The sequence below is a fragment of the Rhipicephalus microplus genome, chromosome 2 (genome assembly GCF_043290135.1).
Source record: "Rhipicephalus microplus isolate Deutch F79 chromosome 2, USDA_Rmic, whole genome shotgun sequence".
NCBI lineage: Eukaryota > Metazoa > Arthropoda > Arachnida > Ixodida > Ixodidae > Rhipicephalus > Rhipicephalus microplus.
In genome coordinates, this window is record NC_134701.1 from 254,190,295 (window position 1) to 254,262,383 (window position 72,089).

General features: G+C 44.7%; 2 protein-coding genes across 2 annotated transcripts; one reads left to right on the plus strand and one right to left on the minus strand.

Moving 5' to 3' along the window:
- The first annotated feature begins 25,403 nt into the window (after positions 1 to 25,403).
- LOC119170082 (uncharacterized) lies at positions 25,404 to 59,085 on the plus strand. The gene is made up of 2 exons (XM_037421120.2): positions 25,404 to 25,807; positions 58,391 to 59,085. The coding sequence occupies exon 2, from the start codon at positions 58,405 to 58,407 to the stop codon at positions 58,801 to 58,803; it is 399 nt and encodes a 132-aa protein (XP_037277017.2). The 5' UTR covers positions 25,404 to 25,807; positions 58,391 to 58,404; the 3' UTR covers positions 58,804 to 59,085.
- Positions 46,977 to 49,153, minus strand: LOC119169269 (mitochondrial fission 1 protein). The gene is made up of 2 exons (XM_037420382.2): positions 48,885 to 49,153; positions 46,977 to 47,627 (listed from the first exon to the last, which is right to left on the minus strand). The coding sequence occupies exons 1-2, from the start codon at positions 49,065 to 49,067 to the stop codon at positions 47,349 to 47,351; spliced, it is 462 nt and encodes a 153-aa protein (XP_037276279.1). The 5' UTR covers positions 49,068 to 49,153; the 3' UTR covers positions 46,977 to 47,348.
- Positions 59,086 to 72,089: the final 13,004 nt, after the last annotated feature.

Consider the following 72,089-nt stretch of genomic DNA (forward strand, 5'->3'; position numbering starts at 1 on the left):
ACTATGCTATGCTCCTTCCTTACTTTTTCCTTCTTCCATGCTGGGAATCGGACCATCATGCACGTTATGCAACTACGACGGTCATGATCACATTCAAGCAACAATGAGCTGTGGCAACGTGAAATGACAAGCGACGTCGATGAAAGATCAGAGTGCCACAGGAGAAACGGCTGGTCGCCGACAAGCCCACGATCGTGGGGGCATCATTTATTGGAGAACAGTGCATGAAAACGCGCATTCGAGCGTCTCAACTTTGAGGCCCGCATTTCGGTATGCCCGCCGGTGCCGCGGGATGCTTTAGCGGCCACACCCACAGCGTCAGTGACATCTGCGAGGAGCTTCATTAGACGCGAAGCAGCTTAGAGTCAAGCTCAATCTGGTGTGTGGCGTTACCACCCTTATACTGCGCATGCGTGTCCACACCCTCTTTCTCCTCCCCGACACTCCCCCCTCTCTCGCCTCGCAACGCCGGCGCAGATAGCGTCTGCCAACCTACGATGCATCCCCCCTCTCTCTCCTCTCGGCATTCTTCCCTGTGGTGTGTACACCCCCTCCGCAATGGTCGTTGTTATATTAGCTTAGGTGGTTGGTCAGTGAGAGAATGCATGCGGAATGCTTTCTGATGAACTCGAGTCTCTTTCTCGAGTTGATGAACTCGAGTTTCTTTCTTTGTAGTGAATTGCGCCCTGAACGTCAATGTATACTAAGAAGTGTGACCGCGGAGGCCTTATTCAATGAATCGAGCGATGTGCGTATCGGACCTACCTCTATTTATGGGAGCATAATCGTTCACTCTATATATTGCCCTGAGACAAGTGTACTCAAGCTCAAAAACAAGCCACTTCACGTGCACACGCAGATCGTTTGAACTTGTCTTTCCACATGCGGTTACATATAAGATATTGTGAGAACATCAGATATCACGAGCGCATCTCGTGAAAAGACAGGAATGCGATAACAGGTCTGACAAAACCTAAGTGGGCATATCAAGTATCCTTTTATCATTGTGTGTCCGACATTCCATGTTTCTCGATTCTACCGATTGTCCTTACAGTTCGTGGTGAAGACAGAGGAACTGATCCTCGTCTTGACAAATGCCATTTTAATGATTACACGATGATAGTTTTTTGAAATAAAACGTGATAAATAGTTGGAGCATTTCTGTTCTGTTCAGCTCTTAATGGCTTGCTATGGAAAGGTCGAGGTCTTAGGTGGACAGAAGATGGGGTGAATATACCGACCATATATAACGACCACACAAAAAAAAGACAGCATGACATAGACCCTGATCCCTTAAGGGCCCTTAAAATAGAGTCTCTAACACGAAGTATTCTGCGGGAATATTTGCCCAAAACCTCACGTTGTCTCGCTATAGATCCCGGCAAGGAATAGCTTACCGGAAATATACAAGGAAATTTGTCTCTGTTGAAAAACAAGCCTGCTAAACTGAGGACGCCTTGGATTACTGGGAAAAACAAAACAAATAGGAGACACTAAAGCTTCGCCTTCAGGAATTGAACGCGATAGTGATCTCCTGTTGCTAATGCGTACTTCAAACATTTGATGCATGAAATCTTTTCGAACTTGCTATGCACCCACTGTTAAGAAAACAGGCCCAGTAGATTGTGTGGCTTTAGTAGTGTGTTACCAGCTTTAAACCGCGAAGTCATTATGATATTCACATGTTTTGACGCCCGATTAGAATGGGCGCTTGTACCACGCTTTATTACTATTGTTCATCTTGTATTGTGAAGCATGTGTACATGACGCGTGCGTTTTAGAGCACGTGTCACTTTCACAGCATTCCCAAGCAGAGGAAGTTATTTTCATTGTATTCGCAAGCAGACGCGCAGCTGCGTGTGAGGACGACCGCTTGCAGCGCGAGCGGCGCTGTTTCGATCCCCACTCAAACCCGAACGACCTGTGTTCCATCCCCACTGTGGCCCGAGATTTTTTATTACTTATTTTATTTCGGATCATTCTCGATTTTTCGGTCACGCAAATGATGATGATTTTTCGCTCACAACCAACGACGCCGACACCGACGCCAGAACTTCTGCGAAGCGAGCTCTTTCAAGCTGTCGCGTTGGAAGGAAAGCTTTTTTTTCCAGCTCTTGCGTGCTTGTTGCTACATTTACATGAAGTGCTAAAGCGCCATCATCAAAGGCACCACTTAACTAAATTAATAGATCAATTGGTTTTGCAAAGCCTTTTTACGAAGTTTACGAAGGGGGTGTGAACGGCCGACTTAGAGCTCAGATTTGGGGAGGGGGGCACAAGAAAACGTAAATGGTAAGTTTCACGCATCGAAACCCGAAGGCATTCCTTGCATTCATAAAATGTCCCACGAGTTAAAAAATGTGACTGGTGTTTTCGATGTGAAAGTGGTTTTCTTGGCTCCAAACAAACTTAATAATGCACGTTGTAAAGTGGTCAGAAAGCAGCCAAAGCGAAGTAGGTAGAAAAAAAAAAGAAGTGTTAGGTCAGCTCGCCTTTTATCCAATGTGCGAAATGCTTTGTGCACCTGATACCACTTTCATGTGGCCGTGTACACGTGGGCCAAACTGGCCGTTGCCTAAATATTTGTTTGCCGGTGCATAACAGAGCAGTGGCGTCAAGGGAAGACTCTTTCTAGGCACAGCTAACGCCTCATACAAAAAGTATGCCTGTAACGTCGCTCTCTTTTCAATTGGGAGGTTCATGCCAGCACGCGATCTCGGAGGCCATGCCCCCCTGCCGCGTGTTGCGAACGCTCGCCTCTGTACCGCTCAGTCACGTGACATTACCGTACCGCTCTGTCACGTGACTTCACAGCTGCTCGGAGACAACTCTGAGACGGCCCCTCACAATAAAGAAACTACTTGGACCATGGCCTGAGATGCATCTCCAGAAAAAGGCAATAATCTTCCTGACAGACTTTTTAGTGGAGACCGGACTGGACAAGCGCCTATGACAGACAGCCAGAGATGGGTATTATGTAAAATGTGGTCATGTATATACTGACACTAGAGTAGTAAGGTGTGCGTGTAAGTAGTTTATGACTGTGTGAACTGCGTGAAGAAAACTGTGTATTGGCATGTTATTTGAACTGGTTTCAGTGTGCTACTATGTGTTCTTTTTCCTTTTTTTCTTTTCCGTATTGTTAATTTTTTGGGTACCGTTCTGTATTATTATTTTATTTTTCGCTGCAGAACTTTGTGATATGGAGTAGCCGAGGCAATAGGCACCTCAACCTCTCCACAGCAAAACAGTTAAAACAGAACAGAACAGAACAGAACAACAGTGACAGTGACAGTAACAACAACAACAGTGACAGTGACAGTAACAACAACAACAGATAGTTCAAATTTGCAGAGCCCTCCACCACGGCTTGTCTCATGATCATGTCGGGGTTCTGTCGCATAAAACATATGATATTATTGATTGTCGCCTTTAAACTTTAACAGAGATACTTCGAGTATCGTTCATACAGTGGCACCAGCAAATTTAAACGAAGTCATGCAGAAGCAGCGCATTAAAATCAATCGCTAACGCGCTCACAATTTGGTTCCGATAAAACACGCCACATAGTCGGCGCGTGGTCGCCACATCTTGACAAAGCATGGGACTAACTTCATTCACGCTGATCTCGATTTCGCATTGCGCAATTCTTCTCTGTCGTTGCGTCATTCCCTCGAAGCGAACATTTCCGACATCTATATACTTTTCGCATCACACCTATACACGCCGTGCGGCAGCCTTACCACTACATCACCATGCGTCCTTCCGTGGTTTCGTTTATTAATTGCCGTCACTAGCAAGAACACACCACTACTAGACACGTTATCACTATTTTACCGCGTCGGTTGGTTATCAGTCAGTTCTATACGGCATGTCTCCCTCGTGGTTCCATTTATACGGGTCACTAATGAGCGTCTCGGTTGCGCTTCGTCCCGGAGATTGACGCCCGGCAACAGTCATTAATTAGCAGCTGTTCGTATGCGAATGACAGCTGCGAGGTTGTACTCATAGCGGCATTCTTTGAAGCATGTCACAAACGCCATGTTGATTATTGTGTTACTTTAAATGCAGAAAGAGGGTGCGTTTCTACACTTCAGCGCACCGGATTCTAATAATTCTAACTTCAAGTGACTGTATATAAAGGCACGTGCAGTACAATGGGAAGTACCGTAGTTAACAAATAGCAACGTCACTGCTTAGCGATTTGTGGAGGTAAATCAATATCGATCGATCGATATGGGAGTTTAGCGTCCCAAAACTACCATATGATTATGAGAGATGCCCTAGTGGGGGACTCCAGAAATTTTGACCACCAGGGGTTCTTTAATGTGCACCCAAATCTGAGCAAACGGGCCTACAGTATTTTCGACTCCATCGGGAAAGCAGCCGCTGCAGCCGGGATTCGATCCCACGACCTGCGGGTCAGCAGCCGAGTACCTTAGCCACTAGAACATCGCGGCGGGGTATTTGTGGAGATAAACGTTTGATGTCTCGGAAAAGGCCGGCCATTGTCTTCACGTTTACTTAGAGTCGGTCATTGTTAGATTCAGTCTGAAGTATGAACAACATTGCGCGGTTTGTGAGCTCTTGTCGAGGAAAGCTGCTCGAATTTCTCAGTATGAAGAATGCGTTCGACAGTTGAAAAGTCTATTGGTTGCGTTCTCCTGCATGGGCAAGTGGGCACGGTTAACGGAAATTGCCCTCCGGCCACATCGTTTCCGTGCTAAATCTCGCAGCTCCGTTCATTCGCTTATCAGAACTCTGTCTGGCGCATTTTAGAACTATATTTTGAACGGCATACAGTGGCGATGTCCGTGCAGCCTGTTTTACAGAGCGGAAGAGACACCAAACCTGTTATTGTACATTTTTAACAGGGATTTCTACGTAACATGCGTCACTTTAGAAAGTCAAAGCCACGTGCGCTTTCGGTAACAAAGAACAAAAAAGAAACACGTCTTTTTGATTTCAGCTTGTAAGCAGCGGTGCAAGCCCAACCGAGCCAAGCTTGGTTAACCTCCCTGCCTTTCTTCTCTATTTCTATATATCTCTCTTACTCTTATTTCAACGTCTGCTCGTCATCGGTCTCATCTGTGGCGAAATACCTAACGATACCAGGCCTTTACGTAACGGCGAGTTATCCTCTGGCTTAATAAGCTCATTGAGACATAGTATGCAACGATTGAGAAATTCGCTCTATATAGAACTATTGACAGAAAGACTGTCAACGGTACTCTATACTACTGTGTTCACGCCGCTCTTCGGGAATCTTATAGCTGTGCGCGGCCTTTCTGATAGCGCTATCACAACACAAATGAAATGAGTACCTACGCGGATTAGTCTCCGCATGGATAGCGCATGCAGCTATCCACAATTACTCTCTTCGCAATGATCGAACGGGCCTTATTATCTGTCACGTGGTTTTGACACTTGTGTGTAAAAACCACACATTGAAGTCTGTTTTGCACGTGTAAAACATGGAGCGTCACGTGGTTACTGCTAGCCTCGGATTGCCAACCTCCTCTGAATTAAAAAAGGAAATATCAAAGTTATTCGATTTAGAAAGTGCTGAATAAATTAAGACTTCAATGTTGCATCTAATAATTATTGATAAAAAATTGCGGAAACCTTGAGCTACGCCTTGAAGAGTTGAATGCAATAGCGATACCTGATCACTTGTGCGTACGGAGTAAATGGCTTGTGTCAGTGAAGCTTTCGCACACGGCTGCAATCTCCAGTGTGCAACGGGTAGCATGCTGTTAAACCTCAGGCAGTTGTGCGCGTGAAATCTTTTCGAGTTTGCTATGCACCCACTACCTGGCCTTACAGAAAAAAAAGCGAACTAACGTGTGTGCCTTATGTAGTGGGTGGCCCTCTTTAAACCGTTAAGATATGATAATCACATCTTATGAAGCCCGATCGCAATGTATTTACGCTCTTACCACGCATCGCTACTGCAATAATACATGTTTCAATGTAAAGTATGTACACAGAACGCGTGCGTTTGTATAAAGCATGCAAGTTACTTTCACTGCACTTCCAAGTAGACTGTATTTGCCAGCAGACGCGTGGATTTGTGTTAGAACATTCCCCTGCCACCCAAACGACAACAACAACAACAAATTTATTTCAGCATAAACAGGAAACAAAACAACACTGGTAAGGCTACAGGGGCTAGCAAAAGGTCTCTAATGGCTTGACAAAGGCCAGCGCCCCGTTTACGAAACTATGCAAGGCAAAACGGCAGTGGACAACAAAATAAGTACTAGTAAGCAAAAGCCTATAAACATAGCAACGGATTATGTCAAGTTCGATGTACAATGCCCAATTTACATTTAGATGACACGATTAAACATCATGGGGCCAGAACTGGCACTTACTTAACTAGTTACTATAAATACCCACCAAGACCCAGAATTTGTGTTATTTATTTTGTTTGCATCTTTCTAGATGTTTTTTTTTTTGGTCTTGCATTGATGATAATTTTTCTCTCACAACCAACGACGCTGACACTGACGTGGACGTTGACGCCAACGCCGACATCGGAATGTCTGCGAAACGAGCGTTTTAACGCTAAAACGTTAACGTTAAAAATAAACGTTTAACGCTAAACGCTAAACGTTTAACGTTAAAAATAGATGATCGGCGTTTATATGTCACTCATGCGCTCAATTACGGACGACAAGAAACAAACAAATGTACTCGTGTAGCGTCAGTAATGCAATCATATATGCACCCGCCATATACGTGGCGCCGGCTACTCTTCTGCTGAAAAGTGGCCGTCGCTTTGTAGAAAACAAATACAAGGTTACACAAAGGCACACAGTATATCGCACGCACTGAGTACAAGTTGAAAAAAATAAATAAAACTTGAAAAAAAAAAAATTTAGTGGTTGTGGTATTGGACTGTCAGCTGGAAGGTCGCGGGATTGAATCCCGACCTGGCGGCCACATTTTCGGTGGAGGCGAAAACGCTTAAGGATATGTGCTTACATTGAGGTGCAAGTTAACTAACACAAGATGGTCGAAATTTCCGGAGCCCACTACCCACAAAGTCTGTCATAATCATATCGTTTGTTTCAGGAAGTTAAAACACAACAATCATTGTCATTAGAATTAGGCAGGTGCGGTGTGTTTGGTTTGTATGTGCAGCCTCAGGCACTCCTTCATGACGAGAGCACCTGAGCTCACGTGAGAGAATTAGCGTGGATGGAGATTATTTCCTGCAGTACAAGCTGCCGGAGAAAAGCTCAGGTGTATAGTGTTGGAGTGCTTGCTTGTCAATGTACGGAAATACCCAGTCAGACACTCTCAGTGAAGTGCGACACTTGAGCAAGCAATCCGTCGTGATTGCGAAGTAACGGTTCCCGTAACACCATGGCTCCGATAGGTTACACGGCCAGTGGGCAACATAGCACTTATCTGCGCAACGTCGACAAATGCCGTGAAAAGCCGTTTCGATTGCCTCACGTCGTCCTTCGCGGAGCTGTGGCAGCTCTTGACCCTGATGAACGGCTTCCGTATAACAGATTCCAACGCGAGGTACAGCTGCACGTGGCGCAGAAAGTGCGCAACGTTTAACTTGAAAGGGCGACAGCATTTTGCAAATAATAGAGCGGTTGTTTGCTCGCCTTTTTTTTTTTCCATTAAGGAAAGGTTGGTGCCAATGCGTGGCACCGGCTACTCGTCTGCAGAACAGTGGCCGTCGCTTATTAGAAAACAAACACAAAGTTGCACTAAGTCACATAGTATAACACGTACTGAGTCAAACTGAAAAAAAAAAACTTGAAGAAACAAAAACTCATACAATCGCGGCATACAAATGTCAACACAAAACATGAAAATTCACTCATTAAACCATATTCAAGATTCTGTTGTATAGCGTGTCTCGAGAGGCTTCATACTTTAAGGCCTGCAGTGCAACTGCTCATCGTTTTGGATAACTTGCGAGAAAGTGTGTTGCTGGCGCCTGTTTTTAAATCTTTTTTTTTTCATTATTGCGAAAGCCGTCAACGCCCCGTATAACACGAAAATATACCGGTGTGGCACGTCGACGTCTCCCGTCGCTCGTGGTGTCAACACGAGTGATGTAAAAAAAAAAAAAATCATGTGATGAGGTCACTCGCGATGTCACGATGACGTCACAACTCGCCTCTCCAAAATGTATGACGTCATGACAGAGTCACTTTGACGTCACATTATGACGTGATTCAGTGTAATAGTCGCTATGTAGAAGGTAGGCCAATGGCTTAGGCACTGCAAAATCACAATGGGGGCATAAAGATTTTATAGGGGAGCGGGGCGTAGTCAGAAACTTTTTTATTTTTTTATTTATTTGTTTTTTATTGGGGGGGGGTTGGCGTTGAAGCACACTTTGTGTATGTTCGGGGGTCCGTTTGTACGTGTGCGTACACACACACACACACACACCCACATATATATATATATATATATATATATATATATATATATATATATATATATATATATATATATATATATATATAATAGGGGAAGAAGTCTATACCTTAGGGCTCGTTTTTCCGTGTTTTAACACAATATTAATGAGATCTAACAGACAGTAATGCCAAGGAATGTACAGGGGAAGTTATTAGAACCAATGAAATGTAAATAAGAAGAAAAAAAAAGGCGATGAAAAAATAACCAGCCGTGAGCAGGGAAACAAACCTACGACCCTCGAATAACGCGTTCGATGCTCCAACCACTGAGCTACCGCAGCGGCCTTCCCTCCATCCACTTTTTTTGGGTTTATATGTGAATTTAGATGTAGGAGTGACAGTCAGCGCCATCTATAAGCCAAACGGCGAGTGTGAAAACACTCTTATGCGCATGTTTCGGCGTCACGTAGCACGTGAACTTATTACGAGCGGGCACCTGATCAATAGTCCCTCGTATACAACCTAATGACACCAAGTCTGCCAGTACGAGACCCTTGTTAATGAATAAGGGAAAGAAGTGTATATGTAAGGGCTCGTTTTTCCTTGTTTTGACACAATATTAATGAGATATAACAGACAGTAATGCCAAGGAATGTATAGGGGAAGTTATTAGAACCAATGGAATGTAAATAAGAAGAAAGAAAAGTGGATGAAAAAATAACCAGCCGTGAGCACGGCTGGTTATTTTTTCATCCACTTTTCTTTCTTCTTATTTACAATCCATTCGTTCTAATAACTTCCCCTGTAAATTTCTTGGCAATACTGGCTGTTACCTCATTAATATATATATATATATATATATATATATATATATATATATATATATATATATATATATATATATATATATATATATATATATATATATAATTATATATATATATTATTAATTATATATATATATATATCTATATATATATATATATATATATATATATATATATATATATATATATAATATGTGTGTGTGTGAAGGAATGAAATGCATACTAAAGGGCTCGTTTTTCTTGTTAGACAGAATATAATAATGAGGCCCAACAGACAATAATGCAAAGAAAGTGTAAGGGAAGTTATTAGACCTAATTGTAATGTAAGTGTAAAGAAAGAAAAGTGGAAAAGTGGATGAACGTTTCTTTCTTCATATTTACATTACATTTAGGTCTAATAACATCCCCTATACTTTCCTTGCATTATATATATATATATATATATATATATATATATATATATATATATATATATATATATATATATATATATATATATATATATATATATATATATATATAAGCACAATTAAAAAAAAATTCATGAGAAAAATGCACCCCCCCCTCCGACCTCCCTCCACTGGTGTGGAGTTATCAATACTATTGACTGAAAAGAAAAAGAAGACGTAATTTTTCCCTTGAGCTCTCTTAGGAAAATTCAGAAGGGACCCTGCCACCTTTCGGTCAATAAATCTTTGAGCGTATTTTTTCTGAACTGTTCGATCAAATGAGATGTGTGTCCCTCTTATTGATTAATTTATTTCAATTGACGGAACGTAATAGCAGAGGTTGGTGCCTTAACGCGGCCTCGGCTGCTCATTGTCGTTAGTAGCAAACGAACAAACAAACAAAAAAAGAGTTTTCATCAATTTCGTCACACAGCGTACCACAGATCTGTGACAAGTACATTCACTCAGTATAGGGACATAATATTACGTACTGTCCCGGAAAGATAAAAAAAATGTATAAAAATTCAGGTATAAACTCCGACATGTTAATTTTCGTTTACAAGCTTGCTTATTCGAACCAATAATATAAATGCTTGAAAATGTCCTTAGTACATGTAAAACAAAATTTGCACAAAAACTCTTGGAACGTCGTTACAACACATAACTACTTCACAACGTGACAAGCTGCGAGTTACATGACATAACTGAAAAGAAAAAAAAGTGCAAAACTTGGCACAGCAAGACAGGACGCTTCTGTAGACTAGCCTGGTCACTTCTGGGTTGTTTCAAGGCCTTAGCTAGCCGATGAAGGTTGTTTCTGTATTGCTTCTGGGTCATTCACAGGCTTTCGTCGGAGGCGAAAGTGTTGTAGGCCCGTGGGCTCAGATTTCGGTGCACGTTAAACAACCCCAGGTGCTCGAACTTTCCGGAGCCCTCGACTGCGGTGTCTTTCATGATTACATGGTTATTTTTGTTGCGTTTAACCTCACATCATCATCACCACCACCACCACCACCACCACCACCACCACCACCACCACCACCACCACCACCACCACCACCACCACCACCACCACCATCATCATCATCATTATCATCATCTTCGTCTTCATCTTCGTCTTCATCTTCACCATCATCATCTTCATCATAATCATCATCTTCATCATAATCATCATCTTCATCATCATCTTCATCATCGTCATCATCATAATCATCATCATTCTTTAGGTAGATGAGGCTTTAGGTAGATGAGGCTAAGTTGTTTTTCTTTATTTTGATACTCAGCTGAGAGGTTAGAGTTAAAACACAGACATTGCACAAATGTTCGAACTTTAGGTATAGAAACTCACTGCTACGAAGCCTTCGCACATCTCGTAGATCTACAGGCATAGATCTCACTCTTACATCAAGAACAGCATTGGGGTGGCGGCGGTGGTGGTGATGATAATGAAGATGATGAATTCGGAACATCCGAGCTTTGCCTGACATGATAGCGCGTCATTATCCCTCATGAACTTTCTCTTAGTTTCAGCGGGTGTAGATCAGTCTTTTGCCTCGCAGGCGGGCAATCAGCGGACTTTTCAATCATTTCTTGATCAGACCGCCATTAGAAAACTAACATTCATATCCCCTAATTTTTTTTCAAAAAGACAAGTGTTTTTGTCTGCAACGTCATTGTTGGCCATGAATCAAGTACTGTTTTCAAAGGTGTGTGGCCTTCTATCTAAACACAATCATCATCATCATCATCCACATCATCATCATCATCATCATCATCAGCCTGACTACGTCCACTGCAGGACAAAGGTCTCTCTCATGTTCCGCCAGTCAACCCGGTCCTGTGCTTGCTGCTGCCAATTTATACCTGCAAACTTCTTAACCTAACCTTCTGTCTCCCCCTAACGCGCTTGCCTTTTCTGGGAATCCAGTTAGTTACCCTTAATTACCAGCGGTTATCCTGTCTACGCGCTACATGCCCGGCCCATGTCCATTTCCTCTTCTTGATTTCAACTATGATATCCTTAACCCCCGTCTGTTTCCTAATCCACTCTGCTCTCTTCTAGTCCCTTAAGGTTACACCTTCCATTTTTCTTTCCATTTCTCGCTGCGTCGTCCTCAATTTAAGCTGAACCCTCTTTGTAAGTCTCCAGGTTTCTGCTCCGTAGCTAAGTATTGGCAAGATACAGCTGTTATATACCTTCCTCTTGAGGGATAGTGGCAATCTACCTGCCATAATTTGAGAGTGCTTGCCAAATCTAAACACAATAGATGTTTTCTTTAGGCGCACTCAGTGTATTAAGCACTCCAGAGAACGGTGGTGCTTACCTTCGCCTTGAGGACCTTCAGTGACACTGCATCGCACGGGAAACCTGTTTTTCTTTCTTGAATTTCATTTTTTTTTTGCAAAAAGACGATGAAGAGCTTGTCGTTACAAAAGTTCATTTTCAAAGAGCGCAAAAGACAAAGCACACAGAAGACCGAACCACACTGGCGCTGATTGAAAATAAAGTGCTTTATTCAAACAGAAACAGTAAGAGGATAGGGAAAAATAGATGACGCGCGTGACATATGCACATAAAAAAGATCGCAGGATTGTAGCATAATTAGGTGTTTTACAGGTGAGTAGATCCACAATCGAGCAACGCATTAAGCGGGGGACTAACACACGTGTCGCTATTTTCGCAGATAGCGATTGCTTCGACAATCTCCAAACCGTTTTTGGGAAGCCCGATTCCCGCGTAAGTGATGTAGCCGAAACATTTCCTGTCTGCAAGATGGCAACACGTGCGTTAGTTTCCGTCTAGAGGGTGCGTCGAATGAGTCGCTCAATTATAAACAGAAAATAGTTATGCAGCAGGTTTTTATTTTTTTTCTCGTGTGCACACATTGGTGCCCTCGTATGTTCTTTTTTCTTCTTAGATTTATTCTTCAGTTTGAACGAATCGCTATGTTGTCCGTCAGCGCTAGTGTTGTTCAGTTTTCTTCTGCATATTTTGTCTTTTGCGCTTCGGAATGAATGAAAACAACTAGCCCACACCTCCCTTTAGTTTCCTTGTTACCATAGTAACTTGATATTTGTTTTTTTTTGTGGACGGCTTGTTGCGTTCGACAGGCTTTCTGCTACGTTGCTTTTTCGTATAACCATGACACCGATGAAACTATGTGATCGTAAAACTCAAGTGGAAGCCCTGAGGTACAAAGAACGAAAACAATGTAATAAACGTGTTAGATAGATAGATAGATAGATAGATAGATAGATAGATAGATAGATAGATAGATAGATAGATAGATAGATAGATAGATAGATAGATAGATATTCTCAATGCGCTCTTGTAGATAGATAGATAGATAGATAGATAGATAGATAGATAGATAGATAGATAGATAGATAGATAGATAGATAGGAGGAATAAAAGGAAAGGCAGGGAGTCCTTCCAGACTGTACGGTGGCTCTTTGCATGAGGGAAGAGTGTTAAGAAACAAAGAAAGCCGTAAAGTATAGATCACATAGAGGGTCGTTTCATTCGAAAGAACATATTGACCGCGCAATTACTAATGGAGGTCTGTAGAGGTGTGGTCTTCAGCTTGAGGTATTGTATACTTTTGACACTGGACTGGAAATGGCAAGGTGAACGCACCTCAGTTACGCGATGACACTCCACCGCGTTGGTATACATCGATGCTCGGCTCCTGACTTGAAAGGCCGTGGGTTCGATACCGGCTGCGGTGATCACATTTCGATCGAGGTGAAGGCTCGGGTATTGTGTGACGTCAGTGCGTGTTAAAAGAACAGTTAGTAGAAATTTCCCGAGCCCTCCAGTACGGCGTGCCTGATAGGCATCTCGCGGTTTTCGGAGGTAAACAGCCGCGTAATATGATAAATACTATACATTGGCAAACGAAATTGTTGCTATCGTCACTGCATATTGAACAGTTCCTTGAACCTATATATGGACAACAGGTGTGGGGGCCGGTTGTTGAGGAGTTGACCGTATTCGTGGTAGAATGTCTCATTAAACTTGATTGGTTAGGGTACGTGGCCGCCGACTTGAACGTGTGCGTTGTTGTGTGGATGAGATGATATATGTTCACCTCTGGCGTTCCACTGGAATGCTGTCAAAGCAGTATTTTGGTCGTAAGTGGTTCAAGTATAGGTAATATGTGATGCCCACTGAAGGCGCAATTAAGACTGCCTGGAGTAGGGCGGCCGGTAAGTGTATCACAGTTTGGGCAAATTGCGTCCTTCGCTGGCTTGTGTTTCTGGTCCGCACAATGTTGGAAATGTATAACTTCAAAAAAAAAAAAAAAGAGCACACAGCTCCTCCTACTTCGGAAAAAAAAAACGCAAGTATGCGGCACTTGCTCGATGTTGTAGTACTGCCACTTCAGCCTTTATGCGTACGACGAGTGGTGTCAGCAGAAAATCTGTATTCGGGAATTGTTATCGACGAAAGTGCAACACGTTGCCGTCACAGGCCACTTATGAAGTGTTTGAGTCAGCGGAATACGACAGTTTGACGTATGTTTATATGCGTTTGTGGAAAAACGTCAATGGAGAAAAGTGTACCACGACATTGATTGATGTGTGGAGTTTATCGTTCCAGAACGACCATGTGATTACGAGAGACGCCGTAGTGGAGGGCTCCGGAAATTCCGAAAACATGGGGTCCTTTAACGAGCACCCAAATCGGAGCACACGGGCCTACCATAATTTTCTCCTCCATCGAAAACGCATCCTCCGCAGCCGGGATTCGATCCCGTGACCTGCGGGTCAGCAGCAGAGTATCTTAGCCACTAGACTACCGCGGCTGGGCAGGTGTACTCTGACATATGTCGCTGCAGGAGTGTGACGATGTTGTCAACAAGACGCTCGCCTTTGATCCCTCGAAAATATGTTAGTTTGATGAATGTGCGCTTGATCGAGGCTATTTAAGCATCAACAAATTCGACGGATATTTAAACATCTAGAAACTTCCGGAGAAACGGGCGAGTTCTTATATGTTCATGAAGATAACATCACGAATGGTGGTTTTGGGACGTTAAACCCCACATATCAATCAAAGATAACACGACGACACACAATCCGAAAAAAAAAACAACGACATATGACGCCATGTATCGCTTTTTTTATTTTCTCCGCGCAAATGTCGCAAGCCTAAAGGTATTTCCCACCGTCATTGCATCGGACGTTGACTGCGCCTTTCTATACAGTGTTATCATCTTTTGCTTTCCTTAGCAATGTCTCAGGCATTCCCAACCTTGTCGGATATCGCCAGTCTCACGTGGACGAAAATTCTTATCGGCGATGCTTTCAACGCCGTTCTTTCATACTCGGAAGAGCGTATACGCACGTAGGAGATGGCGTGATCCGATAAAGTAGACACGTTGGCAAACGGGAAGAAACGCCGCAGATTTCAAAGTGATGACGTGATTCACAGTGGCCCGCACGACGCCAATAAACTGATGGCGGCACCGCCAAAGCACGCAGTGACTTGCGAACTCCATTATCATCGCCGTTCTATTTGTGTCTTCCGCAAGGCGCACGCAATCTACAATTACGCCTGCCTTGCATCAGCCGGCATGCTTTCTCAGTCTGCAGACTTCATAATCTCCTCACACCATCTTATTATCTCTATAGACGGCCTTCCGCTTTTTTAGGCACCCTTTTTGTCACACGGTTTAAACAGACCACCGCATGCTTGTGCTGCGCAGTGCATGGCTTTAAAAACTCCACCTCCCTCTCGTCATAGTCTTGGCTAGAATATAATGTCACCGTGTTTAACGCGATAGCGTTAGAGAGCTCGTGTTGCAGAAATTTCACCGTCGGTGTCGGCTCCGTTGGTTGTGAGTGAAAAATTGAAAAAGAAGCAAACAAAATAAAGAATAAAACTTTCGGTCTCATTAAGGATCGGACCCGGGCCGTTCGCGTGGCAAGCAGGTGTCCTACCACAGAGCCACAATGTTACTTACAGCTGCTTCGGAAAAACAAACATAAATGCCATGTAGAGGAAGGATTCTCCTTATCGCATTTTGTTCGACAGGTGTCACGTCAAAAACGAGCCCATTCGGCGATTTGTAGGCGCATTTGGGAGGCCATCAAACTACGTCGAAAAAGGCCGGGATAGAGCAGCCATCGCCGCTAAAAACACACAGGAACTTTCAAACAGCTTTAAAAATGGACAACTATGTGCATATAGCGGAAACCATATCATGGCTTTCCAGAGGCGTTGATCAAGCAAACAGCAAACGCTACATAATGTGCTGCCATCTGTGAGTCATTGTGAGACTCTTTATGGTCTCCACGGCCGCCTGGATCGGGCGCTGCGCGCCCGCTCCAGGCGGCCATGACTTTTTAGGTGGCAAGTGTTCGGCATGTATCCTGTAGGCCATGCGACTCTTGCTTTAGATCAAAACCCTTTATGTACCATTAGCGTGCGCGCGCACCTGTGTGTGTCTGTGTGCTATCTGTGAGCATTGTGAAAACCGTGTCTCGACTACGGCAGAGTGCCGTTCTAGCAGAGGGACGCGGCCACACTGCACAGTCACTGCATTACTATAGATACATCGCTCTTGCGTGCGTGTCTGTGCGTGTGTGTAACAAAACATATTAATAAGTATACACTTAGCGGTTAAAGGGCGCACTAGGGGCCTGATTTCGCTATCGCATTCAACTCTTAACGGCGAAGCTTAAGGGTCCCCCAATTTTTCCTCTCAAGTTTATGCGATCAACTTGCTCGCTGACCCTCTTTCTCTCTCGATGTCACGGTCAATATAGATGCTATAAAAAAAGAAATGTATGTATGTGTGTTTGAGGGGGTAATGTTATGCATTTAGATGACAAGCTGTGCTAGTTGGTTGGCGGCCATGATGAAAATTTTGTGCAGCGCTCACGAGTATAGAAAGTGGAATGAAGAACAAACGAGAACAGCCACCGGTGACTGTAAGTTGAAGACAATTTTAAAAAGAAAGGAAGTATTAGAAAAAAAACACCAATTTTCGGTATGATTGTTTTACTTTGAAATGTTCCGTCATCTTGTAAACAGAGTTGAACACAACTTGAGCTAAAGTTATTGATAATTGAAACAACAGAAGGTTTCCACATCATTTAAGGTGAAATGAACAGTTCTCGTACCGTATTTGATCATTTTATGTCAGTTTCGATTATTAATATTCCAATATTGTTCTCAGCAGGCTTTATCGAAGCCTCTGTGCGAACTGAGGATACTCTTTTTTAATTTGCGTGGCTTATGATTTATACTACATCGTGTAACGCATAATATTTGTAACTTGGGTATACATATAGGATTTAGGCCCATTGAAGTGCTCATAGTCCTGGGAAACACTCCAGTAGGAATCCTGAAGGCGAAGAAAAATTTTACCAGGATAAAAAAAGGAAAAGAGGGAGGGGAAACAATGGACTGGGTTGGTGAGAGGAGTGTTGAAAAAAGGGCCTTGACCTTTTCTTTTTCTTCCCCCTCGCCCTCACTTCCATTTTCAACCTCTTTGATATATACTGTAGTGAGCATCGCTACGCTGCACTTTATTTCTTTTTTCTAGTTCTTTGTATAGCTTTATTTTTCTTTTTTTATTGTGATAGCAATTATGAGAACACTCTCGGCTGGATTTTGCCGCCGTCGTCGGCGTCATTCACCGTATATGTATACGTATCTATACATATGAAAACTCGAGAACGAAAAAAAAGCTTGTCATGATGCGCCGACGCCCGCTTATTTCCCACGCGTACTTTGCCCCTAGGATGGGGGATGCGTGGGGGTGGTTCGATGCTTGTGCGCGCGATCGTTTGGTGGGGAGAGTCCTGTGCCTTCGACTTTCACCGGAACGATTGTGTTAGTTGCCGGGCCCACAAAGGCCACTTCGCTCGCTGCACAGGTCTCGTCTTCCCAAAGAGCGCACTTTTTATACACAGAGAAGTATTACAATTGGGACGCTTGTTCGTTTGCACTCTTCTGTACGTGTAATTACGTTTCGTGCGTCGTTTTCGTTGAAACATTGCGTTAAGTGTCGAGCGGTAAACGTTATTAGTTCGCTCTCGTCCTCTGTGTGTTGTTTTAGTGCGTCGTTTGTGCGTAAGCAGCGCGCTGCATGTTTCGATCTGCTTGCCGTTCTCAGCATTACATTTCAAGTTGATTGTTGCTATCGCATTCATTACTTCACCCTTGAGGAGAAACTGTGACCTTTTCTGTTTACTTGTCTCTTTGTCTGTTTCTCTTTCCTTCCTTTAATATTTCTTTCTCTCAATCATTTCCTCGTTCTGTTCCTCAAACCAACGGGTTGATACAGCTCCCACAAATGCTTGTACTTGGTACAGTCCAGCTCTACTATGTGAAACTCGCGTAAATCACATTATCCTTTATGTCGAACTAATTTCCATCAAAACAATGATTTCACGTCGATGCATAGAAAAAGCTACAGCTGCATAGAATGAAAACAGTCGTAAGACTGATGTATCGGGCTGCGGGAAATGCCTGGAGAGGTTAGCTTTCTCTCATATACCTTTCACTTTTGTATGCAGAAGAGGTATTTCCCGTAAGCATTTGGAAAACCAAGAGGTGTGAGCAGAAACGAACTCTTCGCATTACGTACTTTCCGCCGCCATGATTCTTTGTCGTTGGGCTACGGGCCCGTCCAGCGATGTCGCCGTTCACTTTTCCACTCGTTTGTTACGACGCAATCTTAGAGTAAAACGTTCTACTCTTCGCAAAGTTGAAGACAATCAATGCGTTTCGAAAGCGGGGAGATTCTGAAACTAATACCGATATTAAAAGCCGTTTCGAAAGCGGGGAGATTCTGAAAAAAAAGTCACAGCTTTGACGCAAAGGTGCACAATGAACGTGATAGCAACAGATTCGAAGGTCACGTGCAGAATGGCAAGCAGATTGAAATGTGCCCCGTGTTTTTCACGCACAAATGACGCACGAAACGTAATCACAGCTACAGATGAACGTGAATAAGTGTCTCGATCAGTTGTTATTTCGCTGTGTCTGAAAAGCGCGCCCGTTGCGCAAACGGAGACTGTGCAACTACTGCAGTGACCTTTGTGCGCCCGGTAACTACAACAGAATCGTTCCGGTGAAAGCCCAAGGCCAACCAAAACAACGATTGTCCCCACTGCGACATAAGCACGCGCATTAGCGTCCGCGGGGCAAAGTACGCGTGGGAGATGAGAACGCGCGCCGCCGCGTCGTGACGATGTGGTGAAGCGCGCTCATTGCAACATCTTACTATTAATGCTGAAGACACGATAGTTCCCATCGAGATGCTCATCACCAGTGGTAAGTGGTACGTATAAATCATGGAGGAAGGAAAAACTGAGGTTGCGGCTTCGTATATTGCTGTGTTTAGGTTTTGTTTCAATGAAAAGAACGAACCCTTTTGAACTTCGTGACCCTATTTGGAAAGGTAAGTCTGAAAGAATAAGTTGGTGAAGCGCAACCGCTGAACATTTGCTGATTTTTGTTTCGTGAGAAAACAGCTCCAAGCCACACGATCACAGACAGAGCCAGAAGCAGGCCAGAAGTACGTAGATTAGACAACTGTGTGTACTACCCATCATTCCCTTGCTCGCTGAAGCGTCATGCGTTGCAGCTTCCATAGGCACTAGCGCCTGAGTTCTCTCTATAGTTTATATTTGGAAATACTATGGAGGAGAGACCCTATCCTATCTCAATGCATTGTGAGAAGTGTTGCGGAAGTGACGTCAAATTTATGGGGCAAACAAAGCGGTATGGGGCAAACAAAACAGCAGACGCTCTGTGACATGCTCTCAGCGCTGGTTCGCTTCTTTGCGGACCTATAGTCCCGGCGTAAACTTAACGCGTATTGTATGGTTTGCATGCAGTAAAATGTTGCGAGCATACCTTTCCGAGACGGTTCGTGCGTGGCAGGCTCGAGTGCGGCGTGCTGAAAAACACTCCTCGTGGAGTGTTTTTGTGCAACGGCACAGAAAGCACCGGTACGTGTCTAATAAAAATCATTCTGCCCCTGCATCATCGTATTCGAACTCACCCGGCAATGACGTGTTTGACTCACCGTTAGGCCTTTTTTCTTTCTTAGCCAGATTTTCTGATCTACAGGCCGATTAGCAGTTCTTTGCTTTTATATAGTGTCAGTGTGGCAATGCAAGATTTCGAGAGCTTGCTTCGTAGCTATTCCGCGCAACGCCAGTGTAGTTCTTGGTATTTTTCAAGTCGGTAAGAAGGCACCACTGTATTGTATACGCGATCGTGCACGTAAAGTGTGTAATTCTAGTGCGGACACAACTAAGACGCAGCGAGCGCACACCGTGCAACACATACACGTTTGGTCCGATAACTAGAAAAGTTATTGTCCTTCCGTATGAACGACAGAACTTCTAAAAGCGCGACAGGATGCCTATAGCATTAAAAGCGAAAGTTCACGTGTATTCTCAGTTTACACAATGAGTAAGAACCAACGGAGCGTACAGCTGAGAGCTCCGCAAGCAAATACCATGCATTGTTGATCAACATTGAAGCGAACATACGTGAAAAGTGCCACCAGGTACATCCGACAGTGCACGTGATTTGCACCGAGTACACACTACACCTGGGCATCGCACAGCTTTCCTGAAAAACACGCAAAAGAAGCAGTGTTCGGGAATTGACTCGATGCCGGCAGAGAACACAGTCCGCCGGCACCGCTTCCAAGGCCGCTGCGGTGGCTGCTCTCCGGAAATCACGAAGTGTTTATCTAGTTTTCTGCTAGGAGGTAGTGCGGGTGTTTGCGATGCGGCGGCTTCTCGAATATGACTTCATGGCCTCTCCTATATTTTTCTTTCCTCCATGACATGAATAGCTTGCTGCTTGAACGTTAAACGAACGTTGAGCTCCTCTGTGGCTCAGTTGTTAAAGGAGCACTGACATCAAATTTACTCATGCCAATTTTTGCGTCAGCGAGTACATAGCTATAGACCCCGTAGCAGCAATTCGCGACCTAAAACGCAACTGAAGGATGAATAACTATCACTTTATATTGACTTATATCACTGGTATCCAGCACTATTCAGAACGGCCGGCAATCCCGCCATTTTTAGCACTCGGAGCACCAGCAGTGGCGCTACCTCGCGGTCACCTCCAGATCACGCCACAGCTGACCACTTTTCCACAGAAAAGAGTGACGTCAGGCTCAGCTGCTCCGCAAACATTTCGTCTGCTAGGCGCGCACACATTCAGTCATGCCTTGTGACCTGCATTGCTGTCGTCGCCGTACAAAGTGCCGACTCGGATTCAATACGATAGTCGGGAGCTTGGATTCCCCGCGATTCGCGCCGTCGCGAATTATTTTTGCTTCAGTCGACGTTTTGCAGAACAGTGATTGTGAAATGGATGCCGTTCCAAGTAGCACTGCAGAGGTGCCTGAGTATGCACGCTTCAGCCATGTTCGCTCGTGTGTCTCAGTTAGCTATATTGGTGGGTTTTGGCGTGCAGAGCATTCAGGTATACGCAGAGGGGTCAATGAAATATAGCTATCGCGAATGAGCATCAGCGGAGAAATAGAATACGTTTCCTGCTTGCCAGGCTTTTTTTTTGCGCCTCCAGATGACCTCACTTATCCAGCCTCTCGTGGTTAACGCGGTATTACCACTTTTACGTGGACGCAAAGTCTACAGATGAACTTAAATTCAAGGATACCTGCGTGTTACTTTTTAGCGATGATATCTGACTATACGCTGTTCTACTTTTGGTAGCTCGTGTTGATGTGTAACGCATACGTGACATGAAAAGACACCCTCACTGCGTTTTTTTTTGTGCTTCGAACTAGACGACAGCAACTCACCTGCAACTCGCAAGGATTCCCCGACATGCTGACTGACAAACACACGTTTAATCATGCTCCTTTTTTTCGCCCTTCTTCTAAAGGTGGTTTTTATCTTGATAATTTCGCGAAATCATTCAAACCGGTGCGAAGAAGATAATACGCGACGAGCGAGCGGCGTTTCCGCGCTTTGGCGCCAGTCGGCGCCGCCATAAGTACACTCGGATCATACTCGTCATCGCTACTTGGGCATCGTCACTCAGAATGGTATTTGTAGAATGTATCACACCGAACACGTAGCACTAGTGTCCGGCAGTCTATTTTCCGTTTTTCCTCCTTAACTTTTCTACGCTGTTTGACATTGAATTAAAATAACTGCCACGCGACGGATGCCGTTCAAATTTGGCCAAGAGGGCCCATGCATACCAAGCAGTCGAATGATGGGTGCATCTCAATCCAGCGTTTCGGCAGAGGGTCCTGCCTTATGAACCGAACATATGAATCAAACAGCCTAGCAGCACGTTCCATTAGTCTTACGCGAGGCTTTCTTTATAGGAAATATCGAGGTAAAGGGCACTGCTCGCGAGCCATTTCTATGTGCTAAAGTAGGGAATCAAGGAATGTATTGGTTGTAGTAATATAAATACACGCAGATAAGACAATGTCTCAGAGAATACACCTTTTTCACTGTCCTCTCTATACTTTATGTCGTAATCCTTTATGAACGGAGGTGTTTCCGATTACTGCGGTAAGAGCGATCACGTTTGATCATAGCTCGGCATACTAACTTGTGAGTACACTCACTCACACATATACTCATTTGAACGAGGTAAGTGTGAGTATGAGCGAGTATTCGTAAGTGTGAGTGGACATCTGTGCGAGTTTGAGTGAATACTCATGAGTATAGAAGTGAGTATTAACGTGAGTGAGTACTCGGAGTGTGAGAAGAAGTGAGTATGAACGTAAGTATGAGCAGGAGTGACTGTTTGATACTGCTGGTGCACTTCCACTGTCGGCAATATGGCCACTGGTATATTGAATAATGAGCAATGCTCAATACCCGCCACGGTGGCCTATAGTGCCCCATTGCTGGTCCGAGCGTGATTGAATCCCGGCCGTGGCGGCCGCATTTGAATGCAGGCGAAGCGCTGGATGTTTCAGGTGCACGTTAAAGAACCCCAACTGGTAGGAAATTTCGGAGCCTTCCATTACGGCGCCTCTTACGACCATATTATGCGCTTGGAGCATAAAGCTTCAATTATTACTATTATTATTGTGATGACTATCGAATAAAGTAAGTATGTCAAATAAAACTATAAAAAACATGGACGAACAAGCTTCATTTTTGAAAGATGTAATATTACTTATTAAACCTACCTTAGGCGTCCTCAGGTGTAGAATGTTTTCATTATTAATATTATTACGCTTCGTACAAATTACGGTACACAAAAACTAACTTACCAAATTCCCCACTTTCTTAATGAACACCCCACTGTGATGGCATTAATTGAACAAAGTTCCTCCATTTATGTTTTCAAAAAGAAGATACACACATTCCTTCTAAAAACTCAAACAGATTCTCATACCTCTTTCGATTCATTTTATTTTATGTAACTTTTATGTGCTGCTGTGACTTTATGAATTTTTTTTTTGCTTTTGTCTGCCTGTTTGTTGTGCGTAAATAGTCTCTTATTATTTCTTTATGTGCTAATTCATAATTGCTGTTCATTTCTTTGTTAATACTGGCTTGATGTAAAAAAAAAATTGTAAATGTTTTTTGATATTGTATGTATCTCAATTTCTCAATTTTTGTACTGCTATATATAACCTGTTTATGTATGTGTGTACATAGGGGGTTGGCGCTTTGTCAGGCTTTCTTTGCCTTTACGCCGATCCCCTAGGCAAACTGTGTACACGGGTTGTCTGAAATTAAATCAATAAAAAAAAAATATTATTGTCCTTCCTTTTTTTCTTAGTATTTTCATTATATTTTATATATGAAGCAGCACAGATGTAGATACGCTCAGCTTCCTCTTTTTTTTTCTATATCCTACTGGTCTATCCAGCTTTGTTTTTGTTACAAACTGAAGCATCCGCAGAAGCTTGCTGGTTTAGCTGCTGAGTGCAGTGTAAGCTAATCACAGGTCTCCTGAGATATAGCATCACCTTTCGTTTTCGGGCGTGGGTAAAGGTGCGATGAGTGTGAAGCGTCACATAGTTCCTTATGCATTCACAATGGCTCGTGAAGCAAGGTTTTGTTGTAAAGCAAAAAAAAAAAGAAATATTGTGTAGGTAGCGTTCTCTCTCGTGGATGTTGTGTGTTCTGTACATGCGGCACCCATTCACTGCGAACGAATGATCTAGAATTGGACGACTTATACTCAATGAGAACTTTATAAATAAAAAAATTGTGATGTAAGAGAAGTACCTTCATTTTATGGTTGAGATGTCATTACATGAACCAAAGATGACGTAGAAGCGCAGAAACGTGACGATTTTTTTTCAGTGTCCTCTCTAATATCATGCCTACATTTTTACCGCAGTCATCGCTTAGAATATTTCGCATCGGTTTGATTTTCGGTATGCTACAATGCGTGCCGCCATGTTTGTTATATCAGCTGTAGTGACGAGACCAAGCTTTTCATTCTCAATATTTGAATCAGCCGTAGACTCAGCGCAGTGACTCAACTGTGAAACCTACGATTACTACTCCGTGGGATTCGGTTTCGAATACACTAAGTTGTATGCTGAGCATATTTATAGTTATTCGTGCATAAAGTCTCAAGTTACTTTGAGATCCACGCGGGAGCCGGCTTGCAGAAGTATGAGTAGGTACACAGAAGTTAGTCCATGACTGTGTAGTTGAAAAAGTACAATAAAATGGTCGAATACATGGTACACTTCAGAAAGGGGAGGTTTTCAGGGGGTTTCTCCCTGCTATGAGTGCCCCAATACCACTCTTCTAATTTTTTATATATAATTATGTTTCTCTTTTTTGTATTTTTACATTTTTGTAAATGCGTAGTTTAGTTTTTTTCTGGGTGAAGGGGCCAGTCAAGCTGCGAAATGCAGCTTTTTTCCTTTCGCACAGAACCACGTATACAGTGTATTTTCGTATGCTTGTCACGTGGTTAAATAAACTCAAACTCAAACTCTTGGTAATCGGACCATGCTAACATGCTATCAAACAAGGGTATTTCCTAAAATCTTCGCTTTCTCACGCTGCTACGCGAATATTGTCGGACCTGCTGAATATAAACGTGCGCCCATCGTGACAACCAAATATGAAATGTAAGTACGCTTACTGCTGCGTTTTTGCTAGACCACGTGCTGACGGCTTAAGTTGGGACGCCGGTCATCGCATCGGGTCAGAGGGAGCCAGATAGCGTACTTACCCGGAACCTATATTACACTCGCACCGCACTTGTCACCTCGAGCGTGCGTCTGTTCCGCATTTGCACAGCGTATTGACTCTCGCAATGCGCGGCTAGCACGCAGGAAGCGATCGTCCTGGGCTTGCACGAAAAGGAGCCACGCTCGCCAACCTTCGAGCGTTTCATCGCGCTTTCAGTCGTGACGCGTCACACTCACTACAACGTCACTGTACGCACATGCGAACGAGCCCCGCCTCCCCGAAAAAAAAAAAAAAAAACGCGTGCCCCGCAGAAAGCCGCGAAAAGCCACCGTTTGGGTTTCCCCCCACACTCGCCTTGCCCTTACCCATACTCGAACTCATCGGGTGCACACCTGTTGAGCCACAACCACTCGCGGGCTCTCTACTCTCCTCCTCGGTGGTGGAGGGCATCGTTGCCCTCGGGTGCGAGGGAAGTCCTCGCTCCGGACCAATCGAGGAGCGCGGAGGACGATGCGCCTGCGCCACCGGTGGGCACATAAAGACCGCGCCGGTCCCAAACAGCGCGCACACATTGTTTTGGAGCCACGACCCATAACGCGCATTTTTTTTTCGTCGATCCCGTTCCGATATCGGGCGTCCCAAAACTGCAAGCAATCGGCTACGGTGTTCCTCGCCTGTGTGCAAGCGAACACAAAGGAGAGAGAGAATAAGAACGAGCAGTGTGCATTCGCTCGGCGCGCAGTGGCGTAGATAGTGTGACTTTCGCTTTTATCGCACGTGCTTGGACCGGCGTCTGAGAGAACTTCGTCGAGGCCCCGCCTTTCTCTCGCTCATTCGAAATCCGCGCGCCACCGGTCCTCACCGGCCAGCTGCCCTTCGGAGGAACAAGTCGAGACCTACCCCCGCCCACGCTATCGCAACCGTTGCGACCCGACCTCGTCTCGAGAAACAACAGCGAAAAAAATATCACCTGCCATTACAGACCAAGGTGAGTTGGAGAAAACTCGTGCAGCATTGATCAAAACATTTTGAGGTCGCTAGTTGGTTCAGTGTACTACATCCCTTTTTTTTACTACGCTACATTACACTTTACACTTTGCTCTCTGTCTTTACGAGCGCATCCTTTCTTGTGGTGTTCATTTCAAACCTTGCGCGTTTTGTTTTTGTTTCGTTTTGTTCCGTAACGTGAGTTGCATAGTGCTTGCTGATACGTTAGGTCGAAAGAGACTAGAGCACTTCGTTCTTCTCAAACAAGCCCTTGTTCTATAGCTGCTGTGTGTGTTTGTGTGTGCGTGTGTGTGTTGAGTTGAGAAGACTGTGAGATCTTATTCCGAAGTCGCGTTGGAGAGCTACCTCCTTAACTTGAACAAACTTGGCTTCAGAAAATCACTCAGCTTTATATAAGGATTACTGCGACTTTACGTGTCACGATATAATTATGAGGCACGTTGCAGTGAAGGATCCTGCAAAATTATATATTCTCCTACTCTTTAACGTGCACAGACGTCCCAGTGTACGCATGTTTGTAGTAGTCTTCCTCCATCGAAATGTGACCGACGTGGCCGGGCTAGATTCCACGACTTAAGCACTTAGCCTACTAGGTCTCATCAGAGGCGTGTGCACGACACTCGAGATAACGGTTCATAAAAAGCCGTGACTGTTTCTTTTGCTAGCAGCATCTTAGCACATATGTAGTCGACATTCTAAATGTCATGTTCTGCCTTTCTGTAAATAAACCTGTCTCCCCCTCTCTAAAAGTCACGCGGAATGGAATCTTGGTCAAACTAATACGGATCCTGCGTGTAAGTTATGCAAACGTTTTTTTTTACGGCCGTTTCATGAGAATTCGTTTCACTTAGTGATGTTTACTTCATTCAAAATGCAAACACGAGAGTAAAAAAATTTGAAGAATAACCACGTGTTCTTGCGTTGTATCGACCACTCCAAATTATTAAATTATAGTATGATTATAAAAATTACTGTGGATGCTATGTATCAACCACAGGAGACGTTATATCTGTACAAAACGCCTATTGCAAGAAACAGTCTTCAAAAATAATCAACAATGCCCCGCCGTGGTGGTCTATAGTGGCTATAGAAGGTACTCGGCTGCTGATCCGCAGGTCGCGGGATTGAATGCCGGCTGTAATGGCTGCATTTTCGAAGGAGGTGAAGACGCTATAGGCCCGTGTGCTCAGATTTGAGTGCACGTTAAAGAGCCCCAGGTGTTCGAGATTTCCGGAGCCCTGCAGTGCGGCGTCTCTCATAACCATATATGGTGATTTTGGGACGCTAAAATCCACATATCAATAAATCGCGAATAACCACTATGAAGTTGCACTATTTGGTTTCCAGACAGCCGGATAAATGATGGTGAAGTGTGATGAAGGCATTTCAAACACAATGCGGAGCTGAGATAATCGCTTCCTGAAAGAGAAGTGCGAAGTGAAAGAGAAGTGGGATCCGCAATCGTGGAAGCTCGCTATCACGAACCCTTGCGAGGCTGATACAGCACAACTGAAGTACAGCTGTCGCATTCTTGTTGTTGAGAGGCATTTCGTCGTCCGCGCAGCAAAACAGGTATACCGCCGAGCGAAACGTCGTGCCCGCGCGAGCGACCTAGCAGACAACGACGAGGGCATTGACTGGCGTGGCTGAACGATATGATTGCCTTGTTCTCATACGATCAGCCCCCTCGATGCTGGTGGTACGAGCCAGAAATAGAAGCGAAAAAATGCGCGCACGAAAGTGTCGGGAATGCTGGAGAAATACCGCCTGGATAAGGGATTCATCGTGCTTACGGCAACAACGCAACTTCTTGACGCGAACGAAGGGAGGCAAACACGACATGGCACCGACTCGCAAGTGTACAATTAATAGTAATTGTTGGGATTGTACATTCACCCTTTTAATGCACTGGCGTACGCGAGCTACTATTTTTTGCGTATCTTTGCCATATGCCTGAATTAAGTTTCAAAAAGGGTGAGGGCAAATGCATGCCTTCAAAGCGCTTGCCCACAAAACAATTTTTTTTCGAACTTCGTTCCATCATATGACGCTTACGCACAAAACAGCCACCACTGCACACGCTATAGTTGAAGATTTGAGCGGGTATTTGTGTGGGTGTACGTCTCCAAACCACCGTACGATTGTGGGGAATACCTTAATAGGGGGCTCCGCAAAATTCGACCATTTGATGTTATTTAACGTCCACTTCTAACATTTTGCCTTCACCGTAATGCGGCCGCCAAGGCAGGGATTCGATCGCGTGACCTTTAAGGCAGTAATCGAGCACGGTATACAGCTATACTATAGACCGCCGTGGCCGGTAAATTGCCCATTAATTGCGCTTGAAATAGATTACGCCCGCAAGTTACGCTGCAGATCCAGCGCGGGATAGGAACTATAAAAGGCTGTCGCCAGTGCTACGTGATTGTTATAGACAAGTAAAGTGAGACAACTGATACCGCGTTCTTCTTAGCAAAATAAGGTGTGATAATTTGATAGATATAGGGATCAAACAACTTTCTTTTTTCTCTTTTTGTAAGGAAACGTTGTCGCAATCTATGTTTGTGGAGACAAAGGTGTGATAAAGGTTTGAAGTGTTATAAGAACACTACGATGACATCGTGGAAAGAGGGCGATATGACAGTGTCGCAGGTCTACGTGTCTAAAGTGTCTGGGTATACCACTTAGACGCTGCTACCATGACTGTGCAATCGTCCACTCTTTTCCATCAAAAAACGAAAGACAAGGAAGGGTTGTTTTTTTAGGAAGCCACTGGACACCGTGCGGATGGCAGAGTATACTGCATATTCTGTGTAATTCACTTTCCAGTCAATGAAGATTGGGGTAAAATAGTAGTGGTATAGGAATATCAATTAGACTAGCGTGTATAGTTACGTATTTTACAGTGCTGTAGAAGGAAGGGGTATGTAAGGAGAGGGCAAAAAATGAACACTGTGAGTGCAGAGTAAGACAAGCCGAAGGACTGCGTAACGTCACCGAATTACATTGGTTTTCTCTTAAGGATGCGGGATCACTAGTATAGCTCTCCTGTGTCAGTGACGGAAGTGACCAAAGATTCATTCCTACTACAAGATGTTCCACAATCTACAAATAGCAGTTGAAACATGTTCAAAAAATGCGCGTGCCAGAGCTCCCTTAATTGGAACCCTTGACAGCGCGGGACATGAGAGAGCACGGGCGCAGGAAGTGGACCCTTGCAAGCGTTTCCCTTTCGCCCTATGAAAATCGCCACACAATATGCTGTACACAATTTGGTACTGATCTTTCTCAGTAGCAAACTTTGTTCAAAACATTTATGTATGGATGATAATTTGCATAGCGTGCACTGCTAACGGTTGGATTCTTTCATCCTTGAGAATTTCACTGGTCATCGTGAAACCACTATATAACTTGCATCGTTCATACTCGCCTCAAAGCCTGCCATCAAATCTCCTTTCAAGCGCCTTGGTTCGAAACGAAAGCGCTGCCGACTCTGCAGTTCTCAAGTGATAACTAGACAGATGCGCATATTGCAAGGCATGATAAGGCACCCTCTTTATGACTCTCATATAGACGGAGACGAGTTGGCTCTGGTGACATTCTCTTTCTGACAATTCGTTGCTGTCTTGGATTCTTTATCCTCCAACGATTTTTGTTCCGTCCTTCGTGCGTGAGGCAGTGCGCCTCACATAAACGCCAAGTACAGGTGGCGTTTAAGCCGGCCCAGGGCTGCCATGGCCGTTCGGTATCGACGCGTGTAAAATACCCGCATCATGAGCGCTCTGGCTCGCCTTTTGCCAATCACCACCACATTGCTCCTCTGCTTTTGCCGCCATATAGGCCGAAATCCGCGCTGCACACCGGAGCGGGCGAAGATATTACAGTCGTATACCGCCCGTGCCACCATGGAGATAAAAAGGAAATACTCCTCCACTTACCGTGAGCCCCGTTATGAGGACTATGACTGCGAAAAAACGAAAAATCAAAGAGAAGCATCACTTAAGTAATGTCACATGGCTTTAATTGGCATGTGCTCATCTGTTTCAGTTTTTTTCTTGAGGTCGAGGTTTGTTGGGGGCTAAGCTTCCACCGAGGAGCTTGCCTGGTATCAAATATATACGCTCGAGTTAACTGAATAGTGGCTCGTGTTTCTAGTGTGTCAACGTGTACTCGAGTAAATATATCACTGGGAAGACTACATAGAGCAAAGCGTACTTTTTTACTCGGCACTTACGCAAGAATTGTCGTAAAGCTGTCATAGATATTGCCGACTTTGTTGGTTAGAGACCGTTAAGTTACCTGCTATATGGTATATTTCTCTGTGTCTGTGTGGTTTCACAGCATGATGTTGGAGATCACACATTCAGTCCCGATCGACGCAGCTGCCGCGTTTTAGCGGGGGCTACATGAGGAATTATCAGTGTGCTTATCTTTAGGTGCTCCTTGAAGAAACAAAGGTTAACAAAGTTGAAGAGGACATTCAATACTACGGCGTACTTCTTCATCAAATCACCATTTTAACACCTAACATTACATAATTTTTTGTTTTGTTTGTGGCATTGTTTCAAGATCTGCTTTCGTCAACGAATTTTATCAGCCCAGCTTTCAAGGGCGTAGTGTAGCTGTGTAATGTCGTCAAACCCTCGCAATATCGACCTCAGCACTTTCTGAATGGCATGTCATGAGTGCTACTGAATGACCGCCGGACTTCGTAACAATGTGGCATACAAGTCTCTGATAACATACGTGACACACAAATCTCTGATATCAAAGTATACGACCGTTTAGTAGAATCCGACACTTCACAAAGGCGCTATCGCATTGCGATGTGGAATGGAGACGTGGTGTTTTAAGATCGTCTAGACGAAACCGCAGACAATGTGGCTCGCTGTAATCTCACCTTTTTGATAGAGACGCTGGGACAAATCGAACTGCGTGGCAGCTGAAAAAAAAAGGAGACACGGCACTATAATGAAAATTCAAAGTCGCGGGTTATGAGGGTTATGAGTGAAAGCCACGATGCCATTATCAGGTACGTCGAAGAGGTGAGGGGCCAGACTGCTTCGGATTAATTTTCGTTCTAGTAGAACCAAGGGGGAAGCATTTAAAGTATACCGTTTATACTCAACTGCGGGAGATACGTCGCATCACCCATGGTGCAAGAGGGGAAAATTTATTGGGCATGTAATTCGTACATAAATAAACGAAACAACAAGAAAAAAAGAATTACAAACAGTTATACATGTCGCAATGAACACTAAACACTGATTTATCTTTGCATATTGAGTATTGGTGCAGGATTGTACGCAGCTTCTTCTAAGGAGGAAATGCCGCGGACCTATAAAGTTGCATCCGACTATAGGCTACCATGGCATGCCGGTTGTATTGTGGGGTGTATATATGGTTGCGTGAGGATATCATAAAGTGGGTGAAATCTTCCTGCTTCAAAGGCTACAGGGAGTATTTCAATTGGGCGGTAATTTTATTAATGAACGTACGACGTAAAGGCAATTAGTTCGATACATCGGAGCTGAGCTATATAGAAGTTTGGTGTCCTTTTTTGTGTGATCACAATGAGGAATCGACAACAAGACTCAAAAGAGACCTTTGATATATAAAAAGCTTCAACAAGAGATCTGTGCCTTGAATTATCTGCGGGAATGACTCTTGTCTGTGCAGTAAAGGGGCGTGTTATGCAGAGTGATATAGAAATAAGGGAACAGTTTCCAACCATGGCCTCACGACCTCTGCGTATTATGTGCAAAGCTGTGTGGTGTTCAGTGAATGCTAGTGGTGCCAGCGCACAGGTACGCCAGTGAAATCAGGCAGTATCGGAACATCTGTTCCTTAATATCGAGTGTATGTTGCTCAACCCTGGTTTCGTACTCGCGTTAATTATGCATGCCCCAACATCGAAGCTCCCTATGAGGCGATGAGTCAGGTTTCTCGATCCGCACCAGTATAGTCAACGGTGATCTTAACGCAGTCCGCCGAAGAGCACATGTGCGAATACCGTTTGTTATCGCGTTCACAGAGGAATTCCGTTGTCACTAGGCTGACATTGATTCAATCTGATATTTGAACGACCTCGGGCCTAACGTTGAACCTAGGCACGTGTACACAAGTGGTGTAATATCGTCGCTTTCGTCGGGCCTTCAGAGTTGGAGAAAGGGAGAGAAGATAACAATGACAAATGGCAATGAATGTGTTAAAAAAAAACACCTTGGCTTATCCTGTTCCAAGTCCTCAATGTGCGTACTACAGTTTCGTCTGTCAGCGTATCTGCGCAGGAGTGTCTAGGAATTTTCATTGTTTGCCGGGGAGGGCTGATTTCTCAGTCGCCATAACAAGCTTGGCGGCTGACCCTTCCGCGGTCCTTCGGTGCTTCTGAGACCCGCGATACCTATTTCGCGCTTTGAACCCTCTATTCTAAAACCAGCGAAAGGTAGAGAGTGAGAGAGCACACACACGCGAAAAGAATGAAATGGTGCGATAAGAAATTGAGAGGCTCGCAGACTGATTGAGGAATGACATCAGCTAAACGTAGTCGCAGTTCGCGGTATGCTGGAAACGCGCAGGGCGCGCTGCCGAATTGATTGGGCTGGAACTGTAAAACTGGCGGTAAAGAGCGCAGTGAAAAGTTTGTTGGTTGCGTTTACGGCAACGTAAGCAAGCCGACACGCATGCGTGCGAAACCAATGTTATCATTCTGGTTGCGCGAAGCCCTTACAGATGAATCTAATTATAAATTACTTTATAAATGAACAACTCTATAGCTTCGGCCAGGTGGCATGAGTGTTCGCGAAATGCCCTGCTGCCCCGCCGCGGTGGTTTAGTATCTAAGGTACTCGCCTGCTGACCCGTAGGTCGCGGGATCGAATTCCGGCTGCGGCGGCTGAATTTCCGATGAAGGCGGAAATATTGTAATGGCCGTATGCTCAGATTTGGGTGCACGTTAAGGAACCCCAGGCGCACGAAATTGCCGGAGCCCTCCACTACGGCGTCTCTCATAATGATATCGTGGTTTTGGGACGTTCAAAGCCAACAAATCAATCAAATGTTCAGCTGTTGTGCCGTCTTTGAACCCAGTGTTTTTTTTTTTTTTTGAACTTCTCTTTCTGTAACGCTTACAGCAGGCATATAGACGCGGCCTCGAATATTTTGTTCGCTGTGTATACACACTAAGCATATTCGTAATAAGTGCTTCTGAAAATAAACAAACTACAAAAAGACGAAAAATTCTTTGTAGAAGAGTGAGCATTAAGACGACAGTGTTTAGACTTCTGTTTACTAAAGCTTTATTCTGTCGTTATCACTGCGTTGTGTTCCGCACTTCACCAGTATCGTCCTCAGCTTCATCCTTGGCAAACAACGAAGAAAAAAGAGATAATTTTCTCACCATTCGCATTTGGGGGAACATGTAGCTCACAAAAGACATTGACGACTGCAAAAAGATATTTCCAGCAAAATTTGATTGTTGTCTATTGTCATTACCCAGGACGAATGTAGCATAATGAAGACTGCTCCTGTGGAAGCAGTTGGCCTCGACACTATATGCGCAGTGTTCAAATCTCGACGTGGGAATATTATTGCGAGTTTTTCTTTATAGTCACTTATTCTCATCCGCTGTACGTACATGGGCGCTGTACTGACGTGAGTGTTCTGAATTGTTATCTCATACCATATCCACCTTGCTTGGAAAAACCACAGCATATCCACGGAGTAAATTATGATGAGTAGCGTTCGTCAGCCCGTCCGTTCGTTTTTGCTTCAGTCCGTCCGCGCGATCATCTGTGCGTCCGTCCGTCTGTCTGTCCATGCGTCCGTCCGTGAGTACGTCCACCCTTCTGTCTGTCGGTCTGTTCGTGCGTCCATCCACCCATACGTTCGCGCGTCTATCCATCCGTCCGTCCGTCTGCTAGTCTGTCTGTCTGTCTGTCTGTCTGTCTGTCTGTCTGTCTGTCTGTCTGTCTGTCTGTCTGTCTGTCTGTCTGTCTGTCTGTCTGTCTGTCTGTCTGTCTTCTGCCTGTCTGTCTGTCTGTCTGTCTGTCTGTCTGTCTGTCTGTCTGTCTGTCTGTCTGTCTGTCCGTGCGTCCATCTAGTGAACACTCCAAGCACCGCCATATTACATCCCCTGTGGCACATACCCGTTCTAGAGCGGGTATGTGACACCGGTGGCTACATACTACTACATACATACAAGGGATGGACAGACCTACGCCTTAAGGAGCTTCGCCCCTAAAATAAGGACTTTTCGTTTTCTCCTTAGTGCATGTGCGTTTTTTTTTCTTTTGTCCCTTTGACTATTTCTACACCCTCTTCCTCGCCCCTCTTTTTCGCCTCTATTTCCCCACTCCCAATGCTGGGTGGCCAACCGGATGCCAATATCTGGTTAACCTCCCGGCCCTCCTCTTCTCTCTCTCTCTTCGAATCAAATCAAATATTATTCAAAAGGCCGTTATTGTGCATGTCCGCTTTGTGTTACTTACCAAACATTCTTATGCGTCAGCATGCTACTGACTTGGTAAACTGACGTGCGAAAAATCACAAAATCTATTATTGTTCATATGGTCAACGCTGAGAAGAAAATTTTATGAGGTGCGATATTGTCGGTGGAATGGCTGCGTATAATCGATCCTTGCTAACTGTTAAAGGTCAGGACATCTCATGTTAGGAAAAAGAACGTATCTGTCTTGATGACATGCCTCTGTCGCAATAACGCAAAAGAGTGTTTCCTTATCCCTTAAGTCACCTCATGAGTTTGTCTGCCAGAGAGTTTGGAAAGGTTGCCATTGTCTCAAAACACTCGATGCGGCTAACAACGACTGAAGGTCTTATCAATAAACTTGTCTCCTCAGTGACGGCAGTTCTTTTCATTCAAAGGATGCCAGACGGCGTGGATAAAGAATTGCCGCAACAGTCGCCACTCATTCACAGATAGCGCTATCGTTACGAGAATTTAGCGGTGTCCTGGGCTGTAAAATACATCGCTGTACGAGAGACAAGTGCCACGAGCGAGTCGAGTGAATCTTCTTTTGCGTTCTAACATCCGTTCTCGTCGCATTTGTGATATGAATAAGATAACACTTCCTTGCGCGACGGCCCAGTTACGCCGTTCATGGGAGATTCGCGCCGTGAGTTTGTTCGGGAAGAATTCGTCATGAATTAACACTGGGGCAGATTCGTTCAGCGCTGTCCATCGGATACGTCTGACTGATTATACCTAAGCAATTCCATCCCACGTATTTCGTCTTAACACTCACTTCTCATTCGCACCGACGTGTGCAGTGAATAATACAATTGACTCTCTCCGGAGGTTGTGCTGCATTCACGTTCTCTGTGTCCAAGGAAGAGAATGTGCGTAGGGTTTATATATCTACACATTGAATATTTTAAACGCACCTTTATTTCCTCTGCTTGAGAATTTCGCTGGAGGACATAAATGCGAGACCCCGGATGTGCAGAAATGTTTGTTCAGAAAAGCCTTCTTTTTTTAATGGATCAGCTTGACCTTTATCATCAAACTTTTTGGTGGCCTTTATACGAAGCTAATTTAGACTCTGTGGATAAGCAGTCAACTGCTAGTAGAGTGACATTGTTTATGACAATTACGTCCTGCTGGTCACAGATTGGTTATGAACATGCTGTAGAAAAAAAGTTGTTAGGAATCGTGTTGCCTTTTGTCTACTTGTGAGGGGTAGACTATTATATGTGTTCCTGAAAAGCCTTTAGTTATCTCGTAACTGGATGAAGGACCAACTTCGCAAAATTTGTGTAATGCACTAGTAAAAAAAATAAATCAAGTCTTTAGTGCTCAGAGTATCTTAGACATTTTTTACGAAACAAGGTAATAATTAAAGTTAACGTATATGTTCACTCGAATAATCAAGGTGTTTCGTAAAAATGTCAAATATAATCTCTACTACGCCTAACAGAAATGTTAAGATTGTATAGGGCTAGTCGACTGACGTTTTCCAGAGCAAGAACTTCCTAAACTGCTTCACCAGAAAACTTCCGGTTTCTGCCGTTGCAGTTCGTAATGTGGCGATGCTATCCGACGAGTGCCCGGAGTTCAGAGCTGGTACTTCCGACCATCAAGTGCATCTCAGTCGATCTCATGAACGCTTTCTCCCTTTCATTCCTTCCCCAGTGCAGGGTAGCAAACCGGATGTGCGCCTGGTTAACCTCCCTGCCTTTCTTTGCATCTTTATCTCTCTCTCTCAATATACCGCGATGTTGCTGCCGTGTCTGAATGCTATAGAAGGGGAAAGCGACAGCTGGTTTCCGTATTGTGCGCGGTTATTACGAAAACACGCCAGCACGCACGAATGAACAGATGCGTCCTGTTTTCAGCAGACCGAGCAACCTATTTCTGTTACCGGCGTGGCCAACACGTGACCTTAAGGTATGTACAGAGGCAAACGAATGAGATTCGAGCAGTGTTAAAAGGCCAAGCTGCGATAAATCCCGGTCATAGTTGGGTTCTTTAAGAAAGCGTGGCCTTGATGCGGTGGTGCCCCTTAAATATATTGTGGTGCGTGCAATGGATATAATATATGCCTCCCAGATAATCTGAACATTTGCAGCTATATTCTTCAAGTCAGAAGCATTCTTTAAAAATGTTTCCTGATGATCATGGTATTTTGCAAGCAAGGCACGCAGTTAGAACAAGTTTGGCCGCAATACTCTACGCACTAAAGGGAAGAGCACCGACGAAGGAAGAGAAGGAGAATAATAATAATAAAAGAGAGGCAGGAAGGTTAACCAGGACTAAGCCCGGCTGGTTAACTTGCACTGGTGGAGTGGAAGACAAGTTAGTGTAGGAGAAAAAAAAAGTCGCTGCTGCTGACGACGTAACAACAGATTTCTTTTTTGTTAGCGCCATGAACTTTCTGCTCGGTTGTTCAGAACGTGGCGCTCCAGCGAAGTGTCCGTTTTCAAGGATTTTATTATCTTTTGTTCAAGAACGTTGATTGCTCGACATGCGGGGTTTAACATCCCGAAATCACCATATGAACATGAGAGACGCCGTAGTGGAGGGCTCCGGAAATTTTGACCACCTGGGGTGTTCTTTAACGTGCACCCGAATCTGAGCACACGGGCCTACAACATTTCCGCCGCCATCGGAAATGCAGCTGCCACAGCCGGGATTTGATCCCACGACCAGCGGGTCAGCAGCCGAGTACCTTAGCCATTAGACCACCGTGGCGGGGCTGTTCAAGAACGTTTTCTCGCCCTGTTTGTGTGGTTACCGCCGCTTACGTTATCGATCAACGCGACAAAAAAACGGTGACCCCGCGGTGGCCATTGGTGTGTGGAACCTGCGAAAAACAATTTCTGTTAGTACAGGCGCATGTCTATATGTAAAACGTCTGGCCCAGAGTAGGAAATGCAAGTCTGTTTTGGGCATAATATTAGTTTAATACTGTTTGTCCTGATCTGAGTGAGATAGATAGATAGATAGATAGATAGATAGATAGATAGATAGATAGATAGATAGATAAAGGGGTCATGAGATATAAAAAAAGAGGAGAGAAATAGGCCACGCCGCCATACAGAGCTCTTAAGTTCTGAAGAGATTAGCAAGGCTATTTGGTCATAGCTTTATGAAATATAACTTTCTTTAAGATAATAAAGGTTTCGTCCTTTTTTACCGCCGAAAAGCGCTCCCGCATATAACATTGTTTAGCACCGGCACCATGTGTGGGTCGTACGCGTTGAACCCATCACGCGTTTATCAGTTGTGGCACATTTCTTGTCGCCGATTACCCAGTTTCGTTTAACGAGCGAGGCGTAGATAGGGCGCTCCACTTACCTGGCCGTGGTCTCACAAGCTCCGCGGTGACGAGTACCTGTAAACGTTGTTAGACACTCGCCTTTGACCGGCGGTCTCCTTCAAAGGCCGCTTAGCGGTCAGCATAGAAGTAACGCTTGGACGTATAGGCCCGGCTCGGCTAACTCCCTTTTGCGGTTAGCCATATGAGCATTACAAGCTCGCCCCAAATCATAAGAATAGCGATAAGGGGCGGTATAAGGGAGTCGGGGATGTTGTAATTTTTCTTTATTCAAGGCGTCGGTGCCAAAGAAAAAAGAAACTGTGATTAAGGTGTGATGAAACGGTCCATATACAGGTGACGATGTATGCAGTGCGGTGTCGTGATCCCACCGATGATCACCAGTTGTCGGGAATCCCACCGATGCCAACCTGTTGTTGCGATCCCGGTGAGCTGTGGTAGCGTGGTGTAGCTTCGGGTTGAGGAAACGAGCGCTTACAAGTTGGGGATACGATAAACAAACAAGGTTTATGGCACTATTTACAAATATTTACAGCATGAGGTTAAGAGTTCACAAACCACGAGCGTGGTGGTTAAACCTTTACTTGGTCCAGAGCCTTCACAAACTACGAACGTGGTGGTTGAACCTTTACTGGGTTCAGAGCGACGTCCTGCACTCTGCGGCGCCGTTATAAGCCCTGTCGGGCTCCTCCTTCTTCAGTGGAACACCAATCACATACACACACAACAGGTGAGGGGTACGAGCATGCACGGCGCACGTGAACAGCCAATTTCGAGTCAAGATCACTGCACTTAAAGGTGGCGCCAGAGAGTCTCTTGCTCGTCGTGTATGTCGCTGGTCGAGGGGTTCCAAGCTTCGGACAGCAGATATCAAACGGTCCGCCAATTTGTCCGCTCAATTAGCAGGGCACTTTGTGGCGGCGGTCGCCCTTTCTACAAAGGAAGACGCTGTCTTTGTTGTCCCCTCTGGAACGGCTTACCGCTTCGTGGCGACGTGACGTCTCATCCGCCGGCTAGCTGGACAATACCTGGCGGGCATAAGCATTCGACGAGTCGGCTACTTGTTTGAGGGTTAAAAGAGCGCCGCTCCCCCGTCAGATCTCGACGCTGGTTCCAAGAAAACCTGGGTTCCAGGCGTGGGAACGCGGCCCGGCTACGCTTCACAGCGACAGCATGGCGCCTACCGATGGCGGTCGTAACAGCGGTTAAATGAACACGAAATAAAAGCTAACGCTTAGGCAAGAAACATCTGTTCTTACATCAAGAGCTGGGCCGTTGGTATAAATTTCCATAAAAGCCTCGTTATGAATGCGTTGGGACGCATTTAGATCGATTTAACTTGAGGTTTGCTTCTGAACGCTTTGCCAGTGTGCTTTGAAACGCATGAAACATCACTCGTGCGAAAATCGGGCGTCATTGATTGATTACTGCTTTTACATCGTTGATTTTTTTTAGGCGGAGAATAAACGCAGTTTTCTGAAGTTAGTACTTATCGAAAAATCATTTTTCGTCATATGCTCCGGTTTCCGAGTTGCAAAGTACGGGAGGATACGAAGCTTTACGCCTGAAGAACTGCTGTAGATGACGCTCGTGTCGAGTTGTTTATCTTCATTTGTTTGCGGTGTTCGTTCATGAAGCCAGAGCGTCACATTTAGTACAGATCGTTGTCGTTATTAAACACTTATTTTTCCTTGCCGTCTTTAAAGTTCGAAAGGAGATAAAACGGTCACTGAGGCCAACTCGGCCTTCTTTACGTTGCTGGCTTGCCCAACGAACTAGTCAGAACTATGTTAGCTGACTACAAGACATGAACAGTGCAGAAAAAACAATAAAAAATGGCAGCATATCCACGGAGTGAAGGATGGATAGTGGGGCGAAGCATCCGTCCGTCCATTCGTTCTTGCTTCCGTCCATCCATGCGTGCGTCTGTGTGGCCGCCCATGCGTCCATCCGCCCGTCCGTGCGTGCGTCTGTTCGTGCGTCCGTCCATGCGTCCATCAGTTCGTGCAGCCATCCATGCGTCCGTCCATGCATCTGGCTGTGTGTCCGTTCGTCCACCTATTCAACACTCCAAGTACCACCATTTCGCATCTTTTTATCACATATTCCTCATATAGAAGCACCGCCATCCAGTGGACATTCCAAAGAATGAACGAGAGGAGGCACACACTTACCTTCTTACGGCTTGCGCTTCGTATCTACTTCCCACCTTTAACCACCTCGAATTCATGGTATATACTAGTTCACTGTATTCATGGCACTGCGGCCCAACGCTCGCTAAACCTTTCTAAAACCTAGGAGGTTACGCCCAGCGAGTATAACGTAGCAACCCTTTCTTGTCTCCTGTGCGTTGTTGAATAAAAAATTTCTGTGATGCGATGTTGAATAAAAAAGTCTCTTATAATCATATCGTGGTTTCGGGACTTTAAACCCCACATATCAATCAATCAGGAGTGCATGGTTGTGACCTGCAACGCCAGGCACTACAATGTATTCCAGTTGTGCAGACAAGTGTTTGCTATTTCCATGCACTCATGTCATTAATTTTCATTAATTATCTTGACAGTTCATTGACTCTTGCGCTAGGTAAACTTATGCTTCCATTACACGCGTATTAAATTGTATTACATATTTCATGTCTTAGCGTGTGATTAAAATAAAAATGATATAGGTGTAACGTTTAGCGACAAGAATATAGCAGAGAGGGTCAGGGAACAAACCGGGGTTCATGATATAGTTAAAATCACGAAGACGAAATGGACATGGTCCGGGCACGTAGCGCGTAGACAGGATGACATTTGCAACTTGAGCGAGTCGGTATGGATTCATCTTGATTTCAACAGCACATTTGAGAACGAGGACTAGAAGAAAAGTAAGAGCATGTGTCAGCGCCCGTGTTGTGCCCTTACTTTTTTCTAGTCCTCGTTCTCCAGTGCGCTGTTAAAATCAAGGCAGGATTACCGATGGTCATTAATGGTAACTGACTGGATTGATTGATTGATATGTGGGGTTTAACGTCCCAAAACCACCCTATGATTATGAGAGACGCCATATTGGAGGGCTCCGGAAATTTCGACCACCTGGGGTTCTTTAGCCTGACTGGATTCCCATAGAAAGCAACCTTGTGAGAGGGAGACAGAAAATTAGAGGTGCAAATGAAATTAAGAAGTCAGCAGCTATAACGTGGCCGTAGAAAGCACGTGACCGGGGTGATTGGCGGTAAATGGGAGTGTTTTTTGCCCTGGAGCGGGCCTAGACAGGCTGACCATGACGATCGTCATCGCATGTATTCAACATAACACTTCACTTCAACCAGAACCGTCGATTTCACACTAATTCTATTAAAAACACACTTTTGCTGTATATTCGTAGGTAAGTGGTGTGCTTGATAGAGTTAATGTGTCATTGCTCGCGCCACTAAATACACGCACGAGAAAACACGGCTCCCCCGCCGTGGTGGTCTAGTGGCTAAGGTACTCGGCTGCTCACCCGCAGGTCGCGGGATCGAATCCCGGCTGCGGCGGCTGCATTTCCGATGGAGGCGGAAATGTTGTAGGCCCGTGTGCTCAGATTTGGGTGCACGTTAAAGAACCCCAGGTGGTCGAAATTTCCGGAGCCCTCCACTACGGCGTCTCTCATAATCATATATAGCTTTTGGGACGTTAAACCCCATATATCAATCAATCAATCAATCATTCAGAAAACACGGGTCGCGTGAGACAATGTGACACCGCATCGTGTCCTATGTTTGCGCATGTGCCTTACAGCGAAACAATTCTCTTTGCGCTGCCGGCCACCCGACACGACAACAATGCACGCCGATACGGACTTCCACGTAAACGGCACGAATCTGGCGGGACCATAAACAGAAATGGCACGCGGCTTATCATCACTTCGCCGTGACGACTGCCTATAGATATCACTTCTTGTGCCTGCTCGTGGAGGCCTCCGGTTTTGGCACCAGCACTACGGACATCCGAGCTTCTGTTGATTGTCGAAGGACAGCACCGGGTTTTCGTTTTATCGTGCTCCGTTCCGACTTTAATGTTTGATCAACTTTAATAACAATAATAAATCATAAAACCGCCGTATGATTGTGATAGACGTCGTAGAGGAATACTGCGGAAATTTCGACCATCTTAGGTTCTTCAGCGTGCTGCTAAACTTAGGTGCATGGACCTGAATGATTTTACCTCCATTGGGATTCATTTGACACGTACAGGATTCGATCGTGCGACCTTTGCGTCGCCAGTCGAGCACTGTAGGCCACTAGACCACTGTGGCGGGCGTTCAGCCGACTTTAACGTCCGGCTGGCTACGCGGGCATGGTGTTAGCTGCGATAGACTACAGTGGAACTTCGGATTGAACCAGTTATACTTGTCACCGTTTCCAGCTATTGACTGACACCACACCATGTGCGGTGCGCAATGTACGGTACAGGACTGCCGTGTTTGATCACTAGCGGAATCGGTGAAGATGAAATGGAATGATGCACCGAATATTGCTAGCTCTCCGCTGAATGCTTCTTTGGAGGCTTCAGCCTCAAAGGGCGCCTTGCCGCCACCCTTTCTTTCATTGGGGGGTACAATCGCTGGCCTGTAGCCAAGCGTGTTACTTCTGATAAAAGCGAGTTCCCAGAGCACCGTCTGTCGTTGCCGTGTTCGACGAGCTTTCGTCAGGCTCTTGAAACCCCCCCCCCCCCCCCCCTGGATAAATAAAACAATAAAACAAAAAAGGCCGACGAAATCAAAAGTTCACTTATAAAAAGCAAGTGCGGCTGTCTGATTAAATGAAAACAGCCTAAGGCACCTTCCGGCTGAGGCCACAGCGGGCATGCTTAGTTTTCCAGCGCTGAGCAAATAAAGTCGTGCGAAGGACTGAGCAAGGAGAAGAAAGAAACAGCCCGATTAACACCTCTCACGGACCAGAAAGTTTTCCAGTCGACGCTTTTGCGAGGCACAACATTAACAAGAACCGTGGTCGGTTACTAATAAGCTTTATTTCTTAAATTAGATCGTAGCAGTTTAATTCGGTGGTGCTATCTTGCAAAGCATGCCTGTTGTACTGCGAACGCGAAGCATCAGGTATTGTTGCTTAATGTCCGTGCGGGCGGCTTTGGTTGCCCAGTGCCACGTGACGTTTTCACGCCCATTCTCGGGCGCTGAACTCGCGAGACATGAAACTAGGGGTAGAAGACAATAAATAAATAAATAAATAAATAAATAAATAAATAAATCAATCAATCAATATTTTGAAACGCCCATAAAGCTGTAGACTCATGAGTATAAATATTTATAAACAAATACCAAATAAAAAATTGCCCCGTATCTGCATGTATTCTGCAAATGCCGTCGAAAGACGATAGTATTGCGTGTGGAGAGAGTGAACAAAACATTTATTTGATGTTCTGCGCAAAAAAATCGGTGAATGGTATTCCGGAGGCGCTGCGTTAAAGTGCCTCGAGCGTGCAGCGGAGGCGAACGAGCGCATCAAAACACGTCACACGTGAGACATGAGCGCCATCTGGCTGTTTCTATTGGAAAACAAAGCGCGTGGCCGTGCGCGCCCGTCTCAGAGGTGATAAGCTGTAAAACGCGAGGCGACGGGTAGGTGCCACCACCATCTCGTCTTAGCAAAGCGTTGGGAACACTCCCCTTTCCGTGCAAGCGTTGCATGGTGAGCGCAGCGTGATAAGCGCTACGGTCCTTAAAATTACTTATGTATGCGTTTTCTAGTAAGAGATGCATATGCAGAATATTCGCGTGTTGTTATGGTGCCCCAGACATGCGAAATAATTGCTTTTTAAATGACAATTGCACAAGCATGAACGCTCAACCTTGAGCAACATTGGTGGTCGCTGCGGATGGGGTCGGTCCTTTCAAGTACCCGATGCCGGTAAGAGTGGACAAACAGACAAATGTAGAGACAGACAGACCAAAATTTTTGCGTCGAAGGTCCCCAAGAAAGAATAGACGAGCTGATGACGGCTAGACGCAAGTGAATATTCGAATGAATGTTGATGTGAAAATAATGCAAGTTGTGTGCGTAGATCAGATACAGGCAATGCCATAATGTAATAGACATGGCCATGGCACAAAAACATGAATGTCGGATAAATTTAGTGACATAAAACGCTTATGGATTAGCTATGAAGGATAAATCAATCATAATCCAAATATTGTGGTGGTAGAAACTTGGGAAAGGATTAAATAGAGAGCTTGTGCTCGTCGGAATCGAAACTATGGTGGGGAAAGCTTGCAGTAGTCAAACACAGTCCACCCTTCACATCCAGCTTATGTCACTTCAACTTTTGAATCAAGAAGTGCTACGGCGCATTAGATAAATGATGCCGCCAACCTACACAGAGCGTTTTTTAAACAAGAATGCCTGTGCATGGAAACAAGATCGCTACCAACGTTTTGACTGACAATTGTGTGCCATCTGCCTAAAAACAAGTGAGAGGATAGTGTCCTAAGTTACTAAACGGGCGTTTATCCCAGCCATACCGACGCTTACTCCCCAAGAGTACAGAGATAGTTTCATTAAATTATTGAGGATATTCGCATGCATAGGGCTGTTATAAAGGGCCTTCAGGCACTTTCAAGCTCTTTGCGACAGCTTTTCACCTGAAGGACCTCCAACAAATTGTAAAAAGAACTGTTCAAAATTACGATTTAATTGATTGATTGATTGATTGATTGATAAAAGGATTGGCATATGTTACGGAACAGCTTGTGGCGCAGTTCTTCAATACATCGTATACGTGCCGTTGAAGTAGTGTGCCCCGCCGTTGTGGTCTAGGGGCTAAGGTACTCGGCTGCTGACCCGCAGGTCGCGGGATCGAATCCCGGCTGTGGCGGCTGCATTTCCGATCGAGGCGGAAATGTTGTAGGCCTGTGTGCTCCGATTTGGGTGCACGTTTAAGAACCACAGGTGGTCGGAATTTCCGGAGCCCTCAACCTCGGCGTTTCTCATAATCATATGGTGGTTTTGGGACGTTACACCCACATATCAATAAATCAATCAAGTTGTGTCTGTAATGCTGTATCGGGTGTGTAACGCAGTCACATGAGAAAGCTTCGGTTTGCTGTATCTACCTCTTCTACGGGGTCGTTCTGCTGCGAGAAACCTGCTAGCGACGCCACGTTTTGCGCACTGAGGGAACTAACAGGGTACAGCGGAGCAGGGGTAATGAATGAGAGAATGTAAACAAAAAGCCACTCTAAATAATTATTTGCTGCTCACAACATGTGCATTCCTTCACAGTTTCTGATAAGGCAGGCCGTGAAACAATTCCTTTTCACTCTTTTATTTAGTGAAGATCGCAAAGAGAAACCATGAAGAAAGAATAAAGAAAATAATTGTAGTGAAACAGCGCATATATAAAAGAGGAGAAAAAAAGTGAAGGGTCTGGAATATGTTTGAACTTTGCTTTGAATGGATGGATCTGGTTTCAGCGAACGGCCGATCATCAAATGAACCATGCACAATGACCTTGCAAAAAAAAAAAAGCTGTGTGGCATATCATAAGCCAAGAACTATTTTCATAGGGTATTCTCATTGTAAAGTCGTCCTTTATTTCTCTTACCTTAAAAAAAAACGAAAAACGAAATAGGAGTATGCAGTGTCGATTTAAGTTACGCAGCGGGGGCAGTCAATTGTTAGGGACAATGAAGAGGATACAAACCGCTTTTGTAGAGTTTGCTTTGCATGATAAAAAAAGAAATTAATTCTGGGTGAATCGCTCGTTGTCCTTTGCCGTTGACGTGGCTAACCGCACCAAGAAAACGAGCCTATTATTGTAATAAAATTGCGTTAGCACACACATAACGTTCACCCATGCCAAACGTTCAAGCTTGGCAGCAGGTTATATATGGATGCATGTTTGGTTCATGCGATATGCGTGTGTTAGCATGGCGCGCCTTTTGTTATCAAGGTACAAGCATCGTTTACTTCATGATGTTTTGGGGTTAACGTCCTAGTAGTCAAAGACAAGTTACAGGGAACACGTAACACGAAAAAAAGCAATTTTAGGGGGTTGGCAGGGGATGTTGGTTATTACGAGATCAATCACAGGACAATGTCCTGAAACATGGAATTATGGTACAGACGCACTCCTTGGCTGAGGTTTAAAACTTACTTTAGCACGCAGCCAAACCAAGTTTGCTTTGTCAACGTATGAGAGTATCATAGTGTACTGAAAAACAAAACAACTTAAATGAGCTTGTTGCTAGGCGCCGCTTAGTGAAAACGTGAATGCTTTGTTGCGCTCACCAGCAGAGGGGGTAAAATCTCTGCACTACGTGGCCTTGTTCAAAAAGGCCCCGTCATAGTTTTGCGTTGCTAGGCACAGAAACTAGACGTGTGGCGTAAGATAGCCATATAGCCATTCGACATGTAGAGCTCTGCGATGCTGGTTTTGTTTGCTCTACTCAGAAATGTGGCGTATAACAGCATTAATTATAGACAGTACTTTCTATATATTATCTGTGCAGCATGAATTTAAAAGCAATTCTAGGACATTGAAAAGCGTACAGTTGCCGCGTTTGTTCTTTTTTAAATCCGAGAGCAGGTAGATTTTCTTTTATTTAGAGGTCTTGCGAACTTTACAAGAGGATCTTTATCTCAATTCTGTTATCATGAAGAAACACATGCCTTATGCGGCAGCAAATATGCGAGCTCTAGCATGAAATCTAATCGTAAAGATGAATGAAGTGACCCAAATGACAATGCAACTCACTGCGGTCACTACGAACATCGTATGTCTGCAGCGATTGTCATGATTTTGTCCACCCTTTCGCTCCCGTCCACTTAACTACCAGTGAAGATGTTTCCAGAGTGTTCAAACTGAAATCTTGTAAAAGTGAGCTCGGGCTGCACTTCGTATGCAGTACAAATGTTAGTGCCGCGTCAGAAATCACGCCAAGCGGTACGTGTTTACGACGCGAACAAAGTCACGTTTGTGATTTACGAAGCGCGGTTTTTGCCAGATGCAGAAACTCAACTAGTTCGGCCAACTCAGTGACTTGAATTGTTTTCGAAGGGATAATATGTTTTTTACTGCTAAATGAACTGTTTGGTAAAATAAAGTAAGGTGTTTATGTTGCCTATTTCTCTTCCTTTGTGTCCGTGTTTTCACACGTTCGAATACACTTACAGCACACTTTCTAATACGTTTCTAAGGTGGCTACTACCATTAAGCAGAATATGCTAATGTCTTGCTTCTCAACTCGGTTTCTGATGTCTTAGATTAGGAGAGCCTAGATTAGGACATGGGCTGGTTCTTCGCACAACTCCTTTTATAACCTACGCAATTCTACAGAACTGTTATGCTGTTATACCGAGAGGCAATGCTGATATATAGTGGAAAAAAAAATAAGTTCGCAACAGCGGCCTGAAGACATGACTCTCTACATACTTGATCTTATTTCAGTCGCTGTACATCCAGGTTTGAGACGCAGAGGACAGAATAAGACAGAGCAATGTGGAGCATACACAAAGACTGAGAGCCCATTGACAACTTTTGGCATCGTGTTGATAATGGGCAACCGGCTTGTTGTTTTTTTCAACCTACCCAACTAGAAAGCAAAGGCTGCAGAGAAAGAGCTCTCCTTGTGAGAAGTAGCTCCCGCTTTCGAAACAGACTCAACGCAGTTCATCCACGAAGTTCTTAGGCTTAACACTAACGTTCACTTGTACCGGTGAGAGCTGTTAGCAGCGCAGTGTCAGCGTCGCGCCATGACCATGGAGATGAGCACTCCGATCATGATCACCACACCGCCGACGACGGCCACTTGAAAGAGGTACTCGCGCAGCACTTTGTGGTGGATGAGTTCCTGCAGCTCACTGCCGTCGACGTTGCGCGGCTCCTTGACCAGTATGGTCTTGGTGAACTGCAGCGCAGTGTTGTAATGGCCGAGCTTCGTGTGTGCCAGCGCGCTCATGTAGCAGCAGTCGATGGGGCGGTACTCGAGTTGAATCAGCTGCTCCATGAGTACGATGCCCTGCGAGGCACCGCGGAGTGCACGGCAACGTTCACTTGCAACGTTTGACATTGACAACCTCCAGCGGGAGCGCTGTCAGTGGCTCCATATGGGACAGTATGACGTATTAAAATGACAGACAGCGTATTCGCGGGACTGGAAGCGATGACACCATTCTTCTCGGTCCCAGGGTTCTGCAAATTATACTGGGAATCTAACGAAGCCATTCCAAATTTGTTCTGGTAACTTATAAAACACACGTAGATACCACCACGTTGATTACAACTACTTCCTGGACACGTAGAAGATACCACATAGACAACGTGTCATTGATTAATTTGGACCTATGGATGAAAGAGCTCAGTAGTTTCCTGACAAGGGCCCCCAACGACTCCGTGTTCGAAGATAACAAAGTGCTTTATTTCTAGTTCTGACTACCCATCTTATGAGTAATATCGCCTCTTCGACACTCATTTCTGCGTAAAACACGGGATGCTTCCAGCACTATAGGTGTTGAGCTTATCAGCATTTATTGCTTTGTCGGCTACACGCCGTTATCTCGGAGAGCGCAGTCGAAAGCGCGCAAGACGAAGTGAAATCAGTTGATCACGCGCAATAATCATGCGAGACTAGACAGAACGGGCGTGCGACTGCATGGCTAATCAGAAGAAGAGGCAATTCGCAACTGATATATCTCGCATATTAACCAATCTAAAGCTTCTTTCCTCATGGCGTCACAGGAACAGACTGCTAACGCAAATCGTGCCGTACTACGTAACAAAAAGAAACACCGATAACACAATTTTTTTAGGGGCGAAGCACCTTAAGGCGTGGGCTGTGCGTCCCCTGTATGTAGCTCTCTCTCGTTTAGTTTTATCAGTGTTCACTAGGTGGCCGTACTTGTAGCTGATGATGTAGAGATGCAAGATGCTATAAACTAGACAGCGGTATTTGTAGTTGATGATGAAAGATGCGAGATGTTATAAAATAGGAACGATGTCACATATGGCGCGTGTCATTGGTGGAAGGCAAGCGTTCGATTTAGTGCAGCAACGTACGCTAGAGGGAGCGTTGTAATAAAATCGAGTGTGTAAGATGTATGGAGGATTCACGGTTTACCAGGTTTACCTCCGGAGCTTCGCCCACTCATCATCATTCACTTCGTGAATACGGCGGCACTTCTTGTATTTTCAGAGGCTAATTAGGGGCCTTCCAAGAGCTTGTCAATTCAGGTCCCGCGATATCGGAATGCCCTGTACAAGTGCGGTGTGCGCATACCTTGATGATGTCTGCCGGGAAACGGCTGAGTATGAGGCAGCGGCCGTAGTCGTACTGCACGGATGGCAGCATGTGGCCGTGCTGCAAGTGCTCGTTGTAGTTGAGCTCGATGCGATGAAGCTCGTCAGAGTCGACGTAGGCGTGCAGGAGCCTATCGCTGCTGGACAGCTTCCGACGAAACATGGCCCACCCTTCGCCGGCGCGGCAGATCTGGCTCGATGCACGATTTGGAAGTGATGCTTACCTCGGTGGCGCTGCCTTTGCACGGATTTGCAACTGCCAAGCTGATGATGATGATTAAGACGTTGCGACGTACCCACAACAGCGGATTGGTCAGATAATGGGGGGGGGGGGAGGGGGCGTAGAACGCGGAGAAATAAGGGCAAGCCAAATCTAAAACGTGTAACATTAGGGATTAAGCTTGGAAATAATTATAGTTCAGCAAAAATTGTAGCCTTCTGTGCACTGTATTCAGAAATAAACATTAAAAAGAAACAGCAATGACGGAAGACGGAGACACCCTATTTACTTGAAGGAAGACGAAATTGAACTCTAAAGTGTTGGCGTGAATGTTGTAGAATTAAAACGTTGAAAAAAGATACTATAGTGCTCTGTTAGTACAGGGAATCATAGGGCAGTAATTTTGCGTTCCAAATGAAATCGTGCTTGAGGCAAAGGCGCCAACCGAATCTCTCAAAATATTCGATGACGGTAGCATTCAGAAAATTATATTATAACCCTTCTCGAGTACGTGTGGTGCCGGCAGTACTGAATGACAAACAAACAAACAAGCAAACAAACAAGCAAACAAACAAGCAAACAAACAAGCAAGCAAGCAAGCAAACAAGCAAGCAAGCAAACAAAACTAACTAACTAACTAACTAACTAACTAACTAACTAACTAACTAACTAACTAACTAACTAACTAACTAACTAACTAACTAACTAACTAACTAACTAACTAACTAACTAACTAGTTGACTAACCAAACCAAGTAACTGACGGAGAAGTAAATTTGTGTACAAAGACGGGAGGAAACATTGTGCTCACGCATACTACAATCAGTGGCTGTCAACTTCAGTGACGAATGACAGGAAGCAGTTTCTTCGACCGATGCACTGTTCTGTGGCAACCAGCAAATACCTTAGTGACGTCGCCTGAAGTTGTGGGCAGATTTGGAGTTAATAGCTGCATCGGCCAGAGTTGAACGTCATAGATACGTCAAACATACCGGCAGCCACTGCTGTGCATCACACGTGCGCACATTAACATGCAAGACGGTGTATGTACGCACCAAGGCATGTGCGACGTGTGTAATACAGTGGTACTAGGCACTGAACTTAGCTGACGCGTACGAATTCTCACCTTCGTTTTCTCGCTTACTTTGACAACGTTGGAGCGGATAGGTGGCTTGGCGTACAGACGGGGTGAACGCACTCAATGTCACCTCTCCAATATTGACAACCTGCCTAAGTGGCCCCGCGGCCCAAAACGGACTTCGGCGTCTGATCGTTAGTAACTGCAGTTCACTTGTGTACGCAACACTTTGGCACATACCGACTCTGCAGAATTTTGCCAAGACTGCGTATATTAACATTTCGACAATGACTTGAAGAACACCTTATGATTAATAGTAGGCAAATATGAATAAAATAACACCCGTATATCCACGAAATAGTGTAATTATTACACGGTTGTACAAGCAGACCGAATCACCGTATTAGTTTGGCAAGGACATTTTTGAATAGATACGTAAAATTTTTGCACATTTAAGTATTACTTTACAACTATTTGCGAAAGCAGAGATTACAATGGGATACATTTAGTGCTTTGATGAAATTCTGAACCGCATCAGAGATATCCCTGTGGTAATACCTCAAAATGGAGGCATCGAAGTTTAGTGCGATTACTGCAGTTAAGCTTGAACCTATCTTAGAACATAAAATAAGGAGAAACGTTTTCCAAAGAATGAATATCTAGATGGCAACAAATAATGATGTCACTTCCAGTTTTTTCGCAGAAGGGTGGTCTCGCCAGACCACCTCGGTGTGGATATAGGTTTAAAGCGGGCGCATGGCATATGGAGCTGGTCATCGCAACTTGTGATTGTTAAGTCGTAGACTATTGATTTAACAGAATAGAAAGTTGGGCGAGTTGGTGTATATTCATAATAAAAGAACAGCGGCGCACAAAAAGACGGAGACAAAGAAGAGAACCACACACAGCGCTGCACTCACGCTGCATTGTTTTTAAGCACCACGATCAATTCACCCGTGAGGTGTCTGAAGCCTTTCATATTAACAAGTCACGTGATGCTTGCGTAAGCCAGACCTCGGTTACATTGCACAAAAAAGAGTTCACTTTTATTAATGAGCGTATCATTTAATCTCGTTGTACCTCACTTGTCATGCGCGGCTATTACTTTTTAAATTCTTGTTGCTCGGATTAAACTTGCAGTTGTGAGTGCAGCGCTGTGTGTGGTTCTCTTCTTTGTCTCCGTCTTTTCGTGCGCCGCTTTTCTTTTAATATGACTATTGATTTATTTGCTTTAGTAGTGGACTATTTCTTTAGTTGCGAACTATTTCAGTAACGGACTATTTCTTTAGTCGCCTGCCACGCTTCGGTCTTTAAGGCAGGGCCTCTGCAATAGATACCTAGATTTGGGTTCCCATTTTTCAATGAACTGACCAGTATTCGCTCACCCAATAAGTGATAATGACTATGAAAATATAAATATTACAGTTTTATGTCAAAACCTGCTATATGATTATGCGATGTTCATTTTTTGTCGCCTGATTTTCATGAACGTGTACCTTTCGACCCCTTGGGGTTCTTTCACGTGCACCCAAATCTGAGCACACGGGCGTACAGCATTTTCGCCTTCATCGGAAATGCAGCCGCCGCAGCCGGGATTTGATCCCGCAACCTGCTGGTCAGCAGCCGAGTACCTTAGCCACTTGACCACCGCGGCGGGGCCATTCTGGTGATTAGGTTTAGCTGCATGAAGCTGTGGTTTTGGTCAGTGTTCATGAGATAGATAGACAGATAGATAGATAGAAAAATGGATAGATAGATAGATAGATAGATAGATAGATAGATAGATAGATAGATAGATAGATAGATAGATAGATAGATAGATAAGCACGCAAACACGTCCTGGCCGTCGTGTAGGCTCAGTCGTCTTGAGTAGGCGCAGTCGTCGGCGACTGAAATCGGCGTAGCGAAGAGTGGCAGAGTTGCGGTATTAAACTTTAACGACCTTTAAGGTTCGGGTAATCCAATGAGACTCGAGGGAATCTTCTGGCGACTCGATTAGACGCAGCCGTTTGGTTCCCGTTGAGAATTCTTCGTGGAGTAGAAAAAAAGAAGGGGGACGACTTTATTCGATTTCTCGACCAGGCTTCCAGTCCCGAGGACGTGTCTCACTCTGGTGAGCGCGTCGTCTCGTAACGCCAGCTAACTGGCTCGCTGGCTGGCTTGGTTGTCGGCTTGGTACAGCCTTGCGAGTCGGCATCTGACTCAGCTTCATCTTGCTGACAGCACGCCCTCAACCCTCCGACTTTTTTTTTTTCTTTCGTGAAGGTATGTTGGAAGGTTTTAGAACCGCCGAACTGTCTGACTGTTTTCAATCCAAAAGACCGGAATTCAGTAGATGCTGGAGTGAAGCAAAACGAACAAATATTGCCCAAGTGGTCCGTGCGCAGCGCAGAAGTTTTTCTAACCGCATCGCAAACGATTTCTTGTCATTTACGAAGTAAATAGCAACAACAAAGAAACAAAATGTTACCTTTTTCTTAAATAGCGCAAACAAAGAATCGAGCCCTTCTGAGAATTACACATGCAGTGGAGAATGTTATTGAATAATTTCCGATGAATTCTCACCCGCGCTGAACACTGGCTTGTTTGCATTTGGAGTGGGGCAGCAAGGGAATGTCTTTTGGAGACCCAAGGACTGTTCAAATACATTGGCGGCTACAGCTTGGCTGTAGACTCGTTATTGTACGTAGTGGGACAGCTTGCTCGATTGCTTGTACATTTAGCGGAGCGCGCAAGCTTTTCCGTTTCAACTCGAAGACGGAATTTCAAATTACGACACGGCAATGTTCGAGAAGACACACGGACAGCGTAAGGGTGCTCGAAGCACCGTGGTTATAATGAGAGTACGGTAAAATAAAACGAAGTCCTCGATCATTTCGAGTCGGCAGCGCGCGGAGGACGAGCATTTGAGGGTTGCTGAAAAACCTCGACGTGTGTAGCACTATCGCTTGGCCATTAGTGCCAGTACAAGCCGAAAGATGAGCACCTGATTGCGCCATTCATTCAACGTGTGCCTTCGTGATTGATCTGTCACACGAATTGTCACCTTTAAGGCTGCGCAGGTACTCAAACGCAGACTTTTACCGCGAGAGTCTAGACAACGTCGTCCTTCTCTGTTCTCCGCCATCCTAATTGTTTTTCTGTAGGTCATCCACCTATTTGCCCAAATGTACAACTAAGCTTTTCTATCCCCATGTTTACTGAAGAATAAGTGGGGGCGAAAAACACGTCACTTTGTGTGCCCGGCGCACCACCTCATTCATCAAAGTGAGAAGGTGACAGGGTGTTTTACCGCATGCCGGTCCGCTGTGCCAAGAAGCGCACCTCCTGGTCAGTAGGGGCGTTATGCGTAGGTGTAACGGGACTCGAATTTTATGCCGATCCTAATGAAGCAACGGAAGAAAGCGCGGGTTCAGGAAAAAAAAAGCTTGTTGGCGTTGGGTCTCAGATTGAGTATGCTGCTGTTGGCATATTAGATGAGCGATGTAAAATGGAATCGACGAAAATTGAGTGGGAACATTTGCATTCACCTAGGTGGCACTTCGCATTACCGGAGCCAATGCTGTATTGTACGATATTAGTTTCGGCCGATGGTTTCAGTGTCACAAGTTTGCAGTAAATCAGATGTATTAAGTAGAGAAGATGTATCCGCCCGGATATTTCACTGTTAAAGCTGGAAAATTTACCCTCAAGAGGCAAGCTGTCTTGTTTCTGTAGGTAAGCTAAAAAAAAAAAACTAAATTATTTCGATGCACTTGAAGATGAATCATGATCAATCACTTGCTAAGGCCTGACACCTACTTTTATTAATTGAAGAGCCGAGGCGAACTCCGTGTGGCATGAACGTTGTTCTCATCACGAACTAATGAATAAATTTCACTAGAACAAAAGTCAATTCAGCCTTCGTGAGCCAACGTTGGGCAAAATTTCTGCAATTAAGCGCCACGATGGTGGCAGCCTTTGCGATGCGTGTAAATTCTTAGGCAAAACTTCGGAAAATGAAGTTTCTGAGGTGCTCCTTCGAAGCATTTGCGTTAAGTTATTTTTCGACTACTGATCACTATGGTGAGGGAAAACCGTCTTGAGGCAGTGACAACTGGCGGGTGTATTCCGGGATCTAAAAGTTTCCAAGTACACTATAGCTTATGATGATCCTTGTAATGCCACTGCAAGCTTCTCGCTTACCAACTGGGAAAGTCTTGACTAAGCACGAGTGAAGTACAACTATGGCACAGCCAAGTTGTTAGTGCAGCGTCACAAGATGCGCGCCGGAAACGAAGTTCTCATTGGCCCGGCTCGACGAGACGGCTTTGTTTAGGCGGTGGTGTCGAATGACGTTATTCCAACTTGGTCCATCAAAGATGCAGGCTTCCTCAAATATTTCGCGAGGGTGCGGTCCGGATGCATTATTCGTCGGGGGACGCATGAGACGCAAGGTCCTGCGCCGCTAGACTAACTCGCTACCTTTTTTTCCCCTCTTCATTCGGAAAGCCACCCTTTCATCGTCGTTTCATCTTTTTTCTCGCGTCTTTTTTTTGTAGTTTGATCTTTGTCGCGCTACTTACTATGTCTCCGTGTGTGCTGCCCTTGGGCAACGTTGGCTTCGCAAAGTGCTTGACCGCGGCAGTTGCGGCACTCTGGAAGTAGCCACACGCAACGCCTACTATAGAGCTACGACTGATGACGCCTCGCTTTCGCTCTTTCTCTGGGTCCCATTTCGTGGAATCTACTGAGCGCCCGTTTCCACAACACTTCGGACCATCGTCTATCGCCGTGGTACTGCTTTCTCTGAGCGACCTATTGTTCTACTGGTTTGGATTTCGCGGCCCAGTTCTAGAGGTCTTGTTTTCTGACGTTTTCGGACGTCGCAAAAGGAGACAACGAAACCCTCGCGTACTTCATAATAATCATCACTCTACCTTTTGTTTCGAAAAGGTGGGCGTGCAACAGATGGAAGAGCAGCTAAAAAACTTTTTTAGCACACTGCCCCAGAAGCTTTGAACAAGAGATGACGCCTTCTCGCTGATGAAAACTTTGGTTGTTTTCGTTTGGCGAGGCACAAATGTTACCCATTTTCGGTCACCGCATCCCAGGCACTCGTGGCTGTCAGCAAGGTTCTGCAATTTTATTAGTTATTTAAGTCGTCGTATGGCAACTGGGCATGGGCTTTTCTGTGAGAATGACATTACGGGAGCTGTGAAAAAACTAGATTTGCGACAGAGGCCTGATGAAGTGCCATGCTAGTACTGGTACACCATCATTGCAGGCCGCTGTGGCAAGCACTACTTGTAGTTCGCGATGGAATTATGTTCAAGAATTGAGTACGCCTCATAGTCATCAAAAGTTGTAACGAACACGAGGACTGATCGTGAATTACAAGGAAGGGACGCTTGATTAGATTGGAAAGGCCTGCGCTCTTCACGGCGTTGTTCTACTCTGCCTCCGCAAAGCACTGTTTACCTGGCCGCTGCTTAGGAGCTTGAATAGTAGAATTTAATTTTCGATGGCCAACGTTTTCCGGACATTTCTTCGCGCTATGAGTAGGGACTATTGTGCCATACGTTCCAAGTTAATGGAATCACTTTTAAAGCTTTTGCAATCCGAGAGAGTGTGTGCAGCAGATTGACTGACTGATAGATTGATCAAACGTTGAATAGACTGATTGGTTGATTGAAAAATTCGCGAAATCCCACGTACCTGTGAATAGACGTTATGCGAAGCGAGTGGAGGGAAGGTGACCGTGTTGTAAGTTTTTAATGAGTGAGACGTTATGAAATGACGCTAAATATACGTACAAATATGGCACGCAGAGACATGTGTTAAACAGTTGCTGATGTTTATTTAACCAGTTTGTACTTCCGCAATGATGTCAACAGCAACGTGGGTATTAGCAAAACCAGAATTGATGAGCTGGTGCTCGCAAGGACGACACTGCTACACAAATCAATTCCAAAGCATAGCACCTAACTACAATTAACCCGACGTGACGGATGTATCAAAGGAGCACATATACAATGTTTTTAAAACTGGATAGTCAGCACTGCAACCACAACTGACTTTCCACGAACATTAGGGTCTATTTGAAAAGTAGTCCCGAGACCTGGCGTGGCTGTGTGGTAGAATGCTTGACTGCCACGCAAAATGCTCGGGTTTGGTTCCTGCAGGAACCCTGGCATTTACTTTTTTTGCGTTCGTTGGGTCAACGCTGCCGATGTCAGGTTTTTCTTAAGGCTCACGTATTAAATGACCTGTGTGTGTTCTCGTCGTTCCAGAGTAGATCCTGTCAATCACCTGTGGCACATACCCGCCCGCGGGTGTGCGTGTCACTGTCTGGCGGGAAGTGTTTGACGACGTACGCGACGGGAATGTGACCTTATTCATGTCTTGACCAGCGCCTCATATTTGTCAAACCATCCTACCCTTCCATACCAATTTTGGTTCACGCCAAGTTAAGGGGCTGATCACGAGAACACGCAGACGTAAGAGGCTAGATAGATAGATAGATAGATGTGCAGATAGACGGAAAAGTGATTGCAGTACGCAAAGAAGTACCTCAAATTGATAACCCTTTCTAATCACATCTCTCGAGACCTATTGCAAGGAACTAAAAGAGAGAGAATTTAACCATACTCTCACTTGCATAAGTCTATTCATTTCTTGCAGCATTAGCATTGTCTCGAACCCCTAAAAGAAATACACAGCTTCATTATATTTCAAAAAAGTTGCTAAAATTTTTATGCATAGATGTAGCCGCATTCTGTTATTAGAAATGTTACTTTTCTCTCTATGGGTATGTCATCTTTGTGATGTCACTTTACTAGATTGCCCTGCCATTTAACAGCGTCTCATGTCTCTTGCTTCTTGTTTAGGTATTTTTATTGTTTCCTCGAAAGAAATTTCAACTTGCTCGGCTATCTCTCTCCTAAAAAGGTTTGTGGGGCTAGTGAAGTTTGCGGTTAGTATACAGAATACGGTTATGTAAGATAAAAGGGGACTGACGAAAAGCTATTCAAGTTGCAACCGTGTTTTTTTTTTGTCTTTGTATGCTGCATAGTTCTCTCAATCGATTGTGCTTCGCGGTTTGAGGTTGCGGGATGCCAAATAGTGTTACTAGCTATTGAACACGCACGAAGTGCCCGCAGCAAGCATGGGTGTGGGAAAGTCGGCACTACATCAGGAAAAAGTAAAGATAAGGTTCGTGTTTGTGACAGAAGCACGCACATTACCCGCCAAATTTAACGATGTGGCCGCGTGCCTTTTCGCTGTTGCGTCGTTGCCTGGCGCTGTAGATAAAAAAAAGGGTGATACTTCGCCAAGATGCCGACATACACCAAGGTATGTCTTCTGTGCATCACCTGATCTGACAAACGACTTACATGCCCTAGAGCGACACGATGGTGCCATTCGAAGACTGATTTACGATCGCTGACAAACTCCAGAAAGATCCCGAACACTCGGAGGTGACCCAGACGTGAAACTAAGGAATTTTTGTATTCGACACTGCTCGTAATTGCGAATCGTGATTACCTCAACGTATCACAATTTTGTATAAGCATGCCGTCTCCGCAAACATCGTGTACACCTAAGCGTTACCTGTCTCCGTGTATATTGAATGCCTCTGTGTACACCAATGTGTCAATATTGTGTAGGGGGTCCTAGAATAGAAGGGTCCTGCGAAGAACTAGTAAAGTGGCCATAGCGTGCGCGTTATGTGTTTTTTTATCTGAACATACGATAAGAGTTTTGTAGAGGCTGCACAAGCGTGATGGGCAGTTCTAGCATATGGAGAACGATTGGTGGCTAATGATGACTAATGTCGGCTGGTGTAGCAATGTGCTGACAAAATTATGTAACTTCACGTGATGTCTACGCGCTATATAGGTAAGAAGTTTCTGTTTTATCGAGCACGAATGCATTGATAAATTTTCTTAGGATAACAGACTTGCATGAGCGTCTGTAAATAGATACGGACGGCGTACACTGCACAAGACTTACGGACTGTATAACGTCGTGTGCGCGTGTGCTTTCTTTCTCTTTCGTTACTCTTCTAACTTCCAAAAGCCCCCATTCCTCTTCACAGTGTCGGGTATAGTATACCAGGCATTTTAAACTGGTTAACATCCCGGCATATTGTCTCTCTCTGTCTGCTTCACCCGCTTATTGCTGCTTCTTCCTTTCGGCCCACGCAGGCTCAGCCTCCGCGATGACCCTCACGTACCTGTGCCTGGTCAGCTCGCTGCTCGCGCTCTTGCTGGCGCCGTCATGGGCGGGTGCTCAGCCGCCCCGCTGCCGCGCACTCTGCCAGAAGGACCCTGGCGAGGACGCCTGCGAGCGCTGCCGACTGAGAACCTTCATGCGGTTCGGCAAGAGGGACTCGTCGCGAGCCATCGCCCTCATCCGAGAACCCGTGCTCGACGTCCAGTCGGTGCTCGTCGACGACGACGTCGACAATGACCGCCCGGCCGGGGGCGCCGCCCCCGGCGGCAACTCGGCCTCCCGCGAGCAGCTTGTCCTGGAGCAACCGGCTGCCCGGCCCAGCCGGGACCGATACGGACTCCTGCTGAGGGCCATACGGGACGTCCGAGGACGGAGCGCGGATTAAACCCAGAGGGCTTCACTCGCCGAAGACCTGCCCAGATGTCGTCGGAAAAACTTTCTTCCCGAGCCTCACCACAGTCCTGATCCCGAACTCTCTTCCCAACCTGGACCATCGCGAGACGCTACATGGAAGCGACGCGACGCGCTCGCCGAGTCCTTGATTGTACTGGCAAGGCGACCCGTTTATTTTGCAAAAGAGGGCGGAGGGTATCCCAGAGTCTCGAGAAGCCTACTAGTGGCTTCGGTAATTCCTCGCTGAGAAGGGCCCGTCTGAGGATGCTGTGAAGGGAGAAAAAAAAAAAGCTTATAAGAATGGGGCCCCGCCATATCCAGGAAGTTCAATGCCAACCGTGTCAGTGGTAATCCTGTTCTTGGCGCTGTTTTTCGTCAACGTTTGCGAGATGTCCAGGACGAGCGTGTGCGTGATATTGTATGGTGTTGTTTGTCCAAAAGCCAAAGCATGGTGTCTTTTGAGTTTTTTGTTCGGTTAGTTTTATTACGTTTCTTTGTCACAGGGTGAATAGTTTGTACCTAAGTAAATATTCTGTGTTATTATTTTGCATAGTTGTCGACAAACCAATTTATATGCAAAAAAAGTCTCAGCCTACCTAAATAATTGGGACGAGGTGTCAGTATAGCTGACAAAAGTAGGTGTTGCGGCGTCACTCATAATTGACATTGAACGATGATCTCTTTGCTGCCAAAACAATCATTCAATCATTGCAGTGAACGTCGTTAACTCACTAAAGAGAGAGAGAGAGAGCTGTTCTGAAACAAACGGGATTGTAACGTTACTCCCATGCCCATTCGACAGCGAGGACTATAGCATGCTGTAGTCGTGTTTTCTCAATTGTTTGTGAATGTAGGAAATATGTCTTTTCGAAATAAGGCAGCTTGGGCATCATGACGCTTTATGAAATCTAAGCCACCTGAATAACGTTGTGTGCACGTTGAACGTGCTTCCGAAAGGCACGTGGCCAATAAAATTGAGCCAAACTATAAACACGCAGTTTACAGATGATTTTGCGTTGCATTAGAAGATTTTAGAGTGAACTTTAGTTGTGTAGGATTGTTAAGAGGCGGGTGCTTTTTCACAGGGCAGATATTAGTCGATTTCAGTGGATGAAGTAATCTAAAATTTTATTACAACGACCAACTCTTGTTAAAGAGATCGGAAGATTCACAGTTCTCTTAGTTAAGGGCATCTTAGAGTTTCTCAAATGGACTTCTGGCTAGTAGCTCTTTCTAGTATGGTATTTTGTAGAATGAAGGGCGAGATGTAAAGGGTTCAGGAGCAGTGCTATTTTAGTTTTTACGTTCAGTTTCGCTATTTCGCGCACAATATCGTCAACAGATTTTAACACGAGTGCCATATTCGGTGATGCTGTGAGTTTTGCAGAACACCAAATAAAAGTAAAGATTCGTACGAAAGGGCTTGGCCTGTGGTTGCTAGTACAGTTAATATCATCGCTTTAAATCTCGCTTCCCGCCATATGCGTCTGTAGGAACGAGCCAGAAACGTCACGCATCACACATGAGACATGAAACACCTGTGTTTTTACCTGGCAGCATGCTGGTTTTGAAGACAGCTATTATTTATTTCGTGTGTTTTTAACGTATTTATTTACAAGTTGTGCGCTAGTTTCCAATAACTTATTTATTATTGTAATCTATCTCTTTTTAAATAGATTGTATCAGATAGTATTCAAGGGACATAAAAGTAAAGACAAATACCAATTTTGCTATTCCTTTTCACACGTTTGTCACAACCGCTACTAGGAAGAGGCATACAAGAGAAAGGCACATTTGTTTAATGGTGAGGGCCCAGGAATTTTCCCGGAAACGTAGCCTCAGTGCTCGGCAGCCGATTCGTTGACTGCTGCATTATATACATTTTTTCATAAAAATAAAACTTGGCATGATTATTCTACGGAGGAGAGCCACACAACCACAACGACGTGAAGATAGTGCAACATTCACTGTCCTGTTAAATAGCGCGGGCCAGAGACCGGAAATAGAAAAGAAATGCTCTCAGCGTTTTTCGTGACAGTCTCAGGAGTGCTTTCACACTTCGTAATGTTCAGACGAGAACATGCCAGTGTTCTCGTATGCAAATAACCACTAGATCTGCCGTTTCTAGTGTTACAGCACTGTGTTATATGCTCACGAACCACAACGATCAAGAGTGCTTTACTTAGACACTAAAAGGCAGGCCCCGGTTCTATATTAAAAAGTACATGCAATTTGCACTAGACACAAACACTTGGGTCGAATTTGTGGTAATATCTATTCTATCTATAGCGTAAACGCTTGATCGACTCACCAGGAATTAAGACGAGAGTCTAGTTATCATGCTCCTCTTGCACGTCATGTGAAGATCGATGTAAATAAAATGAAACGAAAAGCTCATTTTTTCGCTATGTTTTATCTTTCCCTTGTTTGACGACTTTGCTGCTTGCTTGTGGGAGAGAAAAACGTTATTTATGAATTATGTATATAGTTATTTATTTACGTGTTTTTATGTCTTGTTTGTTGCTTCAATTTTCGCGTCAGCTAATTATTGTACGATGAGAACTTCGAAGGTGTCGTGTCTCTGATAGTCTTTCAACTTAAAAACACACACGTTGATGTTTCAGCATGTTTCGCAGTACGTTTGCAGTGGCTTTTTGCCACGCTTCACCTTGGCAGATGTATTATGCCACGTTCACGCGAAGATGTTGCATTGAGCGAAATGTTGAAAAATGAATGAATGAATATAGTGCGCACCATATAAGGTGCTACCGCAAGGTCTTTCTTTTTTTCTTATCAAGCTGTATTTATTTGATTGTCGTGACTGAAACAAGAGATACGTGAATAAAAACAGCCTTTATTCTGGTCAAACACGTTCTGCCTTGTTTTCTTTTTTCTTCAACCTCTTTGGTTGTACAAAATAGTCAAAGCAAATGCAGTGAAACTTCCGTAGTACGAATGTCGTGGCGTATATTCGTATCATCGGCACTTTGTATGACGAAAAAAATATGAAAAATTTGCTTGTGATAAAATCAAAGAGTTGGAGAAGAAGAATTTGTTGGGCTAGTTGGAGCATGTTCAACGGAAGAAAGAAGGTGCCCATGAGATGAACCACATGCGTTCGTTTAGCTGTTCGTCCATATGTCACGGCTTGTGTTTGTCTCATAGGCGCCAGACATGAAAAAGCTAGCGCACGTTTTCATTTGCTGTTTATCAGGGGCGCAGCAACGTCACAAAGAGATCTGTGTGATTGTCAGTGAAATTTTCAGGCACCAACAATAACACTCGCAGTCGTAAATATACGGGACGTGTGCGCGTGAGCAAGCAACGAGGTGTGCTGTGACCCGTGACAAAAGTCATCATTATCATCATCATCAGCAGCAGCAGCAGCAGTAGCAGCAGCAGCCTGACTACACCCACTGCATGGCAAATTCTTTCCAATAATCGGCCGATTAACCTGTTCTTGTGCCTTCTATTGTCATTTTACACCTGCAAACTTTTCAATCTCATTGGTCATGCTAACAATCTGTCTCCACTTCGCGCCTTCGCCTTCTCTCGGAATCCAGTCAATTACCCTTAATGGCCACCGGTTATCCTGCCTTACTGCTTCGTGCCCGGCCCATGATCATTTCTTCTTCTTGATTTCAACTATGATATACTTAACCTCGGTTTGCTCCCCGACCCGCTCTGCTCTCTTCTTGTTTCTTAAGGTTACACCTATATCATTTTATTTTCCATCGCTCGCTGCGCCATCCTCAATTTAAGTTGAACCCCCTTTGTAAGCCTCTAAGTTTCTGCTCCGTAGGTAAGTACTGGCATGATGCAGTAAGACGGTAAGTTGGGCCAGTTGGTTAGGATCCATCGTGCACTTACTTACAGTGCAACACCAGAAAAAATACAGGACAGGGAAGGAGTAGAACAGAAAGAAAAGACGTCTTTTCTTTTTTTCTTTTTTTTCTTTCTGTTCTACTCCTTCCCTGTCCTGTATTTTTTCTGGTGCTGCTGGTATGATGCAGCTGTTACATACATTCCTCTTGAGGATTAATGACAGATTAAGAATCACGATTTGAGAATGCTTGCCGAATGTGGTCCCCTCCATCCTTATCCTTTTATTAATATTAATCTCATGGTTCGGCTTCGTGGTTATTTCTTTACAAGGTCCAGCATCTCTCCACCTGTCGCTAAGGGCTGTTTTCTACCGAGACTGTTGCACATTACTTTAGTTTTGTGCATAATAATTTTCAAGCATACTTTTTGCGTTCCGTGTTCAGTTCAGTTATCATGAGCTGTATTTCGTCCCCTGAGTTATCCATCAAGGCAATAATCAGTGAATCGCACGTTACCAATATACTCTCAATTAACTCCTATCCCTAACTCTTCCCAACCTAGGGTCTTGAAAACTTCCCGTAAACACACGGTGAATAGCATTGGAGAGTTCATGTCTCCCTGCCTTACACCCTTCTTTATTGGGATTTGGCCGTGGTCTTTATAAAGAACTATGGTGGCTGTGGATCCAATGGAGATTTCTTCCTGTATGTTTATATAGGGTTCGCCGATGTCCTGATGCCGTAGTCCCCGCATTACTGCTGACGTCTCGACTGAATCAAACGCTTTCTCGCAATATAGGAAGGCTATGTATAGGGGCTGGTTGTATTCCAAGCATTTTTCAATTACCTGATTGATAGTAAGAACGGTATATTGTGGAGCAGCTTGTACCAAATCTTGCTTGGTGGATTGGTTGATTGAACTGTAATGTCTCTTTAATTTTATTAGCTAATATGTTTGTAAATAGTTTGTAGAGAACGGACAGTAAGTTGATTGGCCTGTAATTTTTCAAGTCCTTGACGTCTCCTTTCATATTGGTTTGATGATGTTGGCGTTCTTTCAAGATTCTGGTACCCTTCTCGCCAGTGGACACTTCGTATATAAGGTGGCCAGTTTTTCTAACGCAATTTATTCGTAATCTTTCAGGAGGTCCGTTCTTACCTTATCCTCATTAGCGGTATTGCCTCTTTGCATTCCTTCTAGGGCTTTCCTTAGTTCCCCTGTTGTTACTGGTAGGTTGTCCAATTTCACTAAACTATTATTGTTTCTAACAATATCATCCTGATTGTCCTGACTTTACTCACGAAACAACATTATGACATTGCCTTCCTTGTTCCCTAATGCATACATCCGATTTTTGCCTATGCACAAGTTTGCCTTCGTAGCTTTTAGGCTTCTGCCACTTTTTACAGCCTGCTCAATTCTGTCTTTGTTATAGCTTCCAATGTCGGCTACCTTACTCCTATCGATTAACTTCGAAAACTCCACTAGCTCCATTTTTCAGTTGCATTTGAGAATTTCATGGTTTGTCGTCTCTTAAGAAGATTTTTTGTCTCCTGAGAGAGTCTGCCGGTGTCTTGTCTAATGACTGTATCTCCGACTTCCATTGAACACTCTTTGATGATAGTAAGATTATTGTTCATGGTGTAAACGCTAACGTCGGTTACCTCATTTAGTGCCTCGAATAGTAGCTTCTTCCTAATATTTGCAGGCGTTTTCGCATGAGAGAAAAGTACTGCAGCGAAAGCTACTTTAAAAATTGGCCCCGTATCTGTATGTTTCTCTGCAAGTGTCATCGAAAGACGATAGTCTTGCGTCTCGAGAGAGTGAAGAAAACGTTTATTTGATGTTCTGCGTGAGAAAATCGATGAATTGTATACTGGAGGCGCTGCGCTGCGTAAGAGTGTCTCCATCCATGCAGTGAAGGCAAACGAGCACATCGAGGCTCGTTAAACACGAGCGCTATCTGGCAGTTATCTTCGAAAACGAATGAAGGCGTTCTCACCTCTCTCGGAGGTGATAAGGTGTAGAACGCAAAGTGATGGGCAAATTCCACCACCGTGAAGTCTTAGCAAGAAGTTGCCCCTTTGAGCATAGCGTTGCATTGTCAGCGCAGCATGATAAACGCTACGGTCCTTAGAAATATTTGTGTATGCCTTCCCTAGTGTAAAGACACACATACAGAATACTGTCGTGTTGTTATGGTGCCTCAGATATGCATAATAATTGCTTTTAATTGACAACCACAGAAGTATGAACGCTTAAACTTGAGGAATAGTGCTTGGTGCTGCGAATGGGGTTGGCCGTTTCAGATATCGTTAAAGCCATATTACGACGGACAAACAGACAAATGTATAGACAGACAGAAAGGCAAAGAAACAGACAAAAATGTTTGCGTCGGAGTACCCCAAGAAAGACTATCGTCTTTTATAGCATTTTAAATGCGACAGATGGAGCCAGGAAACTGTATAGCCTCTGTCCTTTGTTATAATTTGCTTATCGCAGTGGGGTTGGAGACGTTTTTCGGGAGATTGACGGCCGTCTCCGCACAAATCGATATCTGGTGGATTGTGCGCGCGCCAAATAATCGTGCATGAAGTCGTGAGGCTAAGCTACTTCGTCAAGACCTTCCGCTTCCTCTTCCGATTCTCGTCCACCTTTCCTAATATGTCTGATGCGTGAGAATATGGCTTGCATCGACGTGGCAGACAAGTGCAAATATATTACAATGATGTAGTTACGCATTGACGCCTTAAAAAAAAAAGGGGGGGGGGGTGAAGCGACGCTAACTGTCTGTAATCTAAACGTGCAGACACAGGAAGGCTAAAGATTTGCGCGCACTATCTCGGAGCCTACGAAGCATCAGTAAAGGTATGGTACCATAGCAAAGGTTCATTTTGTGAACGCAGCATAAAAAAACTGTTTTTATACGCCGTGATTCTGATGAACTGGCGGTGCCGCACGCATGTAATGCTTGTGTTCCCGCGTTTAAGCTTGCATGTCGCGTCTTACGCAACAGCGCGGACCGCACCTGTTAGTGTGGTATCGTTACATTCGTATCAAATGCCACGCGGTGCAATTCAGTTCGCAACAACCATACTCCATTCACTGCAGCCCAATGGGCCTTGGCCGGGACAAACAATTGTATTATCCCGAAATTCTTACGAGCCGTGATCGTATCATCGATGTTTTAATGTATTTGTAAGAAGTATAAAAAATGCGAGTGAACGCAACTACCGAAGTTTTGAAAAAAAAATGCATGCGTCACAAAACACTGAGTAGCACAATGGGAATGAACGATAATTTATGGACGCCTCGACGAGCGTGAACTTATGAAATTACGTAGGGTAACTTAGTCGCATTCAGTTGCGATATTGTAGTTCCATCATAAATAAGTGCTGTATAGTACAGCAGTAGATCAGTGCGGTCCAGTAGAGCAGTAGGAGATTGAGTATTGATGGCCAATGTTAATTGACCCATGACCACGCTTTAGAATCACGAGTGTGGAATTGTGTTGCAAGGCCACCTTGAGTTTTTATTTGGATTGAAACATGAACGTAGAGACCGCTGCTGTTTGCTGCGAGTGTGTCGCTGGTTGAACAGCTGCAGAAGCACGCACTCCAAGTGACCGCGCCTCGTGGAAGCGTACGTGCATCTCAACGTGAGGGGCAACGATCTTCAAAGCGCACCCAACGCGTGCCTTTGCGCCATCTCGCGGCTGATGACAGAAATTCTTTGAAGTTTCGGAGCTCTATAGACCACGAAATGATATGTGGCGTATATAAATAGCCTGCCATCAGAAAGCTGGCCGACGTGTGCTTTGTTATATAGTTGTTTCGTGCCGCGCGCTGTGGAGTGACGGATGGTAGATTTGACGCCAAGCGTCAGAACTTTCTCTTCCTTTTTTTTGCTGTTGATATATATTGTACAACATCATATGCGTGACGTAAATACGTCAGTGAAGCAATATAAGACCCCGGCGTAAACCAGTTTTGTGTTAAAAAATATTTCATTGCGTACCATAAAAGCAGCTCGTCTACAGATGTGTACTTCTGTGAAGCAATAGCTCGTTAAAAAACGCACGGTACTAAGAATGACGATGCAACACAGTTACAGTCACGTTTTTATTGCATCAAGGTCACAGAGTTAAATGTCAGTTAAAGGAGTATACGCCGAAACAAAACCACGTTGTATACAGCGAAGGCATCAAGAAGAGTTTTCTGAACAAATGCATATCCTTGACGGAGTTTCACTGAATACGACACGCAAGTGAGCCAAATTAGAAGGCGACGGAATAGGGTAAATTGTTTCATCAGGCATTTCGAAAAAAAATTAGGATATCATTTTCTGATCTTAATAATAAGCAATAACTTTCATTATTTCTCGTTCGCTTCCTTTTTTGTTTTCTTTTTGAAGCAGACACCTATAGCCAACTGAAGTGTATGGGAAGTGGTAGTCAAATAAAAGAAGTGATTTGAAGCTTCTACGAAAGAACGCGACTATAACGTTTAAGCTTTCGTTTTTAAGTGAAAATAATGAAGCTTAAAATCTTTCAACAATAAATAAAAGATTAGATTGCGACGCCGCCGACCAGCAACGGCTTAGGCGGGACTTAATTAGGCGTTTCCTGCCCGTTTCACTTTGTTCTAATCAAGCGAGTAGCAGCGTGCACTGCATACGCGTTGACCAGATTTTGTGCCGCAGTAACGTTATTTGTTTGGTGAGTTTGTGCATGCTGGACAATATACTGTAGCGTGGTAGGTAATGCCTAAAAGATACACTAAACTCCAGACAGAAAATAGAAGATTATACTGTAGCGTTGCAGGTAATGCCCAACAGATACACTATACGCCAGACAGACCATAGAGGAAATAGAAAGAAAAAAAAAAGAAAAAAGAAAGGAAGGGTGACGCGCCGTATATTTTGTCCGCTACAATATCATGTCAATATGTACCATACATGCACTCAACCGACTTTCATATATCAGTTGTTCAGAATTGTCCAACAGGAAAGTAAAGAAGAAAATACCACAAAAAAGTGAAGGGTCCGTGCTTTATTCGCATTTTTTTGCAAGGAAATGTCTAACAAATATCGAGGATGAGGAAGGAAGCAAAAAAAAAAGAGAAGGCAGGGAGGCTAACGAGAACGACATCCGGTTGGCTACCCTACGCTGGGAAATATCGAGGGTGATTTTACTAAGTCTAACTTGGCCATCACATTATAGGGGCTATATCGCAGCCATAAATAGATAAATAAATAAATAAATAGATAGATAGATAGATAGATAGATAGATAGATAGATAGATAGATAGATACTTATCAGTTTTAGTTATTCCACCTGTTTGCGCAGTCACTGGCAAAATATCGATGAAGCATAGAAGTGCTGAAACTTAAGGCACCTTGCCGTTCGGCTTCTTTGTGGTACGTGCGGTGACTTTTTTGCATTGTTATAAGCGTTATTGATATTCATTACTTAACTTCGGCCTTCGGCGGAAGTCAGGATGCACGTTGAAGCAACCGAGGTGTGCGTCCATTTCATGACTTGTGCGATTTTAAGCGAAGCTTCAGTTGGATTTCTTGCAGCGCAGCAGCTTTGATAACAATGGCAGAAAACCTGTACTGCGAGAGCGAGGAAGGCGGTATTGGAAAAAAAAAAAGGTAAACCTCGCATGAAGTCATGCAAGGTTTGAAACAATGAAACTGGACGATTCTCAAGTCTAATAAGATTGATTCTAGGTTGTTGCTAAGCTTTAGCTTTTAGTTAGCTAGGTTGTTTCAAAGTTGATTCTCAGCGCAGAGAGATTCGATTTGAACCGCGGACAGTCACAGACTTGACACGCATCTACAAACTCCAGAGAAGGAAACTCCTGCTGAAAGCGAGCGCTCGCACCTCTAATATAGATAAACGAGCTCGTCTTTGTTGCCGTAGGGCTGTATACCGCTTCGAGGTCTTATCGCAACCACCGTTGCGTTTTCCGTTACCCATAATATTATCTCATTGTACGTACTCGAAGTCCTCGGCTCGCCACTGTCGCTTAGCAGACACTATAAGGGCGAAATGTTGTATTCTGCCCTTCATTGCGATAGCAAATATATGGACATTCTCAGCTGGATTTCACCGCCGGCGTTGGCGTCAACGTGGACGTCGGCATCGATGTCATGCACCACATATGTATACGTATCTATATATGAAAACGCAAGAAAGAAAAACATCTAGAAAGAAATACCCCGGTGTGCGGAATAGAACGTGGGACCTCCGCGTCATGAATGCGAGGAGTTACCACTGAGCCACCGTGGGGTTCCTCCTTGGAGGTTCAAACGGCAAGCTATTTATATCTACCACTTACCGTTGTTGGCAGGCGTCTCTGGGCAGAACTACGGTGTTTTCAGCATTATCAGCAAGATGGCGCAGTGAGCGCGCGGCAGCTAGCTCTCATCTCTCACGCGTACTTTGGCAGTTTGGCCAGCGTAGAGAATAAGGGGGTGTGCACTCGATCGCGCGCCCTTATCTTGCAGTGGGGAGGATCGTACGTCTCGTACGTATTGTGTTCTAGTTACCGGGCGCACAAAGGTCACTGCAATCGTTGCCCATCCTCCGTTCACGAAAAAGGCGCGCTTTTCAGACAGGGCGAAATAACAACTGAGATGCTTATTTGCGTTCATCTGTATCTGTTGTTGTTTCAATCACGATCGCGTTCATTGCGATCGCGTTCATTGCTTCGCATTTGCAGCAAAGCTGTGACTCTTTTTTTAGTGGAGTAGTGGAATCTGGCCAATTTCTGCAGCGTGTACCCGTTCGTGATAATGATTGTTTTCTGATGACCATGGGCATTGTAAAGACCAGCTAGAAAAGCTTCGCTGTTAAAGTAATCTAGAACGCGGAGTGTTGCATGTCCGAAAGGAATGCAAATGTGGTAGCGGAAGCACGCACACAGGTACTATCTAAATGCTTCATAGATTCTCAATACTTCCCGCTCATTATTGGTACATGAATGTTAAAATCAGTCAACACGCGAGAGAGACTCAAAAGAAGTAATTGGCTTCAAGTGAGCGTGAGGTGACTTAACGTAGGATGTCGCTGTAGCTGGAGTTTTGACGCGGGAACTTGCAGTCTTCAGCACTAAGATGTATGGAAAAAAAACTTGGTGTCATCGTCTCTAAAGAATGATAGTTGCAAAGTCGGATGTGAAGTTGTGGAGACCACGAGAGTGTGTGCTAAATTGCGTCACTGTGCCTTCTGACAGTTTCCTTTGAGAGTGTGTACAGCGCACGTACGTGCTTTCTTCTTCTTCTTTTTTTTTTCACTTGCGAGTCTGCTTGCCCATTCGCTTCAACCGTGCATGTTTCGAAACGTGAAATAAAGCGACAGGTGTCGCTTCTGTGGCGGCATTCGAAGCGTCGGAGCCTCTGAGCCATTTCTGAGGCTCCGACGCTTCCGTCTACTACGTCGTGTGTCCACTTGAAGTAGTTTTCCGCAGGATATAATCGCTCGGCGTTTCCACATCGACTGGAGAGGTGACACTGCCTCACCTCGCGAGAAAACACACGCTCAGTTGAAGCTGTGTGCGAGTTGTTACGAGCAGACTAAGATGGCGCATGTATTGTAAGCACTAAGTTAGTCGTGACACGGTCACAAGGCGCAGTGATGTGTTTGGGCACAGGGTGCCCTGATGCGCGCTTTCTTTATGCCTCGATGCGTGCTCGTATGCATCGAGGCACACTAGCTGCACGCGTGCACTCTTGAGTGTTCATAATTTCACACTTAAACGGATACAGCTGCCCCAAAAGTGAGAAGGAGCACGCGAGTTGGGGTAAAACTAGGCGAAAATGCTTGTCAGTGCGCTTTATCAGCAGGTGCGCTGCAGACAGCGAGAGTGTGCACGGGCTCAAAGACTGAACCATCACAATGTTCTCGTGATATCTTTATCGCCGGCTCGAGTGAAGTCGCGCTGCTATCATTACTGCTCGTAAGGGACGCTTCCAATGCTTGACGCGTTTGTTTGCTCACGTCGTGAATAAATCTTCGAAATCGTGCCAAGGTGTATGAACTACACTGGTAGCGTAACTTCCGTAGGAGCCCATCTATCAAACAATTAGCGGCTTGTTGCCACCGTCGCCATCTACGTATCGTGGGAACAACTAACTGCAAGCAGAAAAAAAAAACAAAACGCGCCGAACTGTAAAGATAGGCAGACTACCTGCATAGGCCTCCGTATTTAGGGCTCTCGACCAAAAAGTGAGGCATTCGACCATCTAGTCAATTGTCAGATAAACAATTAGGTAAATTTCTAGTTAATTTTGGCGTATATAAAAATACGAATATTCTACAAAAAATTCTGTTATCTATTATTTATCACCTCCTAATTCAATTCTGCGTCAGTGATATGATGGGTGTTCATGGCTGTGGTGATAGGTTTTTAACAACTTTTCGTTCGAAGTTTCGCCACGGATACAATTTGATTACGACCACGCGCTTTAGCACCACCAGGAATGCCGCTACTTTCACCCATTACGAGCAAGGATGGTAGCAGCGTGGCTTCACTCGAGGCCGCGATAAGGCGAGCATCAGTATATCGAGATGGGTCAGCCCAGATGTGCTGACGTGCCCTCGTTGTTGGCAGTGTACCTCCCGATGGAACGCTTTGGTTTTCAGTTTTGCCCAGCTTGGCCATAGCTCACGGACTCTGTTTTACTTTTGGGGTACCTGTACCTAAGTTCAGCGACAATTAGGGACCCTTGCCAGTTCCTCATAAGCAAACTCGGTGGCATCAAGCATACTCAGCCCGGTAAGTGCTCAAAATGCTTTGTTTTCAATTTGCGTTGCCGTGAATGTCAAAGAACCATCGGTCACTGACAGTTCGTTCACTGTGCCATGCTGTCACCTACGTCCCGTAAGTTGCACCCGTGGCGACTACACTTAAATGTCATGGTCACGTCATTGCGTCGCCGAAGTATAAGGAAACTTTAATCACGTGTAAAAAAGAAAAAAAAATGCTGCGTGCAAATGGCAGAGAAAGCTTGCACAGGAAGTCGTCTACTGAGACTTCGTGCAAACTGTTTGTCATGCCCTGGGCGTGCAACTGAATGAATGGGCATACTGCTTCCGAGTACCAGCGGAGCGCTACAAATGTGGCATGCTCCGAATGACGGTGTGCACAAGAAAGTCTCCCATCCTATTGCGCACAACAGAACAGTTCGTTGGGGACCGGAAGCAGTCATCATGAGCCACATTACCGGCGCCACGGAGCTCCTCTTGTATGCGATCATTCGCTTCAACTGTCACAGTTCAATTGGTCAGTGAATAAATTGTCATTCATGCACTATTGATGGCTCGCACGTGACATAATGGGCGCACAACATGGCGGCTTAAATGTCATCAAGGCAGTATAAGTGCCGTGGTGGTCTATAGTGGCAAAGGTACTCGGCTGCTGACCGGCAGGTCGCGGGATCAAATCC

Excerpts from the sequence above, each read along its gene's own strand:
- LOC119170082 (XM_037421120.2), top strand. The coding sequence starts at position 58,405 with ATGACCCTCACGTACCTGTGCCTGGTCAGCTCGCTGCTCGCGCTCTTG.
- LOC119169269 (XM_037420382.2), bottom strand. The coding sequence starts at position 49,067 with ATGTTTCGTCGGAAGCTGTCCAGCAGCGATAGGCTCCTGCACGCCTAC. Across the intron at positions 47,628-48,884 it reads TCCCGGCAGACATCATCAAG|GGCATCGTACTCATGGAGCA; the intron begins GTATGCGCACAC and ends GGTGCCTCGCAG.